General features: G+C 34.1%; 1 pseudogene; it reads left to right on the top strand.

Moving 5' to 3' along the window:
- Nucleotides 1-14,007: 14,007 nt before the first annotated feature.
- On the top strand, nucleotides 14,008-49,652 carry LOC149536355 (T-complex protein 1 subunit delta pseudogene; annotated as a pseudogene).
- The last annotated feature ends 22,437 nt before the right edge of the window (nucleotides 49,653-72,089 follow it).

Genomic DNA, 72,089 nt, shown 5'->3' with positions numbered 1-72,089 from the left:
CGAACTTGAGTTATTTAAGAAATTGAAGAATCTGAAGCACAAGGATATGACTATGAAATATTATATAGAGGATTTCTACAAGTTGACTATTTAGTCTAGACATAGAGAATTGTCTAAGGAGAAGCTAGCTATATATATTGATGGTTTGAGATTTAATATTCAAGATGAGGTTGGTATGATGAATATTTCTTCAGTTGAGGATGATTATTAGTATGCGTTGAGAGCAGAAGAAAAGCTAAAGAGGAGACATCAAGGTAATCCTCGAGGAAAGGACAAGTAGTATCACTTGGTGAAGAACAAACAAGTTGCTATAGATGAATCAAAACTTGTTGAATAGAGGAAGAGATTAGACAAAGGTGCATTTAAGGGTAGTTGTTACAGATGTCATGAAAACATATATAGATATTATGAATGTCCTAAGGCTGGTGACAAAAGAACTATTGTGGTGCAAGAAACTGAAGGTTCAATAAATGAACCCGAGAAGGATGGGGATAACTTGTTGATTTGAAGAGTGTTGCTTCAAAAGAGGGCACTAGAACCTTGTAAAATGAGGAATTTATTCAAAACTCATTGTAAGTCTAGTGGTAAGATCTATAATGTGATTGTAGATGGTGGTAGTACTGGTAACCTAGTTGCTAAAGAGATGGTTTAGAAAATTGGTTTGAAGAGCTTAAGACATCCTTGTCCTTATAGGATTGGTTGGTTACAATATGAACATGCTTTGGAAGTGAGGGAGCAATGTCTTGTTGAGTTCTAGATTGGGTAGTATAAGGATCAAGTGTTGTGTGATATTGTGGACAAGGATAGTTGTCACATATTACTTGGTAGACCTTGGTAGTATGATTGTAGAGTTTTGCATGATTATGTCAAGAATGTGTTTATGGTTAAGAAAGGTTGCAAGAAGCATTCATTTATTCTTTTACAGAATGGAGAACTCAATAGGAAACCTGAGTACTGGTAGCTGAGTTGAGTTGAAGGATTTTGAAAGGGTTAGAGATCAACATGGATAGAAAACTTGTTGTACATCGAAGATAGATGTGAAGATGGCATTTGAAAAATAGAAGTTGCAAAAGAAGAATAAAGGAAAGAGTATACAATTTTATGAGGTGGAAGGCATGTATTTGAAGAACTAGTTCGAGGTTTATGTGTTGAACCCTGAAAGATGTTCTTCTATTAAGAACATCTTTTCTTCTCACCTGGGGTGTCTAATGCAGGAGCATCCTAGGGAAGTAAACAACCTTTTATGATGGATATTTATTCTTGACTTGTGGAATTATGGTTTGGAAGGTTATAAATATTTTGGAGACATGGTTTTTATCCTTTTCCTATGTGCACATAGAGATTACAGTTATCATGTTGAAGTTAGAGTCATTTTTACCTTGTTGCTAGAATTGTATTTTCTGGTTTTTGCATGCCTATTGTAGGAAGTGTAACTAATTTTTTTGTAGCAAATTAGAGACTAAAAATTCCAAGGATAGAAGAGGGCCTAGATTAATATCTATGGTCCAAGGAGAAAGTCCTAATTTGTCATAGTTTGGGAGATTTGGCCATTTTTCTAATGCATCAATTTTCTACCAGTTTTGTGAGGGGTTTCTATGCATGACTTGTGGTATGGATGCACAGTTCTCCTTGAGGAATCATACTTTTTGAACTTAACAGGTTTTAGAGGACCTAAATTAGTACCTTCAACAAGATCTAGGAGATATCATGATTTTTCTCGAGTATCAATTTTTGGATAGTTTCTATATGAAACGTGTGGAGTTTTCATCTTGCGCAATTTCATATGAGGAATGTGATCTTGTTAAGAGAGGGAATTTTTATTAGGTCATGTGTGGGCCTAAATATAAATTTTTATTTAGTTTTGTTCATGTTTGTTAGAGTTTTGGTTTACTCTTCCAAGGTGGACCTATATTGTAATTAAATGCTTGACAAGTTGACTTGTGGCTTAGCTAGCTATTTAAGGAGCATGTGTTGATGTAGAAATAATTATGGGATAAGTGTGGATCAATGGAGGATTTGATATCATTAGTAGAGTAATAGTTGAGATAGCACATTTGGAGAAAAAACCTAGAGATTTCTTGGTGGCTTGCAAGCACAAGTTGAGATCTTAGATGTTTTTACTAGATTGTTGTTGTGTTATAGATCTAGGCTAGCTAGGATTTGAGTTGAATCTTGAGGCATCTTGAATAATTATTGTAATTTCTTTGTATTTGGCCATAACCAGGAAGGCCTTACAACCTAACACATTGATTGTAATCAATCATTTTTATGAATAAAGAGTTGTGAATTGGTATCAGATCTTGTGTCATTGTTTATATTAGATTGTGTGGTTATTTTCTAGGGGTTCAGACATCTCCATTGGGGATTATCTTGCCTTGCACTACATTAGGCTACCTTAAGAAGGATTTCCTAGATGAAAGCTTGGTCACATTTTTCCAGATAAGGTAGGTTAGTTATTTTGATTAATCCAAGTTTGCTTACCAAGATCGATTATTAAATGTGATTGATCAAGTAGAGACTATAAGAATCAACGAATAGTGTACATAAGAATTGCACATATAAGAATATGACTTTTAGATATTTTTCAAGGGAAAAAGCATTTTTTCAGGGTCAAACCTATAAGAATACCATATAATTTAGAGGAATAATCCAAACTATCACTTTGATTTATATGTCCTTTTGGCATTATGGAAGTGATCAACCCACTTCTTTAAATACTTTATCTATTTCCTTCTCTTACCCAAATCCTCAATGTGTAACTTTATGTTTCTATGCCTAAGCCATATCATCATGACACAAACCATATGCTTTATTGGCATGCTTTATAGTTATAGGATCAACTAGTACTAGTGGAACCTACTTGAATCCTTGAATGGTGCAACAATAAATTGCATAATAGTGTTGTAGTCAAGTTTATAGTCCAATGGAACCAATATTATGTGGTTAGTACCACACATGATAAGGTAGGGGATATAGAAAATTCTATTCCTCATTTGAGAACTTAGCTTGTGACATTTTTTCTTCTTCAATGAGTATCTAATAAGACATTAGGATGATGCATCTTCCAAGTGGGGGGAATATCACATCTTAAACTTTTTCTTGCACTAAGAATAAAATAAACTAGATGAGACTTGTTGAGTTGTCATCTTGCATGATTTTGAATGATAGGAATCATTTTGAACCCCTCTCTTGAAAAGTTGATCAAGGACCAACTCCAAGGTTCATGTTGTGACAAAAGCTTGCACCCTTGTCCAATTTTTTTACCTAAGGACAACCTTATGAAACATGGAAACAACCTCCAAGCTATGGGACTTGAACTATGAGGTAAGTCTCCAGAGAAAGTTGACTTCCTTTACTATCAAGATGTGCCTAACTAATCTTGGAGAGGAAAAGAGAGAAGGAATTCATAGAAGCATACTATCTAATCTATTTTAAGGAGGTGATGCACCAAAATAGAGTGTTTGATCTTATCTCTGCCCATAAATACATAGTTAACTAGTTATAAATTTATAACCTCAAAGAATACAAGATTCAAACCTTTCTTACTCTAACAACCACATGTAGATCAGAAAACAAAACAATTCTATAGGAAGAAACTTCACTCAATATCATTCAAATGCAAAAAATAGATACAATCATGCAAATTGCAAAATATAGAAAAGAACATTAACTAGAGGCAAAGAAGTCTTGCAGATTGTGGTAATCATTGAAAGAGATACAATAGAGAATTATAATGGCTTAGAGGAACAAGAAATTACAATAGTATGCATGGGAAACAATACTAGAGAATTAGAGAAAAATCAATCCTTTGAAAGGGTACAAAACTTGATTTTATAGTTCAAGAATAACATAGAAACTTGTACCTGAAGCTAGGAAATCAACCACTATTATCAAGTTGCAAAGAGACATCAATGTTGATAAAGATAGATTTGGTTAGGTGCACACCCATATGCAAAAAATCTGATTTCCATGCACATATTCAACTCTGGAAGGTATAGAAATGACAACCATAACTAAAGATTGGGTAGATGGATAACCCATAGCTGCAAGAAGATAGAAAATTCATTCACTAGGTCTGGAGAAAGAAAAAATTAGTTGTAGATGATCAAAAGATCAATCTGATCATTAAGAGCCATCTTTATTGTTCTTGACAATCATCAAATCAGATATATCAGTAAGTCAAACATATTCAACCTTCATCTTGTACCCTTCCTATAATTTCATTGGTCAAAGATCCCTTTAATTTTCAACCTAAACAAATGAAATGCTTTCATGGTCAACTCAAAGTCCTACAATCCTATGATTTTCAAATGAGGTCAAAACCCTCGTATCATCTTTATCTTGGAGCCTAGCCCTTATGATCCTATGATTGTGGTTAACTTAGCCCTTTGTTGTAACTTTGGTGGTCTCATCATTTGCACCTACGATCTTATGACATTTCTTCATTGTAAGATTAGAACACTTTATCGGATTGTCTTTGCCCTTAACTACAACTGCTAACTGTGTTATTACCTTCCAAACTAGGCTTTCCATGTACATATGTCCACTCATCACTTTCTCACATTGTCTAAAGATCATGCTTCTTGGTAAAGTGAGATTGCGAAAACCATAGATCTGGGAAGATCTGAAAGTAGGGATGGTTTTGGGCCTACAATAAAGTTAAATTTCACAATTACTTTAGGAAATGAGATATAACCTAAAGTCTTAAAGATACATTTTTGTCTATCCCATCTTAAATACTTCAAATATATGAATGTTACTACATTTGAATTCAAATATGGAAATTTTGGTAAAAAGTCAAAAATGACCAATAATTCTAGTGACTTAAGAGGATGCAAGCCTACTACACATGGACTAGTGGCCTGCACATCTATTGGGCAACATTGTCACCCTCTGTAATTGAAACTAGGAACCAAAATCCTCTGCAACGTCTGCAAAAAAAAAATGTGCTCATGCACTTCTTAGAAAATAAGAAAAGACTAAAAGCAACTAGCTAACTATATACATGAACACTCATCCTTAATCAAAAGCAAGACTTAAGATATATTCCATTAACTGGAATAGGCATAATTTCACCACCAGGCCTACTTAATTGGAAAGCATTGGCCTACTTGAAACTGATAACCACATTAGGACACTCCACAATGTATCAAATTTTGAGTCCCTCCATGGTTTTTCCCTATCTACATCCCATTTTAACACAAGATCACCCTCTCTGAAAATTTTGACCTTAGCCTTCCTAAAGAAGGACTTCTTGACTTGATGTTGATGTGCTTCTAGGGTTTGTATGGCCTTATTTTCTCTTCCAACTCAATTAATTTTCCCATTCTCTTAGACATAGTATCATTTTATATTAGCTCCAACTGATGAGCTAGGTCAAGAGTAGGAAACTCCAATGAAATAGGAGGTCTAGCTTCTTTGCCATATACCAACATGAAAGGAGAATTTCCTATGGCTCTCTTAGGTTTTATTCTATCAACCCACAATGTTGTTTTCAACTTTTGATGCCAACACCTCTGGTTATCCTCTATAGTCCTTTTCATAACTTGGATTGGGTTCTTGTTAGATGACTTGGCCAATACATTTCCTTGAGGATAGTAGTTTGGGGATGTGCTCAAGTAGATATTATGATCAATTGGCCATGCACAAATATGAGCTCCTACAAAAGATTTTGCATTATTTGAAATAATGGTTGAAGGAGCACCAAACCTGGTTACAATTCCATCAAGGAATTCAATAACTAAAGATTCTATGGCATCCTTTAATGCAATCATCTCTGTCCATATGGTAAAGTAATCTGTAGTAGCTAGAACCATTTGTGACCGAATATGGAAGGTGGATTGATAGGGCCTATGAAATCCAATCCTCATTGAGAAAAAGGATGATCCTCCTAAATGGGATGAAGAGGAAGAGCTGCAAGTCTTTGCTTACCAGAAAAGAAAGCACATTTTTCACACTTCCTCACATGTCTATGGAACAAGGACAACTAGTAGTAATCAACCCTCATGATCTTCATTGCAATTGTTCTTGTTGAAAAGTGGTCACAATCAAGACCATCATGAAGCTCCTTGATCACTCTATCAACTTGATTTGCATCAACACATCTTAGCAAAGCTCCATTGAAGTTTCTCCTAAATAGGATACCATCAACTATAGCATAGGGGATTGACTGCAATCTAAACTATCTCCTTTTAGCCTTATCCACCCTTGAGGATATCCATTTCCTACTACAAAGGTCTTCATGTCATCTATCTAACTCCTTAGATTATCATTTCTTGCTCCTTGTTGTTCTGTCAATACCATAGCAACTTCCTCATCTGATTCCTAAGATGAGATCATCCATTTGTACAATCCTTTCCCTCTTACCAACTTGATGATCTGGATGTCAACATCATATTCCATTACCTTAGTGACCCATCCAGCTCTCTTCTCATTAATGTCTTTTCTCAAATGAAAGTCCTTGACATTGACATGAGGCACTAGAAGGTGTTTGAATTTCTTCAAAGCTCTTATAACTACAAGAGCTTGCTTTTCTACATAACTGTATTTGTCTTCATACTCTTTAAGCCCTTTACTAAAGAAGGTTATGGGTTGTTCTTCATTCTTATCATTTGCTTGAGTCAGGATAGCAAAAATGCTTGATTCACCACCTAAGGTATAAAGAATGAAATCCTTCTCAAAATTTGGATTGATGAGAGTAGGGGCTGAAGCTATGGTTGCTTTAACCTCTTCAAAACTTTCTTTTGCTTCCTTGGTCCATGAAAAGACCATATTCTTCTTAAGCATAGTTTTAAGAGGTTTTACCATGGTAGCTAAATTAGGAATAAATCTCCTCACAAAGTTTATTCTACCAAGAAAACTTTGCAAACCTTTCTTGTGGTTAGGAAGAGAGAGAGAAAGTATGGCTTTGGTACTTTCTAGATCAATAGTCAGACCATCCTTGGATATAATGTCTCCAAATAGTTTCCCTTGATTAGTTGCAAATACACACTTGCTTGGATTCAAAGATGCTCCACACTCTCTACATTTTATGAATACTTGTCTGAGATGGCGAAAATGGTCTACCGCATTCTTTGAATACACTATAATATCATCAAGGTAGACTAGCACAATTCTTTTAGTTATACTCTTGACAGCCATCTCCATCACCTTCTAGAAGGTGGCACCTACATTAGTTGACCCAAAGGAAATTTTTCTATAGGAATTTTTGCTATAGGCATAGGTGCCCCACCTAGGGGTAAAAGTAGTCTTGTATCTATCAGCCTCTTAAACTAAAAGTTGGTTATAACCAGAGAACCCATCCAAGAAAGAGAAGCTCTCAGAACCACTAACATTAGACAATATTTATTCCATAGAAGGGAGGGAGTGGTGATCTTTAAGGGAGGCCTAGTTAAGGTCCCTAAAGTCCACACACAATCTGATTTCCCCATTCTTCTTCCTAATAGGAACAAGGTTTGCTACCCATGATGACTGCTTGATAGGGAAAATTATATTAGCCTCAATAAACTTGCATAGTTCCTTTCTCATTAATGGCTCTATTTTAGGATTCATTGGCCTTTTTTTTTTCCTTATAGGTTTGACATTGTGAATTAAATATATGGTATGCTAAAACAAACTTGGGTCAAACCCCTTTAAATCATCGTATGTACAAGTGAATACATCACTAAATTCTTGACATAGATGAATGAAATTCTCTTGCTCAGTTTCAGTACATACCTTCTCCATGTTTAAGGTCTTTCCATTAGCAACTAAAACTTTTGTATAATCATCCTTGTTAGTAGATAGGTTTGTGCCTCTATCCCTTGCTTAGTCATTAGGATCTAAGACACTCTCTAAGGTAATGAGACCCTTAGGAAACTTTTTGGAACTGAGATTGATGATTTGATCACTATACTAGCCATGCAACCTTGACTGATTTCTCTATAAGAATTCTCCCTCATTTTTTAAGAAACTTATAATTTGTGTATTAGATTCAAACACTTGCCAATTGGTGTTATTGTAAGGAATACGAGGCCTAACTATCACTTTAATCTATTATTTCCTTTTAGCTTCAAGTCCCTTTGTCACATCATAAGATGCATCCATTGTTGCAAATCTATCAGCATGTCTATTATCCATTCTAGGGATGCTTTTAATATTAAATGCATTGAAACCTTCAAGAAAATCTCATACTCTATGTTTATAAGACTTGAGAAAACCATTCTTAGTGACATTCTAATTTCACACTTGATTAACCACCAACTCACTATCTCCATATACATTTAATGCTTGAATTCTTATTTTTTGAGAAAGTAGAAGACCTTGAATCAAGGATTCATACTCCACCACATTATTAGTACAACTAAATTAGATCCCAAACAAGAAGTGGTACCTTACTAGTGCAGGAGAAATCAACATCACAGTAGCCTTTGATCCATTGTTATTCTTGGATCCATCAAGGTACATACTCCATATCCCACTCATATCTTCTTTGGTCTTCATAAGGTTAGGGAGAAGAGCATCCTTTTCTAATACATAATATGTTCTAAGGCCTGTCTCAAGGGTTTCTAATATAGGATCAAACTAGTATGCATTAGGCCATTCATCTAAGAGAAAATTAGGTGTCTTCACTAGGGAAGTAGCAGGTTCATTTACTATGTCATTCTCATCTATCTATAGGATAGTGCAATTCATATTGATGAGATTAGGGGTGTAGGGCTCAATATGATGGAGTACTAGAGGCTTTTCTCTATTCGAACCCTTGGTTCCATATCTTGTTCTAAAAAACATATATGACCAATTAGAATATATGTAGCTACCTATTTGGGAAGTAAAGTCTCTTGAAAGATAAATGAAAAAGTGTGGCTTGACCTCAAAAATTGATATATCTTGAGTTATAGTGAAACCATGGCATGCATGTAGGGCCATTTCAAAATTCCTAAGGATCTACAGTCTTGATAGGACTACCATCCAACTATAATGCATCCCCAACAATGGGATCATATTTCATTTCTAAAGCATCAACAACACACTTAGGCATCACTAAACTACTAGCCCCTAAATCAGTCATGCAATTATGGACTATTTTATCCCTATAATTAGAGAAACATAAAATGGAGGAGGTCTAACCTTGTTACTCATTTCTCCTTCCTTTGATGGTTGTACAAGACTTGTGGCACTCTACATGCTAGGTGGCTATTCCTTTGGTTTGATGCTCTCCAATTCTTGTTGCACATGGAAATATTCACATTTTTCTTCTTCATCTTCTCTACCACACTGAATGAGGTATTAGGTGCTTTGGTAGAATCTCTGGGAGTTACATCTTGTCTACTATTATTCTATCTTTGTTGTTGAGGGGCATTCTCTTGATCATTCACCACTTGTACATGAGGTACCACATTTGATGTTGAAGCTTGATTAGGAGGAGAAGGGGTAGCATCTTCAATAACTCTTCTTTTTCTCCTAGTATTGTGAATAATGGAGTTCTAGTTTGTATTACAATGTTCCTCTGCATGATGATTCATGAAGAAGAAATCACCCTGTCTTTGCATATGTAAGGCATCTTTGGGTTTTCTCTCATTATATGATTGTCCTACTACAAGATCTTGAGTGATCAAAACCAAATAATATTTAGCCTTTTGACACATACAATAGGTATAGGAGTAATTGTAGGAGGGGCAAAAATCTTGATCTTGAGCCATATTGTTTTGAGAGACTATGACCCTACTTTGATTTGCACTTGAAGTAGAAGCATGACCATTCTATCTACCATGATCAAAGGAAATGTTACCATGATTTTGATTTGGAGGCCTACCATTATTTGGAGTTTGATATTTCAAATTAGGAGCCTTATTACTCTGAGCTTACTATCTCTCCAAAGTCACCACTTTGTTGATTACTTTATGCATCACCGAGAAGTTATCTTCCAACTTCTTCTCTTGACCTCGCAATCTACTATCTATGTTTTGCATCATAGAATACATCATCTATTTAATTTCATCAATTCCATTTGAAGATGTGGAAGCTTGATGGGCTAGAGTAAGGGGTTGTGATTTGGAAGGTGTAGGAATAGGGACTATTGTTGGATGGTGATTAGGGATATCAGGAAAGAAAGGCATAGGAGGCCTTGGGATAACTTTCCTCCTTATATCAATATGTTCTCTACCCTTCATGGTTTGGATTGTTGTGGCAATATTGTTGTTAAAAACTTTGATGTAATGTAAGAATGCATTACCATGGGTAGGCTTTACTATAGTAGGTATTCTAATCCATGTCTTTTGAAATCTATAGTTCAGCCATGTATTCATGGGGGGCTGTTCTAAAAGTGATAGGTGATCACTTTTTTCCTCTAAATGTTTTCATAGGGTTGCTCCTAACCCATCCTAATTTTTTTATAGAGTTATGAGGCAACCCTTTGTACCATTGTAGTTCTTTTCCTTTTAAGGATGAGGCTAGAAGCCTAATTGCAACATCATCCTCAAATATTCCATGTACATTACAAAACAAATTCCACTTCTTGAATATGTTCTAAGGGGGGAATAGAAGTTTTACCAGTAAACTCAAGTATACTTTTAAGAGATGATATTGGTATATCATGTCTTTGAGCTAGTAGGAGAGGACTTCCACCATTAAAGGTGGCAAAAATATGCTCTCTAGCCATATAGGCAAGTGGTCTATTAATATTAGTATATGGTATTCTAGGTCAAGATCTAACAACACGATGAGTAGAGATTGATCATTAGGGGTATGTATTTCCTCTATACTCCTAACTAGTGATAAAGATACTCTATTTTTTATTCTTCTAGGATTTGCAAATGAAAGGTCTTTGTACTAAAATTTACCTTTAGAAGATGCCCTTGTTTCAGCTTTGGGCATGAATCACTACAACTTGGTTGGAAACTAGATATGACGGGTGTAGTGTCACCAAGTGCTTTGTGGAAATGAGCCTCTTGAATGATTGGAATACTGAGAGCAACACTATCTTCTTAGCATAAACTTGAAATTATTCTCTTTTGACACTAGTAGGCTTTAAAATCTTCTAAATATTATCCCATGGGTGTGCCAAAAATATTGTCACAAAAGCTTGCACCCTTGTCCAAAGTTTTTGCCTAAGGAAAACCTTGTGAAACATAGAAACAACCTCCAAGCTATCCGACTTGAATTGTGAGATTGATTCTCTAGAGAAGGTTGACTTCTTTTACTATTAGGATGCACCTAACTACTCTTGGAGAGGAAAAGGGAGAAGAAATGCATAGAAGCAAACTACCTAATCTATTCTAAGGAGGTAATGCACCAAAATAGAGTGTTTGAACTTATCTCTTCCCATAAATGCATGGTTAACCAGTTATAACCTCAAAGAATAGAGGTTCAGACCTTGCTTAATCTAATAACCACATGTAGATCAGGCAATAAAAGAATGCTATAGGAAGAAACTTCACTCAATATCATTCAAGTGCCAAAAATAGATACAAGCATGAAAATTGTAGAATATAGACAAGAACATTAACTAGAGGCAAAGAAGTCTTGCATAGTGTGTGTTAATGGCTAAAAGAGATACAATAGAGAATTACAATGGCTTAGAGACACAAGAAATTACAGTAATATGCATGGGAAGCAATATTAGAGAATTAAAGAAAAATCAATCATTTGAAAGGGTAAAAAACTTGGTTTTATAGTTCAAGTATAACTAAGAAACTTCTACTAGAAGCCAGGAAATCAAGCACTATTATCAAGTTGCAAAGAGACATCAATGCTGATACATAATGATTTTCTCAGATGAGAGACCATATGCAAAAAATCTGATTTCCATATGCATATTCAACTCTGGGAGGGATAGAAACGATGACCATAACTAAAAATTGGGTAGATGCATAACCCATAGTTGCAAGAATATAAAAAAAATCATTCACTAGGCCTAGAGAAATTAAAAAGTAGTTGTAGATGAACAAAAGATCAATCTGATTATTAAGATCCATCTTTATTGTTCTTGACACTTAGAAAATTAGATATATTAGTAAGTCAAACATATTCAACCCTCATCATGTCCCCTTCCTATAATTTTATTGGTCAAAGATACCTTTAATTTCCAGCCTGGATAATTGAAATGCCTTCATAATCAATTCAAAATCCTGTGATCCTATGATCATCAAACAAGGTCAAAACCCACGTATCATCTTCATCTTGGAGCCTAGCCCTTACGATCCTATGATGGTGTTTAACTTAGCTATTTGTCATGACTTCATTTGTCTCATCATTTGCACCTACGATCTTATGACATTGCTTTGTCGTAATATCAGAACACTTCATTTGAGTACCTTTTCCCTTAACTGTGATTTCTAACTATGTTATTACCTTCCAAACTAGGTCTTCCATGTACACATGTCCACTCATTGCTTTCTTGTATTGTCTAAAGATCATGTTTCTTCGTAGAGCGAGATTGCGATGGCTATATATCTGGGAAGATCTAATGGTAGGGAAAGTTGCATGCCCTCAAAAAAGTTAAAGTACATAGTTACTTTAGGAAATGAGATATAACTAAAGTCTTAAAGATATATTTTTGTATGTCCCAACCTGAATACTTCAAATATATGAACGTTACATTGTTTGAATTCAAATATGAAAATTTTTTTGGGAAGGAAAAAATGACCAATAGTTTACTCAATTGAAGATAAATGTGTATGTTCATGACGAGACCTTTGTTGGTTCAAACAAATCTAATTGATCTGTTGTTGTCTAAAATATAATCACAAAAGAGATATATTTTTTGTATTTTCTAATTTATGATGATTTCAATTTATCAATGCATAATCTGAATTCCTATTTATATCAAGAGTGTAAAAAGAAAATAAAAACATAGGATAACCAGAGATTAAAGCAAATAAATTGAAAGGGAAATTCCTAACAAAAATAAGCCAACATAACAATGCATCTGCAAATTAGATTATTAAAAAGATTGTGTAGGAAACTAATGAGATTATGAGCAGTGCTTCCTCAACTCCACTGGTGTAATCATCAATGGGAACTCAATAATAATAATAAAATGTTTCATGTTTCATCAAATCATGGGGCCATAGAAAGTGTGCTCACTTGAGACAAGATCTATGCAAGAACAATAGATTATCCTTTCTCCAATTCGTTACAATAGTGGAATTCATTTATACAAGGAAAATACTAGAACTAAAAAAAGTCACAATCATAACAACACAATAATACCATTGGCACCATTTTTATTAATGAACATGCATTAAAAAAAATAAAACACTCCAAAAAGAATAAATAGACTCAAATGAGAACACCAATAACATATATTAATACATCAAAATAACAACCTAGAGTACATATTACATCCATGTATTTCTAGGAAAACATCTCCTTCCTTTGTGTTTAGAAGTGAGAGTTCTTAAAATGCAACTTATGCTAAAACTAATAAAAAAAATCTAATTATATATAAATTGACTCTCTCAATGGTGCTAAGTAGGTCTCCACTATTGTTTATATCCATTAGCGGGTGCATGATCCTTTACATGACATAACAAAATAAAAGAATAAGAATATAAGATACTAGTAAATTTGGACTTGATTTTTGACATGGTTCTAGTCAAAATTTTGACAGTTAAACGTTGAAAGTCGATGTCACTATAATTTCACTGCAAGTTCAATGCATTCCATAGTCAACAATGTATCAATGATAAGATCCATCAAAAATCATCCCCATCTATGTCACATGTTGGTGCCAGAAAACTAATTCAAACATTGAACTATCGATGCCAGCCAGAGATGATTCAACGAGTATGTTATACCATCGACAACAAACCCTATCAAACTATCGACTCTAGCTAGAGATGATTTGATCAATTTTTTATATCATTGATGACAAACAATGTCAAAATTTCAATGATACCTAGAGTTTTAAAAATAAAAATAAATTATTCTCATTGTTTTATTAGAGAGTATTCATTTTTTTTATCTTTTGCTAGGATTTTGAGAGGCGAATTAGACAACACTGAGAACTTTTGGAAGAAGTTGAAAATGGTGATTGTAGTTCAACACCTATGGGTAGCATCAGCTACCAAGATAGAAAATTACATTGATACCAAGTGTAGGGACATCATCTGACATTGCCAACACCATCACAGTCAAGGCCATTACAGACATAGTTTGAACCTCACTAGGTCCCAAGGGCATGGACAAGATGCTCTGCACCTCCTTGGGTGATGTGATCATCACCAAGAATGCCAACATTCTTAACAAAATGTAAGTAACTCAACCAGCCACTAAAATGCTTGTAGAGCTTTCAAAATCTTAGGATATTGTTGTTAGAGATGGCATGACAATAGTTGTTCTCATCGCCAGTGCGATTCTTAAACAATGTGTGAATTTTTCGTCTAAGGTTGTTCATCCTAACATTATGTTAGAGGCCTTTCATAGGGCATTGAGAAGGTTGTCAAGGTTTTAACTACCATGGCTATTCCTATCGAATTGGTGGACTATGACTCTTCGGTGAAAAGTGTGAGCACTTCTTTGAATAGTAAGGTTGTCAGTCAGTATTCTACCTTATTTTCCTCGCTTTCTATTGATGTCATCCTGAATGTTGTTGACCCTGTGAAGCCTAGCATTGTGGATTTAAGGGACATCATTTTTTTGCAAAAATTGGGTGGTACTATTGATGATACAAAGATGGTTAAGGTTTTGGCGTTTGATAAGAACTGTTGTGGTTTCAAAACAGATGCCTTATTTCACCTAGAAATGGGGACCCCCTACTTTTTTTATATCTTACTAGATCCCTAGCCTAGGTGTTTGAGTCTTGTTTAGGGTTTTACCTAGTTTTTTTAACCAATTATAGGTCTCTTCCTGAAAACTCAAATTCCTAAAGCCATGTTACTAAGGAAGAAAGTCAAATTTTCTATAGTTAAAGGTGCACTAGTGCACCTAGCACACCTCACCAGGTGCACTAGTATGCTAGTAGTTCAAGGGAAAGCAATTCCCTCTTGGAAGTGTGTAGTTGTGCACCTCTAAGAGATGCACTAGATCCTAGACCTATAAATCCTCAGAACCCCCGTGCCTCTCCTCACCTTCATTTCTCTCTTCCAACTATTGCCTCCCACATCGCCACACCTTTTGAGGTGTGCCTCACCTCTTCCCTCACCTATACATAAAGCACACAAAACATTCAAATGAAGAAAGGAAAACATGCACACCTTGTACACCTCTTGATGTGTGTAAGGTGTGTACCTTTGTATTAACAAGAAAAAATAATAATAAACTTAAACTAACACTAAGCTTTCCCTTGGTGAAAGGTGCACAAATGTGTACCTATCTAAGGTGTGTAGTTGTGCACCTTTATGAAGGTGGAAGCATCCCTAAGTGAGGTAAAGGGTGAACATTTAGTGCACCCCATAAGGTGTGCTAAATTCACACCCTTTCTTTTTGCACTTATGTATGTGTTCTAAGGGTGCGCACCTAACACACCCCATGAGGTGCACTAGATGAGCACTCTCATTTTTAAGAGTTTGATAAAGCAAAAAGGTGCACCTAGCACACCAATGAGGTGTAGAAGGTGTGCCAAAATTTGTCTCCTTGAGGTGTTTGATAAGATTTTTGATGTTTTTAGTTAGTTCTGAGTATTAGGGTTTCTGGGTTGTATTTTGGTCATCTTTAGGGTTTATGTAGATTGATTTTTCCTCGCTTCTAGACTAATAGATGTGAGTTTTTGCAGACTGAATGGCTTCTTCATCATCTTCCATCACGCAAAGATGGTCCCAAAAGTAGTAGTTTTCAAATTTCAAGGTGTTCAAGGAAAATCACGCTTCCAAGACGAGTATTCAGAGATCTAAGACACTGAACTAGGCCATATTGATTAGAACACTTTCCTATTTTTATACAAAAAACCTATTGAGAGGTCCCCAATGATATCTATTCTTATTAGATCAAGGTTAGCAATTTCAACATCACAACTGGTATTGGTATAGTCTTTGAAATTGATCATGGCACTAGCAGAGAACTGTCTTAGAAGAAAGGGTTGTTAAAAGTATAACTATAGAGATTGTGTTAGATCTAATACCTAGGAACATAGAGAAGGTATTTCATCTTCTAAGAGCATATCAATTTATAAGATTAACATATAATCAAGCAGAAAGGTGGTACAAAGAACATGGAGATGAAGCATCAAAAATCATTCAATCCTTGTATCTCATTGAGAAGACTCCTCTTGGGCACAAAGTACAAAAAGTGGATGTGACCAGAGGCTATATGAAAGATGATATCAAATATTCTATAATAATTTTGAGTAGAGTCATTGGGTTATCAGCATCAAGGCATCTAAATATATGGATGGTATACTTCATTGAGACCATCAGAATAGAAAAGATGCCAATTAATTTAGCATCAATCCTTAGTGAGAATTTGAATGAGCAATTGGTGGTAGTCAAGAACAATCATAAGCTCTATATGACATCCTATTTGGTGTACGTATTAGCTACAAGAGCAACAAACTATCTAGGATTGTTCAAAAGGGTCAGCATGCAAGATGCAAATGCATGGCCTTATATAGTATACCCCTAGTTAGTGAAGAAAAAGCTTTTAGAGCATAGTAAGGAGTACAAGATAGTGAATGATGCCTTCATTTTTGCAATCATTTAGTTCATGAAGAGGATTAAGAAAAAAGGATATCAGATGAGGCAGTCACAAAAATTACAGAAATCGGTGCCTACTACATCCAATTTTAAAACCTTCACTTATTTGAGGGCAATAGGTATGACTATCAATCCAAAGAAGCTCCCTAGGTATCTATTTGATGGGCTTATATTGTTGGAGATTGTACAATAACTCTTGTCTACATATGAGAGAGTCAGGAAGAAACTCAAGAAAACCTAAGTATGGCCCATTACTATAGGACCATTTAGTGTTGTTTGGAAGTAGGATGTTCCAAATTTTGAGTTTGAGTGGGATCAGTATCCCTTGGAGGAATATAACTCTCCTTGTCCTTGTTTTGATAACATTGGAAGAGTGCAATACTTATTAGAGAAGCAGTTCCAACATGATGATGCCATTGAGGACCATTAGATGAACATCATGGATGACTATGAAATTTGTATAAGGGATTATTGTAGGATGATTCTCTATTTGGTAGGAAAGGTTTTGAAGATAAAAGTTCCTTTAAAGATAGTTCAGCAAGATACTAAAGAGGTCCTAGATCCATTTTATAATAGAGATAAGATCTTTGATTGACCTATTATGAATGAAAAGATTGATAAAGAAGAAAATGTTGATATTAATCATAGGGTGAGGCATGTCATCAAATTCACCAAAGATTGGATTAAAATACCTTTCAAGCTGGATCCAATTCCTCAAACTATAGTTTTTCAAGCCACAACTCATCCAGCGAAAGGTATAGGAGCAAAGGTAACAATACCCACATTCAAGGTTCAGTGCCTAGTGAGGCTAGAAATAATACACCAAGTCAAAAAAGAAGTTGGATTCTAGAGGGCTCGAAAAGGCAAAGGCAAGAGGAAAAGAAATTTGCCCCAACAAGCTAAGCCAGAAGAAGGAACAACTCAAGCACCACCACAAAAAGGGGAAGAGAATCTACAAGGGTCGGAGAATGTAGAAGTCATGCAGACTTAGGATAATCCTTAGGTGCCACCACTAGAACTAGGGCAAGGGACTGAAATAGAAACACAAAAAATTTCTCTGCCTATGCAAGAGATAGAAGCATCCCAATCACCTCCCAAGAGAAGAAAGATAAAAACTCTAGTCAAGAGGAGACAAAAGGTGATTAGAAAGGTTATCCCTTGTTCATCAGTTCCATAAGTTATCCTAGAAGAAGAAGAAGAAGAAGAGGATGATGAAGACAAAGAAGATAACATCCCTTTGAGTTAGAGGATTCATCTTGCTAGGGTGATAGAGTTAGAATGGAAAAGAAGCTCCACTATTACACCACCGTCCATTTCCACATAGCCTATTCAGTCTAGTACTTGTTGAGATGAGTTGCAACAATGGATTGATGAGCTGAAGGATGAAGGGGTTGATGTCTTCCAGATGTCAAATTTGATTTTATGCCAATTGGTACCAAGTTGGTGAGAGATAAGATAAGGGATACTTTGACTAACCAGCCTTAACAAGAGGATTGGAGTCAATTTCTACCTTAGCTACAAGGACCTAAAATAGCTCCACCATCAATAAATCCATATTCATTTTTTGTGGATAAAGGTTCAGCTACTCCTCTCCCTCTGGTTAATAAAGAATAAGTCAAAGCTAAATGACAAGAAGAGCCACAACAAGTACCCATCGATGAAGTGTTGGAGGAAGGAAAAATATATGAGGAACCTCGTCAAACTTCACAAGACACAAAGGTGAGAACTATGGACTTGACAGATGTAGAGATGGGAAATGTGGATATCTCACAAAAAAAGAAGACTCCAGAGAGGAGTGATAAAGGAAAAAGTATAGTGATACAAGCTCCATCATCATCTAAGGATAAAAATTTTATGGAAGATACTCCAAGATGGTTGAAGAAAGAGTTGATGATTAGAAATAAAAGGTAGTGGTATTCTATAGAGGAAGAGGGAATGGGAGAATTAGTTAAAGCTTTCAAGAAGCCTGAGTCAACTATAGATGATACACAAACATTGGCCTTTCTCATTAGTGATCAGAATAAGGACTTGTTTTCCCATGTTCCTATCCCTCCTTCACATATAGATATTGAGGAATTAACCCCAAAATATTATCAAATTAGGGAGGTTGTTCTTGGAAAATCCACAGTGGACACTGCCAAATTAATGGTGACAATAGGAATCAAAGAAGTGTTTAATTACTTAGAACAAGATGAGACTAAATTGATAACTCTTTAGAAGTGAAATGAAATCTTGAGGGGATATCTAAATGAGGTAGTTGGTCCTTTGGATCCAGAAAATCTTGAGGAGACTCTAGATACAACACTTTAGATAAAGGATAAGGAGAATGTACAACATGATCCATTTTTTAAGGCTTGTCAGCAATGGAAAGAAAGTTTTGTAGAGAAGGGTGTGTAGATTATACAAGGAAACATTAAACTACTACACCATATGCAAAATAATGTAGATAAGTTGGTTTCTATATTGAAGTAGGATTTGGGTTAATGGATGAGGTACATATGGGGTAAAGACCTGCAAGCATTATAGTCCATAAAGGGTCAAAGGTATCAAATAATAATGGATGTATTTTTAGTGGATGAGTTAGATAAAATTGATGATTGGATAGAGAAGATTTTTGGTTTAAATAAGTATTTACTATTTACACTTTACTTAAGTTTACTTAGGTTAATGCATTATTTATTAGTTAGTCACCTAGGAGTATGCATACTTTTGTGAGTTGTCATGTTGACAACATAGGAGTTAGCACTCTAATTATGCACATGGTGTCTACAAAATATCTACACGTGAGACACCTCATCATTCTTATCCTCTCATTATAGAGGATATGTGCTTAGTTGTCATGCTTATATTCTAGTTCTTTCTAGACACATTCTAGATGCATCTTAGAGGCCTTTATATATAGGCACTCCTAGTGTGTATGTACATGCTTACATGCTTTTGACATAATAGAGAACATTCTCATATTGATCATACTCTTCTTGGTCTACTATTGTGTTTTTACTCGAGTTCCTTGATCTTGGGTTAATTTTGCTCTAAGGAAAATTCTTATATGGTACCAGAGCTATACCAAATTCTTACATGGTATCAGAGCTATACCAAATTCTTACAAAGATTGCTGATGACAATAAAGTAATGGAAACATTACATGCAAATATTCATAAGCTCAATGATCAAACCCAAGGACAAATTTTGGAGGTAGGGAGGCATTACAGTGATGCATGTTTGGATATTTTTGGAGATGATTTAAGGGATAAATTGATGGTTATAGAAGTAGTTGTTGAACAATTTTGAAAGATTTTTGAAGAAGCTTCCACTGATGAGGATAATAGTGAAGCATTTAAGATTGAAGAGGCATTTCTAGATTTAGATGTGAAGTTGGGAGATTTTACAAAGACTTGCATCGAGGTGGGAAAATATAGGCAAAAAGTGAAGGGAAAATATAAAGCTTTATATTTTCTAGGAGATTATAGAGAAATCCAAGAGCAAATACCTGGACATAGTTCTAGTATGAAAGGGAACAAAACCTAGAAGATAGAATTTTAGTTTTGACACTTTGGTAAAAAAAATCGTTTTTGGACCTACTTCCGAGCTTTGCAAGTGTTCTAGGTGTGCTAGGTGTGCTGCTTCTAAGGTGTGCTTCTTATGAGGTGCATTGGAATTTTTTTTAGAGAAGTCATAGGTGCAGCAATAGTTAAATTCCAGTTCCAAATTTAGAGCTTTCCATGAACTAAAAATGCAATTTGATGACAGTATAACTCCTACAAACACCTAGTGAAGATGGAGCTTCTATTTTTGGCACCTCCAAAGACTCCCACATCATCTAATGGATTTATTCTTCTATTTTTTTCATGCTTTCTTTGTTTTAATAAATGTAAAGGATCATACTTCCATTTAATAATATAAACAAGGATGGAGTCCTACTCAGCATCTGTTAGAGAGTCAATTTGTACATAAATAGATTTGTTTTATTAGTTTAGAAGCATATGTTTGCATCAATATATCTCTCACTCTCAACGCAAATTGAGGAGAATATTTCTTAAAATTTTAGAAAAGTAATATGTATTACAGGCCATTATTTTGATGCAATAATCTATGTCATTGGTGATCACATTTGGAGTGTAGTGATTCTTGCATGAGTTTGTTATATTTTATGAATGTGTGTTCATGGATTTTAATGGAGCCAATTTTTTTATTGTATTGTTTTGATTGAGAAATATTTTAATTCTAGTGTTTGCTATGGGATTATAAATTTCACTGATGTACTTAGTTTGAGAAGAGATCATCCCTTTTTTTCCTACATAGCTTTTTGTCTCGCATATGCATACTTTTCATGGCCTTGTGATCTAATGAAAAGTGAAACATCTTACGGTTACTAAATTCCCATCGATGATTACATCAGTAGAATTAAGGAAGTGCTACTCTGATTTTGTTTGTTACCTACTGATCTTTTCAAAGGCTTAACTCACAGAAGTACTATTTCTATAGCTTCTATCCATTAGGAATTTACTTTTCAAGTTATTTGCTTAAACATCTTGTTACCCTATCTTTGTTATTTTCTTTTACAAACACTTGGTTAATTTAGGAATTCATATAGTTGCATTGTTAGAATGCATTCATTAAAAAATAGAAAAATACCAAAATATATTTCTTTTTGTGTGGTCATTCTTTTGAGATTGCAAGCAGATTTCAAATCTTATCCAAATCGGTCAAAACCGGCAAAGGCTTCTCTATGAACAAATAAATTTACCTTCAACTAAGCATATTCCAATAGGTTGCAAGATCACCCAAAACCTTGGAGTTGATCCCAGATCAGACTATCAAAAGAGGAGTTCAAAAGGATTCCTATTGTTAAGCATCATGCAAAATGATAGCTCAATAGAAGTGGCACTAGAAGAGGGCCCAACCATTCAAAATAGAAGAAAACAACTTTCAATTTCAAAATTTTGCATTTTTACAAGTTCAAAAGAAATTTTGAGCTTCCAAGATTTTGAGGTTCTGAGGTGCACTAACTTCCTAGGTGCACCAACTTTCAAGGTGCACTAGCTTTCGAAGTGTGCCAAGTGCGCAAGGTTCCAAGGTGTGCCATTTTTTTTGTGAAAGTGTACTTCTATAGAAGTGCACTTTTTCAAGAATTGATGAAAATTGGAAGATCCCGATCCATCATCTCTATTTTAGTAATCTTTAATATCTTCACCTAGTGTGCACGAGTTCTTTGAACTTAGCCATTTTCATAAGCCTCATAGTGACAAAGGATTACCCCAAATTCTACCACTTCCATTCAATAATTTTTCATCTTCCTCAGTTCTACCTCCACAACAACCACCCATTATTCCACCAAATCCTTTGACAACCTCTTTCACAAATGTTGTAGATTCACCAATCAAATTGACAAGTGTACTCAATGATCTTCCTAAGAATCTTGGGAAGTTTTTTCCAAGGTTCATCTATGGAGACACAAGAATTGTTGAAGATCACATCAAGTTATTCAAATAAATTAGTAACTAAAAGCAGATTGCTAATGAGAATGTGGTTCTTCACTTATTCCCCTAGTCTTTGGGAGAATTTTTCTTTAATTGATATATTAATTTTACACCTAGATGTATTGGAGACTGGGATACTTTTAAAAAATTGTTCTTGGAACAATTCAAAACGTTTATCAACCTAGTTGTGATACATCAATAATTCATATCAATCAAAAGGGACCTAGCTGAGACAGTTTCATGCTTCAATCATCGCTTTCATATGGCATACTACAAGGTGGAAATTCCATACACTATACCAATTGAAGCTAAAATTCAGATTTATCTAAATGCTATGGACCATCTTACTGCTATTTTCCTAAGAAGACTTCCTACTGTAAATATCAACACATAAGACTTAGTCTTCTCATAAGAAATTACCTTTACTAAGCAAGCCAATCCTAATGGAGGAGGATTGATGCTCCTAGCTCAAGCTATTACAACAATGCAAACATATCTTGTCAAAGCACCTATGATGCCTAACCAATTCATACCAATAATAAATCTAGTTCCATTATAGTAGGCACCCACTTTGCAAATCACACCTATAACATATCTAGGATACGAACCTCCAAAAGCTACTTTCTTCGAGCAAAAGACAATAATGTTCACTAAAGCAGACAACAATTTTTCCTCCAAGTTTGGTCAGATGAAGAAGACCATGTCACAAATAAAAAATGAGCTAACTCACTTAAGGTTGTCACAAGGAAAGAATAAAAATTTTCAGAGAAATAATGCCAGTCCTTAAAACAACAACAATTATGGTCAAAACTACAATAGGAATTTTAGTGGAAACAACAATGCTAGGAACAATAATGGAGGAAACAATTTCAATCATCCTGATAGTAACAACAGCTTCCAAAGAAAAAATTGAAAATAGAACAATCGTCTGAACAATGGGAGCATACCTACAAATAATAATAAGCAAGCATTCAGTATGTGGACATCAATCAGTAGGACAATGGTCGAAATGCATCCAACAATGATGGTTCATACTACAATCAAAATCAAGACATGAATCAAAATTCACAAGAAATGATAATGTGCCTCCTGTGAAATTTAATGCTATGCTATTACAATCCTATTATTCTACACAAAATGTACAAGTGAAACAATCAGCCAACAAAGAATTCTCTTTTCCATTTAGTTAGGAACCAGATATGCAACTTGAAGGGTTGCTAGTTTTTCAAAATGACAACGAGCATACTTACAATTCATGAAGTCAAAAAGAACCTATGAAAGATGGGATTCTATCAGCATTACAACCAAATCATCCTAATCTAAGAGTGAGTAACAACCCAGTACCAATCAAGGCCCTTTTATGAGGAACAACAAAATTAGAATTAGGGAAATATGCCTACAATCTTAAAAAATCTCACCTAGTCTACTAAAAAGTATAGTGTGGTGGAAGATTTGAAATAAACAAAAGCCAACATATCCATGTTTGACATGCTACAAAATTGTCCTCATCAACGAGAGGTGCTGATGAAAACTCTTGATCATACAAAGGTACCCCATAATATGAGTATTGTTTCTCAAAAGGTAGTATCTCAACAAGTCAATGCTTCAGAGCCAATGCCAACTACGTTTAAAGACAAGGTTGAGGTGTCCCCATTTTTGCTTAGTATCAAGATATATGGGAAGAATCTTCATAATTTCCTAATTGATTCAGGAGCCTCTTGCAATGTTATGCCACTGTCGATAGCACAAAGGTTGGGAGTCAGCCCTTAGCCCTCTAATCAAATAGTGATACAATTAGACAAAATAGAGGTAAAAGTTATTGGTATGTTGAAAGATGTTCAGATATAGTTGATAGTTGAACCTCAAATCCAAAACATCACTAAAATACATGTGGTTGATATTTTTGAGACATATCGATTGCTACTAAGAAGAGAATGGACAAAATGCTTAAGAGGATGGCTTTCTACAAATTTTGCCCAATTATGGTTACCATGGAAAGGGTTGAATAATCAAATCAAGATAGATACAAAACCAAAGTTTTAAAAAAATGATTACAAAATGCAATGCACCAAATGAGGTCACATTCTTACAATAATATTTAGGCTCTTACAAAGTGATGGCTTTTGACACAAATTCAACCAAAATATTAGATGATCAATGATGGAATATCCATGGTTTCAATCCCAAAGTAGGAGATCGTAACATAGTTCATAGACAATATGGTGGCTAACTTAAAATGTTTAGGAGAAGAAGTTGACCCCAGTATTCTACTTCTCCCAAGATTTTTTTGATTGCATAAAGTTAGTCATTCAGAGTTTGAATGTTCACTTTTCCAAGAAGCAATTTCTAAAGTATTAACATAGATAATGGAAATAAAGAGTGGTAACATTCCAAAAGATGAACCCATGGAAAGTCAAAGTTCTAAAAACATATCTAAATCAATAGAAAAAGTTAAAGAGGAGATTGAAGATCTAAATGTATCATATAGTGATACCTCTTCATATGGTGGAGGTTACCTCTTCATATGGTGGAGGTCTATCTTCTCCTCCACTAGGGATTATCAAAGTTCAAAGAAGGAGACATTATGCAAAAGGTCAAGAATAGACTTTAGTATTCATCCATCCTAAACCCAAAGTGGATGAAATTACATAATTAATTAGGGAAATTTAGGACAAACAAGAAAAACATATAATTCTGGTATCAAGGAGTAACAATGGAAAATCATCAAGTCCACCCCACAAAAGACTACAGTGGATCCCCAAGAAACAATTCTTTCAGGCTCAAGTAAAGGAAAAGATAAGGAAGAATAAGAAAAAGGTTAGAAAGCCCAAAGAAGATCCAATTTGGATACTTTTCTTCGATGGTTCCAAATGCATATTAGGAGTTGGTGCAAGAATTGAGTTAATCAACCCAAAAGATAAGTCTTTCTATGCAACATATTGATTGCAATTCAGATGTACTAATAATGTTGTAGAGTACAAAGCATTGATCTAAGGACTTCTTTTCACATTGGAGAAAGGAATCATCACTCTCATAGTTGAGGGAGATTCTTAGTTGGTTATAAGACAATTGAAGTCAGCATATTCTTGCAATGATAGGAGGTTGCTTGCTTATAAGAAAAGAGTATGGGATCTAATGTATGATTTCAAAGCTTTGAATATAAAGTCAATTCCGAGGAGGAAAAACATGGTAGTAGGTGCTCTCTCTATTTCAGCTAGCACATTACAACTAGCTGAGAGAACAAAATTGAAAAGATTTTTAGTAGAATTGGTTGCTACTCCATCTATCCTAGACAATATTAAAAACTTCCAAGTCTTTCAAGATGATCAACATATACTCAAATTTATCATGTGCAATGGCCACTTTAAAGGGAAAGAGATTGATGACACTTCGGATGATGAACTTGAAGATGAAGATGGGATCCTGAACTTAAAAACCAAGACTATTTCTAAGGGAATGGTTGATTTGGAACATATTTTTTATCATGATGAATTCAACACTTAACAAAAGAATGGTCAAAGAAAAGGGGGATCAAGGAATGCAACAAAACAATGGTCAAAGAAAAGGGGGATCAAGGAATGCAATTCATATAATTTGGGTACTAATGAAGATCCTAAAATAGTAAGGGTCGAAAAGGTGTGCAATGCACAGGAAAGGGAAGATATGCTCAAATTTCTTACGAAATACAAGGAAGTCATTGCTTGGAGCTATAAAGAGCTCAAAACATATGATCTTGAAATCATTACGCATGACATATTGTTGAAACTACATGCCAAACCCTTCTGTCAAAGGTAAAGACATGTTAATCCTATTATTGAACCATTGATAATGAAGCAAGTTAAGAAGTTGCTTGATGCTAAGATCATCTTTCCCATTTGCCATTCTACGTGGGTGGCCAACTTGGTTCTTTTGCAGAAAAAGACTGGAAAGGTTCATCTTTGAGTGGATTTTCATAATTTGAACCTTGCATCTCAAAAGGACAACTACCCTTTTCCTTCATTGGATGAAGTTCTGCAAATTGTTAATGGTCCAAAGATGATATTTTTCTTGGATGGATATTCACGATATAATCAAGTAATGCTTGATGAAGAGGATAGGTTAAAGATGACCTTCATGACTAAATGGGGAACTTTTTCTTACAGAAGAATGCCTTTTGGGCTAATTAATGTAGGGGATACATTTCAACAAGCAATGAACAAAGATTTTAAGGGGTTAATAAATAAGTGTATAGTCATCTACATGGATGACTTAACTATCTTTCAAAGGATCAAAGCACTCACATTTCTTATTTAAGATAGGTATTGATTAGATGTCGTAAATACAACATATCACTAAATCCCAAGAAATGTTCCTTTGGGGTTACTAAAGGAAAGCTCCTAGGTCATGTCATCTCTGAAGCTCAAATCTCCATTTATCCTAATAGAATTGAAGCTATTCTAAAGTTTTCACCTCCTCATAGTTGAAAAGAACTTAAGTCTTTCTTTGGAAAGATAAATTTTGTGCAAAAGTTCATAAGCGAATTTGTAGAGATAGTTTGTCCCCTTAATAATTTTCTCAAAAAAGGAGCAAAAATAGAATGGGTTCTAGAGATTAAGAAATAATTTGAGGATATCAAAGTGGTCATTTCTATGACTCCAGTACTGGTGAGTCTAGGTTATGGACTACCTTTCAAAATATACTCTTTTGCTTCAGAACATTCATGTGTTGGGATTCTTATGCAGAAGAAGGAGCAAGGTATATGTAATTATGCATGATCCTATGGTTAAGGCATTACTGATGGAAAATGAACTTGGTGAAAGGAAAGGAAAATGTATGGCAATCCTTCAAGAATTTGATTTAGATATTTAACCCTTGAAGTTGGTAAGAGGCTAGGGATTATAAAAAATGATAGCAGATAACCAAATCGATGATGAAAAGAAATTCTAGTTTTAAAGTGAAATAGATGTGGAAGATCAAAAGAAGATTATAGTATCATAAGTTGATATTGACCAAGGTATAATAACAGATGTTTAGTACTAGGATATTGTTTACTATCTATTACAAAATCAGTACCCCAATTGGATGAATAGTTCATAACATAGGGGACTCAAAATGAAGTGTGAATCCTACATGCTACGCGATAGAAAATTATACAAAAGGAACTATTAAGGAATTTACCTAAAGTGCTTGGGATGTGAAGAAGTTAAAGAAGTTTTGGAACATTTTCATGATAAGTATGGTATAGGACATGGTTTAACAGAGGCTACAACCCATATGATTCTAAGATCAAGATATTTCCTTCTTATGATCTTCAAAGATACTTTTGAACATATACATACTTGCCACATTTGTTAGACTAGTGCCAACAAAGAAAGACATCCTATGATGCCATTATAACCAGTGTTTGAGGTATGCCTCTTTACAAAGTGGGCACTAGATTTCATCAGTCCAATCAACCCACCATTGTCAACTAGACACACTTGTGTTCTCACAGCTACTAATTATTACATGCATTGGACAAAAAAAAAATTGGAAATTGCATGGCTAAGGTGGTTACAAATTTCTTGGAAGAACATGTTGTTACTAGATTTGGAATGGCATTCTTTCTAGTATGTGATAATGGATCAACTTTTTCATCGGTATTCCTTACTTGATGGGCACTACAAAATCAAGCTATTTAATTTTCTTCAAATTATTATCCACAAGGAAATGGTGTGGCCAAATGTATGAATAAGAAATTTATCATGGTAATAAGATGTTTGTTGAAGGAAAATCCTAAAGATTGGCATACTCAACTCAAATATGCACTATGGACAGACTGAGTCGGGGTCAAGAATGCTTTGGGGACATCTTTGTATTTGCTTGTCTATGGAAAAGAGCCAGTATTCTCACTTAACCTTAGGATTCCTATTTTGAAATTCATGAGTGGGTATGCTAAAGATGCTGACAAAGTACATATCAGACTAATGAATCTTTTGGAGATAGATGAAAAAAGAATAGCTGCTTTGGAGCATATGGAAAAACATTAGGCTTTTGTCAAGAGGTGGTCCAATAAGAGGACCACGATCAAATATTTCACAATATCTGACCTTGTTCTACTCTGGGACAAGGCAAATGAAAACTTGGGCAGCCACACTAACTTTCAATGCTTGTAGATTGGTCCTTATTAGATCACAAAAATTTTGGGAGAAGATACTTTTAGGTTGAGTTCCTTATTGGGGGAATCACTTCTATTGCTAGTTAATGGGAAATCTTTGAAGCATTACTTTGAGGCCTAAAAGCAAAAAAACAAAATTTTAAAATTTAAAAAAAAAATTTAAAATTATTTTTGCAAGTGTGCATATTTATGCAAGTGTGTTTATTTTTGGTTGTGTGTTTTCTTTTAGTTGTGTTTTTGCTTTTAAATTTGCATCAATCTAGTGGTTAGGTGCAATCAAGATTTTATCTTGACATATCTCATTAAACCACTTTCTCGGTTTCTACTTTTGGGAAGAGGTATCTCTTTGTCAGAGCATTTTAATGATTTTATTTCTTACACCAACTGAGGAATAAATGTTACTTGCAATAATAGGGTATTTTTAGTCTTGAATGCAGAATTGTAAATCAAAATGTTTTCAACACTTTGCAAATTTAAAGATTGACTCTCTTAGCTGTTATCAAACCAAGGTCAAAGGCAGCAAGGGGTAGTCCAAATCCTACTGGTTCAAATAGAAGGATCTTCTCAAAAGAATATTTAGTATCATTATTCGGCATGAGAGTTTCTAAAAAGTTCTTAAAACAGGAACCCAAGGGATGTTCACTAAAGATTGAATCTAAGAAATGACACCAATGTCTTGGTCACACAATCTAAGCATGGTTAGGGTACAAAAAATAAAAAAATAAAAAAATAAAAGGGTGTTAAGAATGAAAGATTCTACAAATTTTGAGAAAGGTAATCTAACTATAGGGATATGCATTCCAAATAGGCTATCTAGTATCAAAATAATTGCTTCATCAAAGAATTAAATGGTGACATGTGAGCTACATGAAGCAAGTATTCAAAAGATTACCTAGGACTTCAAATAAAAAGTGATAACCCGTTAAGAGTCCTTAGAATTGATTCTCTCATCTAGTCAGACAGGGGATTGAAAAACAACTTTTGTGAGGATTCTTGATAAATGGACTAGAAGGGGTGGAAGATTAATTCAGAGTTGTCAAAAAAAATTGGTAGATTGCATTCTGAGATGTCAAAAGAAATGGATACACTATGCACACATTGAACTTGGAGATTCAAGATTCTAAGGTTTTGACTATAAAGTGACTCAAAATATTCTTGGAGTATTCAGGATTCACTTGGTATTGGACACATATCAGGGGAATGTTTATTGATGAAGAAATGTCTTTGTCATTTCTTCATTTTTGTCGAGGCTATTTGTTGTGGTTTCACAACACACACCCTATTTCACCTAGAAATTGGTACCCCCTACTTTATTGTTTAGCTTTTTGGATCCCTAGCTTGGGGGTCTAAGTATTGTTTAGGGATTTAAATAGTGCTTTTACCTAATTCTGGGTCTCTACTTGAAAACCCAAATTTCCAAAACCACGCTACTGAGGGTTCTAGATAAAAAAATTAAGTTAGAGGTGCACTAGCACACCAAGTCCACCTCACTAGGTGTGCTAGTGTGCTAGTAGTTCATGGGAAAGCACTTCCCTCTTAGAAGTGAGCAGTTGCACACTTGCGTAGCTGTGCACCTCCAAGAGGTGCACTATATCCTGGGCCTATAAATCATAGGACCCCCCACCCCTTTACTCACCTTCATTTCTCTCTTCCATCTACCACCTCCCACATTGCCACACCTTCTGAGGTGCATCTTACTTCTTCCCTTACCTACACACAAAACACACAAAATGTTAAAATGAGCCAAGGCAAAGGTGTGCACCTTGCACACCTCCCAAGGTGAGCAAGGTGTACACCTTTGTATTAACAAGAAAAAATAACAAAAAACTTAAACTAACGCTAAGCTTTCACCTAATGAAAGGTGCACAAATTTACACCTATCCAAAGGGCACAACTGCACACCTTTATGAAGGTGGAAGCATCCCTAAGTGAGGTAAAGGGTATGCATTTAGTGCACTAAATGTGCACCCTTTCTTTTTGCACTTACCTATGTGTTGTAAGGGTGCACACCTAGTGCACCCCATGAGGTGCACTCGGTGCACACTCTCATTTTTAAGAGAGGGAAAAGGTGCACCTAGTGCACCCATGAGGTGCACAAGGTGTGCCAAAATTTTTCTCACTTAGGAGTTTAATATGTTAGTGTAAATAATTATTATTTACACTTTACTTAAGTTTAATTAGGATAAATGCATTATTTTATTATTTATTAGGTTAGACATCTAGGAGTTTGCATACTCGTATGAGTTATCATGTTGACAACATAGGAGTAATCAACTCTAATTTAGCACATGGCGTCTAGAGCATAAGAGTTAGCATCTAATTCAAGCACATGGTGTCTACAACATCTCTATACAAGATACACCTTGTTATACTTATCCTCTCATTGATGCATGTACATTCATGCACAATAGAGGATAATCCACTTTTGGTGGATGTTTGCTTAGTTGTCATGCTTATCTCCTAGTTCATTCTAGAGACATTCTAGATGGATCTTAGAGACCTTTATATACATGCATTTCTAATGTGTATAATCATCTCAAAAAATCATATCATTCATTTTTCATATCAATATTCTGATCATACTTCATTTGGTCCATATTTGTGCTTTGTCTTGTGATTCTCTATCTTGGCTTTATTTTTCCCTAAGGCAAATTTTTACATGGTATTAGAGCTATACCTAATTCTTACATGGTATCAGAGCCATAGAGGCATCATTTCATAACCATTGGAAACCATTCTTACTTCACCTCTCTAAGGACACCTCGATATAGATCCAGAGTACCCACAACTATTAGGAGCATCTAGAGCCAAAGTAGACCTCACCATTGCATCCAAAGCATCAATTCAGTCAAAATTGACTATAAATTTGCCTATGTTGGGCAATAGTCAAAATTAAGGAAAAAAAATTTGCAAACTGGCACTCGAAGGTCTAATTTGAAAATTTGGTATGATCTATTAGATCTATGCATTTATTTTATTTCAGATCTATCATTTTATTTTCTCTACTTTATTGCCTTTTTTGGATTCTATTTTCAAAAAAAATTTAGGCCTCGCAGGCCTGCAAAATTTTTTTTTTGCAAGAACCAGGTGGTGAAATATTGGCCCCTACAAGGAATATTCTGTCACAGTGCGACATATTCCTTATTCCTTATTTGGTGGCATATTTCAAGTGGACTACAATCAAATTTTGACATCATCTTCAATATTTCCAACTGATAACATTCACAACAACCATAGCTAGTTTACCAAGATCTGGCAACAACTTCATTGTGGCTTCTTAGCCGCTTTACTTGGGGTGGCTTGTTCTTTAAAACAAAACTCACACCCAATTTTGGTGTATGTGGGACATTACACAACCATTTCTAGCACCCAGCAAAGACAAATCTAACATGGTCCACCAGCCAACATTCTGAGTCTCCCTACCAACTGTAAATTCAACACCGGTCTTCAAATTTCTAATGACTGTGGGCTTCCATACCATCACACCTTCCTTCCTCCATGTGGTATGATAGTCACCCACAATATTTGACCTCATAGCCTAGTCAACAGAGTCCTACCACTCTAACACATGGATTGGCCACATTAGCTCTAGCTCCATGCGGCACGACAAACCCTGCCACATCACTAGTCGACACAAGAAATTGTACAATCCAAGTTAGCCTGACATGTTGACTTATTTTGTATAAACAGTATAGCTAATATCAGTAGTGATGTCACTACCATGTCATCAGGCAGTATCATTTTTGCTGATGTAAGAATTTCATGCCATTAAATTTGATAATCATTTGACCATCATCAGTAGGCCAAATTGCACTGTTGTGACAATAGTTTTGACATCAAATTTAACTTCACAATTTGCTACTCAAACCCCTCTCTAGATTCATTTTTGATTTGATAGTTTGACTTTGGGAAGCTATATCTCAGTCATTCAGGCTCCAAATAAGGTGCATTTTGTTTTTTTTTTTGGATAGAATTTTGTGAACTTTTTAGCGGTGCTATTATTTTCTAGTTTTGGTGTACAAATTTGTCAAAAAATTTAGTTTTTTTACTGTACCTTTCTAGTCCTACATTTTGCAAATTCAATTGCTCCATACATGCTCATTCGAACACATAAACAAGTTCTATTTATTTCAAAAGTGAATATTTTTTTGTCTACTTTCCAGATCTATAATCAAATTATTGGCTTGTATGGATAGAAATATCACTTTTAGAAATATGTCCTTTCTTTGAATTGTATTGCTTCAAAATTTTTGTACATTGTAAAGTTCCAGATTTGAACTATAAAAGGAGGTTATAGCAAAATTAGAAGTCCACTTAGTCCATTTGACAGAGTGGCCTATTGTAAATACACTACCTATAAAGTGCTAAATTATATATTGGGGGTGTTCATTGATTTTTTTTGCATTTTGGGAGGTGCATACATTCATTGATCTCATGGCATTTTGTTTCAAATGTTGGTTTGGTGTTAGATCGAGGTTGACAAAGAGGAACTATCAAAAATTGAGTGCTTTAATCATTGATCATCTAAGAAGAGAGCATAATGAAGTATTTCCTTATCTATGTTCCAAAAAACTAGTCTCTTCCATTTATCCACCACTTGTTAAAATCATTTTAGATATCATTTATTTCAATATCACTCCTAATTTGTTTAAAGTCATTGACAAGGTCACTTATCCTTATGACATTTGGATGGATCTTTGGGAAGCATATGGAGATCCACGAGTTCCTCCATTTCTAGAGGACATTCTATCTTTAGTCACTCCAGTTATAGTACCTTCAACTCCAGATGAGATCCCATCTCTTGATGCTCCTATTGCTACTACTGATTTAGTTCCATCCACAGATGCATCTGATTCAGTGCAGTAGGATTTACCATGTCTTCCTACTTCAGCTTCATGGGATGACTTCCTTCGAGACATTGTAGAGCTGTTCATGGAGTCTCAAATTGAAGATGTGGGAGACATCATTAATGACATCAATCTTCTCTTTTTTTTAGGAAACTTCTTCACTCGTTGTGAGGGCACACTCTAACCCTCAACCACTTGATCTTTCTTTCAAGACTAACTTAGTTGTGGACATTTCTTTACAATAGATGGAGAAGGACTCTTTCACTTATGAGTAGTCATATCAGTCTTTAGAAATTATCTTACCATTTCCTTAGACATCATATTTTCTAAGGATTCTTCCTATCAGTTGGGGAGCATTCTCTATGACACCTATGACACCATTTCTTCCTACAAGGAGGAACATTATTCAACTTTCATGGTTTATCTTCTTCATTCATCAAGGATCTTCTATCATGGGTGTGCATTCATTATTGAGGGAAGGCAAAATTGCTTCTCTTCCTCCATCTTCCTATAAGGATGCTTCATCATCTTTGGAGCTTGATTTGACCTTATACATGGACATGCTTCCTTGTTTTCTACCTTCTTGTGGGCATTCACTAGATTGGTTCATGGCATCTACATTATTCAAGGACTTGTCAACATATAATAAGACTTTAGAGGTAGCTTCCACAACATACTACATCCGGATCCCTCTTCCACCTTTCTATCCACAATGGAAAGCATACTTGCACCTATACTTGGTGTATCTTCTACCTAAAGGGAGAAATGTTGTTTGTAGGCATTAGATTATCTTTTGTCTTCAAGAACTCATCATTTGGAGATCCTTCACTAAGGTGGGGATTTCATGGAGGGATTCTCTATTATATATTCATGATGTATGTCATAATGGGGGGGTCTTGATTACTCCATCCATCTTTCCTTATTGTACATATCTCTCTTGTTGTGGGAGAGTTTTTCCCATGAGGATTTCCCTCTTTCCTCATTTTTAGAGAGATTTCATTGTCTTGTATGTATCACATTGTATTTGTACATGGGTACCTAACATGGCCTAGTAGCCAGGACCCATTATGCATTTCATCATAGCTTTTGTGAGCTTAAGTGCATTCCCTTAAGTTACACTTAAGGGGGGTGTTAGTGTAAATAAATATTATTTATACTTTACTTAAATTTACTTAGGATAAATTAATTATTTTATTATTTATTAGGTTAGACACCTAGGATTTTGCATACTCATATGAGTTTCCATGCTAACAACACATGAGTAGTCAACTCTAATTTAGCACATGGTGTCCAGAACATAGGAGTTAGCATCTAATTTAAGCACATGGTGTCTACAACATCTCTATACAAGATACACCTTGTCACAGTTATCCTCTCATTGATGCACGTACATTCATGCACAATGGAGGATAATCCACTTCTGGTGGACATTTTCTTAGTTGTCATGCTTATCTCCTAGTTCATTCTAGAGACATTCTAGATGCATCGTGGAGGCCTTTATATACAGGCACTTCTAGTGTGTATAATCATTTGAGAAAATCATATCATTTATTTTTCATATATATATTTTGATCATACTTCATTTGGTCCATATTTGTGCTTTGTCTTTTACTTCTTGATCTTGGCTTTATTTTTCCCTAAGGAAAATTCTTACATGCTATCAGAGCTATACCAAATTCTTACATGATAGGGTTTTTGATTTTTTTAGTCAATTTTGAGGATTAGGGTTTCTAGATTGTATTTTGGTAGTCATTAGGGTTTATGTAGATTGATTTTTCTTCACTTCCAGACTAATGGATATCATTTTTTTGTAGATTTAATGGCTTCTTCATCATCTTCCCTCACTACAAAGATGATCCTGAAACTAGTAGTTTTCAAGTTTCTAGGTGTTATAGAAAAATCACACTTCCAAGATGAGTATTCAGAGACCTAGGACACTAAACTTGGCCATATCGATTGGAATGCTTTCCTATTTTATGTTAAAAATCTACTAAGAGGTCCCCGATGATAGCTGCTCTTATCAAATTAGGGGTAGTCAATAGAGCATCCCACCAATATTAGTGCAGTCTTTAAAATTGATCATGGCATTAGCAGAGAACTATATCTCAAAAGAAAGGGTTATTAAAAGTATAGCTGGAGAGATCATGTTAGATCTAAGACCTAAGAACATAGAGAAGGTGTTTCATCTTTTGAGAGTAGATCAATGTATCAGATTAGCATATCATCAAGTGAAAAGTTGGTATGGAGAAAATGGAGAGGAAGCATCTGAAATCATTCAATCCTCATATCTCATTGAGAAGACTCCTCTTGGATGTAAATCAGGAAAAGTGGATATGAAAAGAGGCTATATGAAAGATTATATCAAATATTCTATAATACTTTCGAGTAGAGTCATGGGGTTACTAGCATCAGGACATCTAAATATATGGATGGTACACTTCATTAAGACCATCAAAACAACAAAGATGTCAATTGATTGGGCATCAATCCTCAGTGAGAATTTGGATGAGCAATTGGTGGTAGTCAAGAACAACCATAAGTTATATATGACATCCTATTTGGTGTAACTATTAGCTGCAAGAGCAATAGACTATCCAGGATTGTTCAAAAGGGGTATCATGCAAGATGCAAATGCATGGCCTTATATATTATACCCCTAGTTAGTGAAGAAAAATCTTTTAAATAATAATAAGGAGTATAGAATAGTGAATGATGCCTTCATTTTTGCAATCATTTGATTCATTGAAGGGGATTATGCAAAAAGGATATCAGATGAGGTGGTGGCAAAGATTATAGAAATTGACACCTACTACATCCAATTTAAAACATTCACTTATTTGAGGGTAGCAGGTACAACTCTCAATCCAAATAATCTCCCTAGGTATCTATTTGTAGGCTTATATTGTTGGAGATTTCATGATAACTCTTGTTTGCATATAAGAGAGTGAGGAAGCAACACAAGTAAACCTGGGTATGGCCCATTACTATAGGACTATTTAGCATTCTTCAGAAGTAGGATATTCTGACTTTTGAGTCTAGGTGGGATTAGTATCCCTCAGAGGAATATAACTCTCCTTGTCCCTATTTTGATAACATTGAAAGAGTGAAATACTTAGTGAGGAAGCACTTCCAACATGAAGATGTCATTGAGGACCATTGGATGAATGTCATGGATGACTATGAAATCCATATTAGGGATTATTATAGGATGACTCTCTATTTGAAAAGAAATGATTTTAATGGCTTCTTCATCATCTTCCCTCACTACAGAGATGATCCTGAAACTAGTATTTTTCAAGTTTCCAGGTGTTATAGAAAAATCACACTTCCAAGATGAGTATTCAGAGACCTGGGACACTAAACTTGGCCATATCGATTGGAATGCTTTCCTATTTTATGTTAAAAATCTACTAAGAGGTCCTCGATGATAGCTGCTCTTATCAAATCAGGGGTAGCCAATAGAGCATCCCACCAATATTAGTGCAATCTTTAAAATTGATCATGGCATTAGTAGAGAACTATATCTCAAAAGAAAGGGTTATTAAAAGTATAGCTAAAGAGATCATGTTAGATCTAAGACCTAAAAACATAGAGAAGGTGTTTCATCTTTTGAGAGTAGATCAATGTATCAGATTAGCATATCATCAAGTGAAAAGTTGGTATGGAGAAAATGGAGAGGAAGCATCTGAAATCATTCAATCCTCATATCTCATTGAGAAGACTCCTCTTGGATGCAAATCAGGAAAAGTGGATATGAAAAGAGGCTATACGAAAGATTATATCAAATATTCTATAATACTTTCGAGTAGAGTCATGGGGTTACTAGCATCAGGACATCTGAATATATGGATGGTACACTTCATTAAGACCATCAAAACAACAAAGATGTCAATTGATTGGGCATCAATCCTCAATGAGAATTTGGATGAGCAATTGGTGGTAGTCAAGAACAACCATAAGTTATATATGACATCCTATTTGGTGTAACTATTAGCTGCAAGAGCAATAGACTATCCAGGATTGTTCAAAAGGGGTAGCATGCAAGATGCAAATGCATGGCCTTATATATTATACCCCTAGTTAGTGAAGAAAAATCTTTTAGATAATAATAAAGAGTATATAATAGTGAATGATGCCTTCATTTTTGTAATCATTTGGTTCATTAAAGGGGATTATTCAAGAAGGATATCAGATGTGGTGGTGGCAAAGATTATAGAAATTGACACCTACTACATCCAATTTAAAACATTCACTTATTTGAGGGTAGCGGGTACAACTCTCAATCCAAATAATCTCCCTAGGTATCTGTTTGTAGGCTTATATTGTTGGAGATGGCATGATAACTCTTGTTTGCATATAAGAGACTGAGGAAGCAACACAAGTAAAATTGGGTTTGGCCCATTACTATAGGACTATTTAGCATTCTTCAGAGGTAGGATATTCTGACTTTTGAGTCTAGGTGGGATCAGTATCCCTTGGAGGAATATAGCTCTCCTTGTCCCTATTTTGATAACATTGAAAGAGTGAAATACTTAGTGAGGAAGCACTTCCAACATGAAGATGTCATTGAGGACCATTGGATGAATGTCATGGATGACTATGAAATCCATATCAAGGATTATTATAGGATGACTCTCTATTTGGAAAACAATGCTTTGAAGATAAAGGTTCCTTTAAAGATAGTTCAGCAAGATACTAAAGAGGTCCTAGATCCATTGTATAATAGAGATAAGATCTTTGATTGACCTATTATAAATGTAGAGATCAATAAAGAAGAAAATGTTGATATTAATCATCAAGAAATCACGTCATCCAATTGATCAAGGATTGGATCAAAAGACCTTTCAAGCTAGATCCAATTCCTCAATTTTTAGTTTTTCAAGCCACAACATGTTTAGCAAAAGGTAGAGGAGAAAAGGTAACAGTTTCCACATTCATGGCTCAGTCCCTAGTGAGGCAAAAAATAGTACACCAACTCAACAGAGAAGTTGGATACAAGAGGGGTTAGAAGGGTAAAGTCAAGAGGAAAAGAACTTTGTCCCAACAATCTGAGCTGGAAGAAGGAACAACTCGAGCACTACCACAACAAGGGGTAGAGAATCTACAAGAGTCAAAGAATGTAGAAGGCACACAGACTTGAGATAATCCTCAAGTGCTACCACTAGAATGAGGGCAAGGTACTAAAATAGAAACACAAAAGGTTTCCCTATCTATATAATAGATAGAAGCATCCCCATCTACTCCTAAGAGAAGAAAGACCAAAACTATAGTCAAGAGGAGACAAAATGTGATTAGAAAGGTTACCCATTTGCCATCAGTTCCAGAAGTTATCCCAAAAGAAGTAGAAGAGGATGATGAAGACAAAGAAGATAAACTCCCTTTGAGTTATAGGACTTGTCTTTCTAGGGTGACAGAGTTAGAATGGAGAAGAAGCTCCACTATCATATTCCAACACATCATATTCAGTCTACAACTTTCAAGGATAAGTTACAACAATGGATTGATGAGCAGGAAGATGAAGGAGCTGATCTCTTTCAAATGTCAGATTTTGATTTTATGCTAGTTGGAATTGAGTTGGCGGGAGATAAGATTAGGAATACTCTAACTAACCAACCTCAACAAGAGGATTGGAGTCAATTTCCACCTTAGCCACAAGGACATGAAATAGGTCTACCATCACCAAATCTAGATTTTTTCTTTTGTGGATAAAGGTTCAGTTACCCCTCTCCCTCTAGTTAATGAAGAATAGTTCAAAGCTAAATGGGAATAAGAGCTGCAACAAGTACCCACTGATGAAGTGTTAGAGGAAGGACAAATATATGAGGAACCTTAGTAGACTTCACAAGACATAGAGGCAAGAAATATGGACTTGACATATACAGAGATGCCCAATGTGGATCTCTCACAAAAAGAGAAGACTCTAGAGAGGAGTGATAAGTGAAAAAGTATAGTGGTACAAGCTCCATCTTCATCTAAGGATAAATCTTTGATGGAACATACTCTGAGATGGCTGAGGCAAGAGGTGATGATTGGAAACCAAAGGCAACAGTATTCTACTGAGGAAGAGAGAATGGAAGAATTAGTTGAAGCTCTTAAGAATACTGAGTCACCTACAGATGATATATGAACATTTGCATTTATCATGAGTGATTACTATCAGGACATGTTTTTCCATCTTGCTATCCCTCCACCACATGTAGATATTGAGGACTTGACCACAAAATATTATCAAATCAGGGAGGTTGTGCTTGGAAAACCCATAGTGGACACTATTCACAATTGGCTAATAGAGATATGTAATTATTTTCATTTATGGTAACACATGATGTACATGCTTGCAAGAAACCTTAGAAATAAAGATAATTAGTGTTTTGTAATTAGAAAATTGTCTAACTATAGAATTTGGTATATAGCGGTGTATTGTTTTGTTTATAACTTGTTGTTGATGTCATATTATGACTAGTAAAGTTATATGGAAATAGTATACATGTTGGTAATGATGTGTATAACCGTGGAAGTCAGTACAAACCATATGGAACAAAGATAATCATGATTTAGCAAAATAGTATAGCATAATTGAAGGAAAGGAATATTTTGTTGACAAAATAATTAATTATCCAGTTAGGGTTGACATCCTATATGTTTACTCTAAATTGGATAAGTATATTGTGGTGTTAGCCAACCTTGCAGCAATTTTTGTAAAGGCATGGTATTTATACAAAGGATATTTTGTGAATTCAAATGTATCAAAGTGCTATCATGTAATTGTGATGTTAAGCAACTATATGCAAACTCTTGTGAAAGCGATATATGAAAAGTTTTGTTAAAGCTATTTTGTGATACAAGATTGAGCTGAAGATTAGACATTAGTCAAGGAAGAAGTCATAGTACCAATAATCTAGAAATTTGATTACTTGATTGGGTGGTGAGCTCTTCTTGTAATTAGATGTGAAAGTTTGGGAAGTGATCTGATCTTGCATTTATTGTACTACAACTCCTAACAGGGTTGGAATCTTCTAACAGGGATTCAAAGTCTCCTAACAAGGACTCCTTATACTAAATTTTCTCATTGACTCCTAACAGGGTCCATCCTCTAACAAGGAACTTATATATCTGTATATTATCTAGTGGGTATCATCCCCACCGAGTTTTTCCCTTGAGCAAGGTTTCCCTAGTTAACAAAATATGGTGTTATGAGTTATCTTTGTGCATTGTTACTGCTACTATTTAGCATTACTTTATTGCTTTTTTATGCATGCTTTAAAGTAAAAAATTATATCCAATTGGTGACTAAAGTTTGTAGATTACTGTTTCATGCCCCTCTTAATAATCCCTATTTCTAATAATTGGTATCAGAGCATAGTTACTTTGAAGAGGCTTAACAACTTGAGTAAGATCCCTATGGATGTGGAATAGTTGATGAAGAACCTTGAAGAGGTGATTGAAAAAATTGATCTCCTTACTTAAGAAAGAGATAAGTTGAAGGACTTATATGAAGAATCTAAAGTATACATTGGTCAATTGAAGGAAAATATTAAACATCTCAAATCCAAGCCTGAATCTACTAAATCCAGAACCAGTGATGATGATTATTCAAAACTAAAAATAGAGTACAAGATCTTGAAGTATGAATTGAAGAATATGAATCTGAAGTTGACTTTGAGAAATGATCCTGGAAAAGTTGAATCTGATTTGAAGACTAAGAATGTAGATCTTAGAGAAAGTCTAGAAAAGAAAACATCTGAATTTGAAATGTTGAAAAAAGATCATGAAGAACTTTGTAAGAACAATAATATTGTGAAAGGTGAATTAACTTAGTGCAAGCAGTAGCTTGAGAAGCTTTATTCTAGTAGAGAAAATCTTGATGATTCAATGTCAATATAGAGACCTACTTATGATAAGACTAGTCTTGGTTATCTAATTAACATGTCTATGAAGAAACCTGAGATTAGATCAGATCAAAAAGAAAAAGGTAAATCTGATGATAAGATTGAATTTGGTCAATCTTCTGATAAATCCAAAGAAGTTGAACAAGACAAGGAAGCCAAAATTTTGAATAAACCAAAGCAAGTGGAGTCTCCTAAGGAAACCAGGTATAAATTTAGAGGTAAGTGTTTTTTATGTAATGAAATAGGTCATATGAAAAGAGATTGTATAAATAAGTCATTTAATCATGTTAAGGACTTTTATTGTTATAATTGTCATGGTATGTGTCATAAAACAATTAATTGTAGGAAACCTAAGTATGATAATGATAGAAGGAATAGTAGAAAGTCTAGAAATACTAACCCTATAGATAGAAGAAGATCTATTGAAAGAACATCGAGAGGAGTATCATATGAAGACAAAAGACAGATAATGTGTCATAAGTGCAACAACTTAGGACACATTGTTTGGAATTGTCATGCACCTAATGATCAATAGAATCCTAGAAGTAGAGCACTAGTGTATCTGTTATGCAACAACTTTGGACATACAACAAAGTACTATAGAATGGATAGAAACTTTGAAGATAGAAGAAACAATGGAATAAACTTTGGAAATAGAATGAATGATGGAAAGAATGTTACAAATGATAGAAGGAACCATTAAAGGAACTATGAAACTAACAGAGAAAATTAGGAACAAAGAAAATGTTGTTAGTGAACTTCGAGAAGAACTTAATGAGGCATTTGTAAAAGGAATAGATATCTCAAAGGAAAAGCTACATGATGATGAGACAAGAAGATCGAAGTCAATTGTTGAGTTTGATTTAAGTAAGTTGAATTAAGCTTGTTCATAGCATCATAATTTGAGAACTTCATTCCAAAATTGAATTAGAGGTATCAAAGTTGGGAAAAGGTGTATCTAGTTATGTTTAGATGGTACCTAAGCTCTCTTGTAATTTAGAGCTTATCCAAAAAAGTTATGAAGGAATTCAGATGTATTGGTATTAAAGAAAAGGTTAATTCTATAGTAGAAGATGAAAAGTATGTTTTTGCAAAGAATTCCATATAGAAAAGTTCAATGAAGTGTTGTCATGATGGAAAATTACTATGGAAAACCTTGGGTGGCATTTCAAGATTAGATAAATGATCTTGAGTAGTTATTTGATTATAGTATGTAATTAACAGATTTTCCATGTCTACAAAGTATGCAGTTAATGTAAGCTCAAGTTGATGGAATAAATTGAGTAAAAAATTAATTTTCACTTCATTGCGAATACATCTAAAGTGAAGAGCACTTAGAAGTGACTTGTCAAGGTGATTTCAAACCAAACCCTATTTTTGAGAAGAGGTATTTTATCATTTTTTTGCAAATTTGTTTGGTAAAAGTTCATATTTGATAAAATCATGGATATGTCAGTAGTGCACAATATTGAGAATGAGGACAAACCTAAGTTAAAGGTTTCTTCCATGAAACCTACTAAAGAAAACCCTAACTCAGTATTATCCATTACTCTGAACAACGTAGTATATCTTGAAGACGTAGGAAGTTATCTTAATAGTAAGTTTGAGTCTGTTGGTAGTGAATACATGAACAAGGATATGGAATTATTTTTCAATCATAACATGACTGTGAAGCCCAAATTTGAACATTTAAAGGAACTAGACCTATTCAAATATCATTTCTACCATGAATTGGGCATAGATGAATGGACATAGATCATATTAAGTGGGATATATGATGGAAAACTATGGATGCAAGATAATTTAATTGATATTTCTACCAATCTTATTGATGAGGTAATTGGTCTTAGTAAACAAGAATGTGCATCTATAGTTGAGAACATGGTCAAGAAGAAAGTTGAGAGTTATAAAAAAAAAGTATACAATGGAAAGGCTATGGTGATCAACACCATCAAGAAAGATGATGGAAGATTTCTTAGTAGAATCATTTCCTATTTTGTATGTGCAAGCTCAAAGATTGATGAGTTATTAGCCAGATTTATCTATGCAACATATAAGATATGTGTAGAAAATGAACAAGTAAATCTTGGTGAAATTCTGAGAATGCAACTCTTAGAGAACCTAGAAAAGATCAAGAGGACTAAGATTGGTGTGTTTAGATTTTAGTCATTGATAAATCACATATTCTTTCATGTGCTTAAAAGATTTCCATATTGATTAGTCACCAAGATAATAAGTAGTGATAGATGTACAATGGAGAAGATCACAAAAGTATGTAGAAGGCATCCTATAGATAAGATATGGACCATGGAAACTTAATAATGAAAAAATTTCAGAAAGAAAATGAGACAGAGATTCAAAATTGCACCTACAATTATAGATAGATTTAAAGAAGACATTTGCATTATGGTTGATATAGTTTATACTTATATACAAGTAGTAGAACCTCGGGAAACATTTATTGATCCCTTGGGTTATGAATTGAATGATGATACAAAAGTTAGTTATATTGATTTATTGTTGAAATCAGAGAAAGGTAAAGTAGAATACAAATTTGGAATTTATGATGAGATTACCCAGTCAGCTCATCAAGCAACCCTGGAAAAGGCATCATACAAGAAGATAGAGTCTATTATGAAGAAAGCCTTATTAGAGGTCAGTATGACTGAGAATGAGTCTAAGGTAGTCAAGAAAACTATGAAACAAGGCATACTAAATATAAAACCTTTGTCAATATCTATTATAGAGACATCTTAAGAGTAAATAATTCCATATGTAGCAGTATCAGATGTACAACCTAGTGAGCCAAAGAGAAAATTTAAGAGATTGGTGAAAGCTCTGATCACTAAGATAAAAAGGGTAAAGCAACAAGCCACCAGACTAGGAAAAAGGAAAAATATATTGTTGACAATTGTCAAATCTAGCAATGAAGAAGAAGAAGAAGAAGTCAAGCAAGTAGAAAAGGTGACAACATCAAAGCAATTAATAGGAAAATCTTGGTAACCTTGGAAGCCAAAGATAGAAAATATTAACTCTAATATTTTTAATGAAGGTAACTTTGTTTAGATGAACAAATTTTATGATTTGTGTACTAGTTTTGAGAAGGATCAGATTGATATCTCTACTATATCATAGGAAATAATCTAAAATTGACAGATATTGAGGGAATAGTGAACCAAAAAGTCTATGATAGACTTATTCAGAAGAAGGCTCCAGTAAGAGAAGAAGATCTAGAACTTTGGAAGTCTATGCTTAGAACAATTTGCAAGACTGATGACAAAGAAGAAATTAAAATATTATTGACTAATATCGCACCTTACTTGAGAAATAAATTAAGACCATTTTTGTTTATGGTGGGTGAAAAAGATAAATTTAGAAGTGAAATAGCGGCAACTATCAGTCAAACGTTGATAGAATCAAAGACAACATCTCCACCAACACCTAGAACCTCAAAGTGTCAGTAAGTGGTGACACTATGCAGATAGATCAGACCAATATCACCATTAACATTGATGATACTAATCTATTTGAAGGTTTTGAACTAAATGAACCTATTACCAAGGATATTGAAGACAAACTGAGAAAATTTGAAGAGGAAAAGAGGTCACTTGAAGAAGAAAATAATAAAATAGAAGAGGCCAAGTAGAAATTGCTTGAGGATGAGAAGAGAAGAAAGGAGGAAGAGGAAAAGAAAAGAATTGCAGAATAAGAAATAAGAAAGAAAACAAAGGAAGACAAGAAGAAGAGATTGGAAGAGAAATAAGAAGAAGAGAGAAGAATGAACATCCAAGAAGCAAAGGGAGGATGACACTAAACCTTGTAGTTCATCTACTCTACTTCCACTTGCCAGCTTAGCAACTAATGATGATGATCAAATGGATTTGATCTCATCCCTATCAAAGCTTATTCAAAAGAATAGAATAGTAAAGATCCTGCAAGAAACCTTGATGGAGGTTACTGATAGACTGCATAGTACTTTTTTAGTATAGCACATAGAATCAGATCCTAAAAGAGGGCACAAGTAGTGTTGAAATCATTTGATGAAGAATTTAACTTGTTAAATGTTGCAAAGGAAAAGGCACAAATTTCACGTGATGCTAACTTGTTTAGCACCATCTGTCAGAACATTAAGAATGATTTGGTTAGTCTTGATACTCATATCAAGGAACTTTAGAAATGTCAATAGGATGGGAAAATATTTTACATTAAGTGTACTTTATCATACAAATTGACTAAGGACATTGATAGTCAGATAGAAGAAAAGATGAGTGAGTTAGAGGCTCTATCCAGCCAAATCCATCATCCATCTTATAAAGTTGATGATTTTGAAGGACAAGTGGCTAGTATCCACAATGATATCAAGAAACTAGAACTTCAGAAGGAACAAATTTTGAAGAGGATATCATATTTTAGAGTCTATTTCTCTAAAAGTATCTTTTGTTGAGAAATAGTTGGAAGAATGTGTAAAGGCCAAGGACACCTATTCTAACTTCTTATATTTAAATCATAATGTAGTTGAGATTACGTCATATGCTTTATGTGCAATTATCACCTTTCCTAAATCCACCAAGGAGACATGGACTAAAGGTATGGATAGTCTTAAGGAAAATTGAGATGATTGCATGAAGATTCTACTAGCTTAAGGTAGAAGGACAACAATTTTTTTATAGTTTTTGGATAAATTTTGACATTTTAACCTTTTTCATTGATGTCAAAGGGGGGAAGTACACATGAAAATTGTTAATATTGTTCAGGGGAGACATATATTTAAGCATTGTAAAGTATATTGTAAGTGGGAGCATATGTAAACATGGACAAATTGTAATAGATGTAATATAGATGTATTTTTGTTAAGTTTTGATTACTTAGCCAATTTTCCCTTTTTTTTTGCCATCAATGCCAAAAGGGGATATTATTGACAATTGGCTAATAGAGATATGTAAATTTTTTTATTTATGGCACCACATGATGTACATTCTTATAGGAAATCTCAAAAATAAAGATACCTAGTGTTTGGTAATCAGAAAATTGTCTAGGTATAGAATTTGGTATACAAGAATGTATTGTTTTTTTTATAACCTATATCTGATGTCATATTATGACTAGAAAAGTTAGATGGAGATAGTATACGTTTTCATTATGATGCATATAACCTCAAAATTTAGTACAAACTATATGAAACAAAGATAATCATGTCTTAGTGAAATAGGATAGTGGAATTGAAGGAAAGGATTATTTTGTCTACAAAATAATTACTTGTCCAATTAGGGCTAACATCCTAGATATTTACTCTAAGTTGGAAAAGTATATTGTGGTCATAGCTAACCTTGTAGAATTTTTTTGTAAAGGCATGGTATTTATACAAAGGACATTTTGTGAATTCAAATGTGTGAAAGTGCTATCATGTAATTGTGATGTTGAGCAACTGTATGTGAACTCTTATGAAAGTTATATATGCGAAGTTTTATGAAAGTTATTTTGTGATCCAAGTTTGAACTGATAATTAGAGATTAGTCAAGGAAGAAGTTACAATACCAATAACCCAAAAGTTTGATTACTTGTTTGGGCAGTGAGATCTTCTTGTAATTAGATGTGCATGTTTGGCTAGTGAGTTCATCTTGCATCTACTATACTACAACTCCTAATGGGGTTGGGGTCTTCTAACAGGGATTCAAAGTCTCCTAATAGGGACTCCTTATACTAAATTTTCTCATTGACTCGTAACAGGGTCCATCCTCTAACAAGGAACTTATATATCAGTATATTATCTAGTGGGTATCATCCCCACTAGGGTTTTCCCTTGTCCAAGGTTTCCCTAGTTAATAAATTATGGTGTATGAGTTATCTTAGTGCATTTTTACTATTATTATTCAGCATTACTTTATTGCATTGTTATGCATGGTTTAAAGTAAGAAATAATATCTAGTTGGTGACTAAAGTTTGTAGATTTCTCATTCACCCCCCCCCCCCTTAATCCCTATTTCTAATAGACACTGCCAAATTAATGGTGACAATGAGAATCAAAGAAGTGTTTTGGAACTTAGAACAAGTTGAGACTAAATTGATAACTCTTTCAAAGCATAATGAGATCCTAAGTGGGTATTTGAATGAGGTAGTTGGTCTGTCAGATCTGGAAAATCCCAATGAGACTCTAAATGTAGCATTTTAGAAAAGGGATAAGGAGAATGTGCAACTTGATCCATTTTTGAAGGCTTGTCAGCAATGGCAATTTTTTTTTGAAGAGAATGGTGTGCATATTATATAAGGAAACCTTAAATTACTACACCATATGAAAAATAATGCAGATAAGTAGGTAGCTATATTGAATCAGGATTTTGGGTTAATGGATGAGGTACATACCTAGGCTAAAGACCTACAAGTGTTACAATCCATAAAGGGTCAAAGGTATCAGATGTTAATGGATGTATATACAGTGAATGAGTTAGATAAAATTAATGATTGGATAAAGAAGATTGTGAATGGCAATAGATAAAATTAATGATTGGATAGAGAAGATTGTGGATGGCAATAAAGTAGTAGAAACATTACATGCAAATATTCAAAAGCTCAAGGATCAAACCCAAGAACAAATTTTGGAGGCAAAGAGGCATTACAATAATGTGTGTTTGGACATTTTTTAAGATGATTCAAGGGATAAATTGATGAGTGTAGAAGCAATTGTTGAAAATTTTAAGAAGACTTTTGAAGAAGTTTCCACTAATGAGGATATTAGACAAGCATTTAAGACTAAAGAGGCATTATTGGATTTAGATGTGAAGTTGGGAGATTTTTTAGAGACTCGCATCGAGGTGGGAAACTATAGGAAAAAAGTGAATGAAAAATATAAAGCTTTAGATTTTTTGGATGCAATCCAAGTCATAGAGATTATAGATAAATTCAAGAGAAAATACATAGACATACCTTTGGTATGAAGGGGAACAAAACCCAGGCACTAGAATTTTAGTTTTGACACTTGGTAAAATTTTGCATTTTTTGGACATGCTTCTGAGGTTCGTAGGTGCGCCAAGTGCTCTACGTGTGTTACTTCTGAGGTGTGCCAAAAAAAATTTTTTTGAAGAAGCCAGAGCTACATTGATAGTTAACTGCCAGTTCCAAATTTAGAGCCTTCCACGCATCATAAATACATTCTGATGGTAGTTTAACTATTAGTACAAACACCTAATGAAGATGGAGGTTCTATTTTTGGCACCTCCAGAGACTCCCACATCATTTAATGGCTTTCTTCTTCTTATTTTCTCACACTTTCTTTGTTTTAAGACATGTAAAGGCTCATGCATCCATTTAATAATATAAATAAGGATGGAGTCCTACTCAACACCTATTAGAGAGTTAGTTTGTATATAAATAGATTTGTTTTATTAGTTTAGAAGCATATGTTTGCATAAAGATATCTCTCACTCTCAACACAAATTGAGGAGAAGGTTTCTTATAAATTTAGGAATGTAATATGTATTCTAGGTTGTTATTTTGATGCAATGATATATGTTGTTGGTGCCCACATTTGGAGTGTAGTGATTCTTTTCTGAGTGTGTTACATTTTATGAATGTATGTTCATGGAGTGTAATGGATCCAATTGTTTTATTTCATTATTTTGATTGAGAAATCTTTTAATTCTAGTGTTTGCGACAAGTTTACAAATTCTACTTATGTACTTAGTTTGAGAAGAGATCATCCCTTTTGTTCCTACATAGCTTTTTGTCTCACATGAGCACACTTTTTGTGGCCTTGCAATTTGATGAAAAGTGAAACATCTTACAATTACTGAATTCCCATTCATGATTGCATCAGTGGAATTAAGGAAGCATTTCTCCTTCTTTTTTTGGTTACCTACCAATCTTTCAAAGTCTTAACTCATAGACATGTTGTTTTTGTAGCTTATGTCCATTAGGAATTTTCTTTTCAAGTTATTTGCTTAAACCTCTTGTTACCCTATCTTTGTTATTTTCTTTTACAAAAACTTGGTTAATTTAAGAATTCATATAGTTTCATTGTTAGATTAAATTCATTAAAAAATGGAAAAATACAAAAATATATTTATTTTTGTGTGGTTATTATTTTGAGATAGCAAGCAGATTCAAAATCTTATCCGAAATCAATTAGAACCAGTAAAGACCACCTTGTGAACAAATAAATTTATTTTCAACTAAGAAGATTCCAATACATCATCTTTTCAAGAGAGGAGTTCAAAAGGATTCCTGTTGTTGAGCATCATGCAAAACGATAGCTCAACAAGAAGGCAAGCCATATGGTTGGAGGCCCCACTAGGATTGAGAATGTGAAGATTGGCATAATGTAGTTCCAGATTTCACCTCCCAAGATGGACATTGAGAAGAACATTGTGGTCTCTACTTATACAATGATGGATAGGATTTTGAAGGAGGAGAGGAATTATATTATGGGTGTGATAATGAAGATCAAATCCATTGGATGCAACGTGCTATTGATTGAGAAGAATATTCTATGAGATATTGTCACTGATCTTTCATTGCATTAACTATCTAAGGCAAAGATTTTGGTGGTCAAGTATGTGGAAAGGGATGAAATCAAGTTCATTACCAAGACATTGAATTGTTTACCCATTGCTAATATTCAACACTTTAGGGAGGAGAAGCTAGGGCATGCTGATTTGGTTGAAGAGGTTTTGACCAGTGACATTGACATGGACTAGGCTATCCAAAACTTATATGCATTTTTCAAAAAAAATCATAACCCTAATCTGTCACACAATCTTTCACTGTGTCAAGTAACAAATTTTAACTAGCAATAGTTGTTTTAACTAGCAATAGTTGTTTTTGTTGAAAGTTTTGGTATAGATTTTGAGGAAGCCCTAGCTATAACTATTGGACCTTTAATTGAGGTTCCAATTTTACTTTTATTGGTACATATAAAACTTTCTTTTAGAAGATGTTGGTTTGCAGAAGCTGCTACCAAGTCTAAAAAAATTTGTGATTGCAAGAGATGATTCTTAGACTAGCATGTATACATCACTATTGGTGTTTGTTTTGTTAAACTTATTTCATACCTATTACTTAGACAATGCATTTTGAGCCATGAGGCTAAAAATGGATGTCTTTAAAATTTTAAATTTATTATTTTGACAACAATGTTGGTCTTGATTTTCTCAACTTACTATTATCATGTGTATTATCTATATTATTCATTATGTATTATCTTTTAAATGTGGTTGTGTTAAAATGTTTAGATTGACCTACTTGTAACATACTGTCATCTTATGAACATCCAATAATTCAAGTCATCAATTAAATAGGACTTCATGGCAGATTCAAATGTTTAAACCTACAATGCACTACTATGTGGTGAAATAAGTAGAAAATCATATAATACTTCATCACACAAGGTCTTTCACTTGGTTTGCTAATACATTAACTTAAGCACCCAGGTTTTCATTTTAAATTATGATTTATCTATTTTGGGCTTAAGAACAAGTACAATAGCCTAGAATATTCATCCTTTAACATTCATTAACAGTAGCACATAAACACATAACATTTAGTAACATGTGAAATAAGGCATTTAAACATGCGTCAACCAATTATGATTTAAGTTTGGATCACCTACCTGATTCATACATGGTTAACTATTACCTAACTATTTCCAAGGATAACTAACTATGTCCAAGGTGTCTATACACTGGAGGCATACTCCGCCTACTAGGCTACCTCCATACCCATATACACATAATCAATACCCTTGAACTACTCACTCTAATGAATATATATTTTTGGTTTCTAATTTTTTTTATATAGTTGTATTCCTTTAACCCTTGGTGAGCTTTACTCACCTAATACAACTCTTCACTATCATACACCCACTTGAGCAAATTAGCAGTTTTCTATAATTACAATCCTATAATACCCTAGTGCAACCTTTTTGTTGTATTTTATAATTAATGTAGGGTTAACCTATATATGTCCTAAATCACTCCTTATATAGTTATGTTTAAAATCTTGTGAAAATAATCAATGGGTCTAAATAGACTAATCAAGTTAATGCTAGCTAGGAACAACTGATTGTTTGTTCTATTGTACCTAATCTGATGATAGTTCTATAGGATCTTGTAATCAACCTAGCTAATCATCAACTACACCAATCAAACTAGGTTATGGCTTGTCACTTAGCACAAGTTCAGTGAGTTTTATTATTTTAATTTTTGGATTTTGGAAGATGTATGCAGCTGGAACATTTTTTCTGTTGTGCTAATATGTAATAAGCAACTTAAGAAAGATATATATATAAAGACTACAAGTTGTGCATTTTTTCATGTATTGCATCTACATTTTCTTTTCCATTTCTTAATTTATAAGAGAATTTCAAGGTTGGGAACCACTTCAACATCCTTTGCATGGTTTAGAGGTAATGTCTTTGTGGTGGTGAGAATAACTTTAGTGAAGAGTTGAGTGTAAGGAGTTACTACCGTGGACATTCAAGAAACATTCAATAATATGTGAAATAAGGTATTTAAACATTCCTCAACCAATTATGATTTAATTTTGGATCACCTACCTGATTAGTTTGGAATTTTGTTCTCACCAAATATCATAAAATGTAAGAACAATTATGCTAGAAAGAATGTAAAAAGATTATTATTGTGTACAATCATTTTTTTTTAGCTCTTTTGGCACAATCGTTCATACATTTTTTTAGCTCAATCTCCAACTGGTTAGTATGTGTTTTGAAAAATTATTGTTGGGCTATGAGTGAGGAAAAAGAGAAATATCAAACTTGAAAAAGATGTACATAAATGCAATTAATTTTTAAACTTCAATTTTATAAACTAACAAAGAGAACCATAGAATTATAAGAAACTATTGTGGTTTGTACTTTTGAAAATTATAGTTACAAGTGATAAAGTTATATACCTTTGATTCAAAGAGTGAAAATAATGGAAATGAAGTATTTCCAAAGGTGCAAGCTCAACCCCCCACCCCATGTCGATGACATTGTTAAGTAGAGAATAGTTATATACATACACACATACATGGTTAAGTGCTACCTAACTATGTCCAAGGCTACCTAATTATGTCCAAGGCATCTATACACTTGAGGCATACTCTACCTACTAGGCTACCTAAATACCCATATACATAGGATCAAGACCCTTGAACTACTCACTATGATGAATATGTAGTTCTAGCTTCTAATTATTTTGATGTAGCTATATTCCTATAACCACTAGTGAGCTTTACTCACCAAATACATCTCTTCACCATCATACACCCACTTAGGCAAATCAGATAGTTTTCTATAATTACAATCTTGTAATACCCTAGTGATCATGCCCTAAATCCTAGATCTCCATTGATCTCCACAATCCACAATATCTCTCTCTATATATACATACATACATATATTCATACATACATACATATATATACACATACATACATACATACATGCATACATCTGCATATGCAATTTTATCACCTTAGAAGGCATTGGAAGTCATTTGACTAAAAATATAGGAAAGTTATAAAAATTGACCAAAACTTGTCATGCAACAAATATTGTTGTTGAGCAACTTTTTTTGCAAATTTGGAAGGTCAATAGTCAAAGTTTTTTTTTTTATCAAACAAATAGGAATGAATATGCAAGCTAAAGAGATATATCCTATAAATGAATGTTCTTCAACTGAGGAAAGGGTTGGAGTTTATATGTATGGATATCTCATGTGCACCACTATCAACTTGAGTATGAGCATAGGAAGACTCAACCATGTTATTGAGTTCATGTGAAATGGATGCTACCTCATGATCAAAATTTAAAATAAATGTCATACCTTGGTTACATGTTTTCAACATCTATAATGGGCTAGGCCATGATTGTAATTTGATCCATTTTATGATCAACGTAAAGTCTTAATGGTGTACTATGTGCCTCCTCTTGATCCAAGGTTTTTCTTCTTCTTTAGGGATACCACATGATGATTGATTTTTACATTGATTTTGATAAATTTAAGTTCACAATTTATGAATGATTATCATAAAAGTAAATATTTATTTTATGAAACAATGTTTATTTCCAAATAGGTAATCAAAGCAATAATATTTCAGAAGTAAAATAGTCAACATATAGATTTAAAATGAATATTTTACCTCTATTTTGAAGAAGATGTCACTTTGTGTAAAGGAAATGAATGTTGCTATATAATTCTTCAAAACTTAAATAAGACAAAGAGTGATAACAACACTAAATGGCATATGTATGACATAAATACATAGTTTGAATAACCTCTCAATCATCATCCAATACATGGATATCCATTTTGGTGTTGAAAATGATTAGAAGAGTAAGCATTTATAGTCAAGACTGGGACAATTATATCCAACAATGTCGTTGATGCTCCAAGATAGCGATATAAAGATAAAGACAAGATTTTGAATGAACAATTCATATATAATATAAGAAAATGAAATAATGTTGCCATGTCATGTTATGAAGACAATTTAAAATTTCATAAAAATCCTAATAATCCAAAAGATAGAGTCATAATAGGGTTGGAAGAAATAATCATGATTCTGACAATATGTCTAAAGGAGGTTTGAATATTCATGAAATAGAATAGTGACTTATTGGTTGGCTAAGAAATGAGACACTAGTGTTTGCATTTAGAATAAATGTCACAAATAAGGTTGTTTTGTAATCTCAAGAAACTACTTTGTAGAATGCTATGCTCTCTTCACAATTAGACACCAAATTTCCAAGAGACAGGTTCCATTTTTCCTATGTCATCTCTTATTGTAAATAATTTTAGCCTCTGTCTCTCTAGATTTTGTGCCCAAATATGCCACATTTCAATAAAATATTTTTATAGTTTTTAACTTTCCATTTTAGGGAGTTGATAATGCTATTTTGTTTCTTCCATTTAAAGCTCCTTAATTTTTATAAAGGTCTCTTACATATGTGCATTTCTTACAAACAAGGTACTAGATTGGTTTAATGGTTGATGCATTTCAGTATTCTCTTTTGTTGGAGTCATCCAAGTGAAAAAAAATTGACAATGTCCTATGTACTTGCAAAAATTATTTATCTTGAAGGCTTAGTGTATCATGTGCTTAGAGATATTATTAAAAAATAAAAAATTGTTTTGTGTCTGTATTGGTTCACCACTTTCCTCTAACCTTTGTAGAAAAGCCTTTGTCTAGAAAGGTTAACTACCCCTTCAAGTTTGAAATAATATGGTTGGCTCATCTGAATCTTGAAAAATGCATACATGAATGGTGAAGCATTAAATTTGAAGGCACAACTATGTTCAAAGTGGAAAAGAAACATGGACATGTAAACGAAAGGATCAAAAATTGGAATAAGGAAGTCTTTGGAGACATATTCTAAATGAAAGTGGAAACCCAAAATGATGTTACAATTATGTAGGATCAAATTTGATAAGATGGCTACACTGAACATCTTAGAAATTATGAGAATGACATTCTAGTCAAGTACCACAATGTAACATCTAAAGAGTAAATATTCTAGTGTGGGTGTCCCAAGGCTTGCTTGCACTACTACTAAGAGACCTAGCTTGTCTTTTCTAGGAACCTAGTCTCCTCTAGACCCTAATTGTCTTAGGTGATTAACTAAGTCTAATTCTAACTCTTCTCAAAGATTTATCAACCCTTTTTCTTAACCTTGAAATACTAACACCTTTAGTTAGTACAATCCTTCACCTTCACTTAAAAATCACTAAGTGCTACTTTCTCACCAACTCCACTCTTCATTGCATGGATATGCATCACCATGAAAACATTCCATTTGCCTCTTCTTGGATCCATTTGGAAAAAAATTCAATTCTTTTTCCTATCAATTTCAAGGTTTATTCTTTATGAAGCCTAATTAGGCCTAGTTCCAATTAGCCCTTGAAAATGACTTATTCTACTTTCTTGACAAAACTTTCCAAACAACCTAGAAAAAAATCCTAGATTCAAGTACCCTTTTGGATTTCCTAAAGGATTCTATAGGTTTTAGACTCCTCAACTATTTGTACAGGGGGTTCCTGCTATCTAGGTCTAATAGGGTTAAAAGGCTTATTTCTTGGAAACTCATTGGTTTCTTGTTCAAATCCCACCCAAATGGATTGATAATCCCTAGTACCTTATAATATAGCAAGATATGTTCATAAAAAACTTGGAATTGTACTTTTTCTATACTTTAATTCTTCATCTTTCAAGAAATATTCACTTTCTCCTATCCTAAGCCTCTAACGAGACACTATCTGCTCACCTAAGGCTTAGTAGTAAAAATATATCTTCAAACTTCCATGAATCCTAATCCTACACATATATAAATTAATGACTCCCCTAAAATTTCCATCTACCCTTAGGTTTTTCCCATGGCTAGATTTCATGAGGGAGCCATAAATGTACAAATTGGTCAGCACAAAACCAATAAGATCTCTAAAACAGAAACAGTTAACTCTACAACTATTCAAAATAACTTGCTTATCAAATGAGAAACTTTATAAACTGATCAAATAACACTATCCAATTGCCAAATTGAGTCTTTTAATCCATTTCAAGGCATTGTCACAACTAAAACTTGAGAAATTGTTGTAAATATTGTTGCAGAGCTATATTTCACACTCAAAAATATTACAATACTCACTCCTACCTTGAGATTCGAGTCTTAAGTAGTATTTGATGTCACCTCCATCATTCTAGGGCATGTTGGTTGATCTCCCACTCCCCATCCATAAGGGAATCCAAGGTAGCTAATTTGCAATAATTGCAAATGTTGTCATGACAACTTCTTGACAACATTTGGCATCTTTCTTAATTTCCATCATCTTATTTCTTAGTACTTCCAACATCTAATATTTTGAGGATCCCAAAACCATTAATGACCCTATGGAATATTTACAACATCATAATGTGTGAAGAACACATTTAAGACCCTAACCTCACCGTAAGCTTCTAACACTAAGAAAATTAATCAGCAACTAATATTGGCTATTTGTGTGACCTTAGTCCTAATGACTAACTTATCCCACATAGAAAATGACCTTCTAAGGTCTTAAAAAACACTAATCTACTCTTCTTGACTTGCCTAGAGTAAAAAAAGAGCCAAAAAGTAGACATGGAGAGGTTAGCCTAGGTGTGCTCCTGCACCATATTCTGAAGGAAAAGATTGATAGATTTATGGTTAAAGTACAAAGAAATAAATACTGAATATTTCCATATGATATTTATTAAGCATAAGGAACAAATATAATAAATAGCATTAAGCATGAAAGAGAAAATTTAGATAAGGATCAAGATATGAAGGAAGAAATGGTGGGGTATTTCTCTAATCTTCTATCAATTGACAATAATTTAAACTCTCTTAATAAAAATGATCTTATCACTTCTATTCCTTCTAGAATTGATGATATTTTGAATAACTATCTTAGTTATATCCTATCCTGCAAAGTAATTAAGGAAGAAACCTTCTCATTTGAAGGAGAGAAGTCCCCTAGGTTGGGCATTTTCCTTATGTTCTTTTTCCACAAGTTTTGGCATATTGTTTCTAAGAAAGTCTCTAATTTGTCAAAGAATTATTTGGCACTCAATCTCTACTAGAGGAAATAAATTGTACATTTATTAACCTTATTTAGAATAAACCAAGAGATAATTTTGTGGATGGATTTAACACAATTATCTTTTGCAACTTGTTATAGAATATTATTTCTAAAGTCCTAAATTTGAGGTTGTTGGTTCTTCTCCCTAAAATTATATATGTCCAATAAATAGGTTTTGTTAGTAGAAGAAAAATTTGGGATTCTATAATTACTATCCATGAGAACATCCACTCATTGGAAGTCTCACACCAACAACGTTTTGTAATAAAATTTGATTGGGGATTTTTGTGTAAAGTTTTAAAGGTTTTTGGTTTCAGTTAGAAATTCACTAAATTATTTTTTTATATTTTGTCTACTAGTGTGTTCGTGAATGTTGTGTCTTCTAATTTCTTCAAAGCTTCATGTAGTATCAAAAAATATGACACCATGTCTCCTATCTTTTTAATATCATGTGGAACCTTTGGGCAGACATATTGAAAGATTTGTTCAGGATGGAAAGATATAGGGTCTCCAACATTTTTCTAATTTTTCTCCTTATTCTGGCAAGAAATTTTTTGATGACACTATCATGATGCAATTGGATTTTTTCAAAGAAGAAAAAAAATCAAGATTTCTTTTTCTTCCTATACTTAATTCTATAGGCCAGCTTATCAATTGGACCAAAACTTCCATTTTCTTTATCAAGAATCCTGAAGAGAGACAAAAAAAAGAATATCTAAAGTCCTTGATTTTAACATTGATTTTATTTCCTTTTTCCTATCTTGGTCTCCCATTATAGATAAATCCTTTTAATTAATTTTGGAATTCCATTATTGACAAAATTAATAGCAAGTTGAGTAGTTAGAAAGGAACCTTTTTAAGTCAAGCTAGGAAAATCCAACTTTTAAAGTCTATTCACTAAACTATGCATGTGTATGCATGCAACATTTTCTCTATTATTGCTAAGTATGCTAATTAATTGAAAAATATAGGGGAAGATTCTTTGGATGGACATGAAAGAGAGGGTAATTTTTTGTTAGTATCTTAAGAAAATGCCTACAAACCAATTAAGGGATGTATTGCCATCAACACTATTAGAATGATTAACAAATTTCTTCTCTCTGAACAAATTTAGAAAATATTTGAAGAGGAAAAAGAATGGAACTCTCTAATCAACAAAAAGTATGTATTTACCAATCCTAACCTTGAGGATTACCTCTATTTAGATGTTTGGATTAATGGTTACCGAATCTAGAAAAGTATCCATAAAGATAAGAATGTGTTAAGCAAGGAAAAAGATGGAATCTTGGTAATGGAAGGAGAATAAAGTTAGGGATGATAGTTGGATTATGGATAATCCTATTTTTCAAGATCTTATCTTCTTCCAGCATGTAGAAAAATGCAAGAATTTACTAGGGATTAAAGTTAGAAACTACTAGAGAAAAAATGAATGAATTATACTTAACGATGTGAATCCTACTCTTCCTCCTATTAACTAAAATCCAAATTCCTATTTTACTAGACCGAGTCTTAATGATAATATGTTCCATAATTACAATTTTGATGGAAGGTTCTTTGTTTCCTCTATTTTATCTATGAATTTTAAAGACTTTGAGAGTTCATTTTGGTCTTAATCTTGGATTAACTCTCTACTTCCTAAAATAAATATCTTTTACTAGTTTTTCTTTCAAAGTAAAGTATTGACTTCTAAAAATTTATTAAAGAAAGGATTTACTCTTCCTAATCGATCATGGGCAATACATATGATTTCATCATTTTTTTAATCAAATATGTTTGGACTGCTATTCTTTAGCCCAAATGGCCCTATGTGGGAAAATATTACTTTAAGTAGCCATGATAAAATTCATGAATCCTTTTGATGAGTTTGCTATTTCTACTCATTGCTTGAGATGCTCTATTCAATAGCCTTGGAAGAACATTTTAATCCACATTAAGGGTAGAGTAGTGTCTCGTTCCATTTGTTGAATCAATTTTTTAAGTTTTAAGGTAAGTGTACATTTCAAGCATCAAGGTCAATTTGATTAAGGAAATTTATGTCTTTTCTAGTCTTGGTTCTAACAAATTTTATGGTGTCCTTTTTCCATGTCCTTTTGCCATGATGAAATTCATGAATCCTTTTGATGAGTTTTCTATTTCCACTCATTGCTTGGGATGCTCTGTTCAATATCCTTGGAAGAACATTTTAATCCACATTAAGGGTACAGTAGTGTCTTGTTCCATTTCTTGAATCAATTTTTTAAGTTTTAAGGTAAGTGTACATTTCAAGCCTCAAGGTCAATTTGATTAAGGAAATCTATGTCTTGTCTAGTCTTGGTTCTAAAAAAATTCATGGTCTCCTTTAACTTTCATGGTCTAATTGTTTTTTCCATCTACAAGCTTATCAAATTTTGTCATTCATGTAAATATCATGCAAGTTTATAACCAATCCCTAGAGTCTAGTGAACCATTATTAGTTATATTATTCATCTCAAAACCCTAATCGATCACTATAGGGCTTTTAATGTATTCTAATAATATTTACATGTTGAAGAGATTCAATCTCATTCAAGGGTATCTCTAATGGTTAGTCTATAAAGACACTAAATATGTGGAGAAATAATAATCCTTGCAAATTATTTTCTAAAAACCATTACCTTTAATGGTAATGTAAAATCCTTCATGAAGCCTCCCTCCTGCCCACACTTTGCCCCTTGAATAAATGAAGTTTCTCTTTTCTTTTTTTGTTTATATCCTTGACACCATCAGAATATTTAATGGCAAGACAATCTGTCTTGTCAAATTCATTTTTTTAAAACTTTGATCCCGATAATGTCAAACTTTTGATGCTAAACTTAATTATCATCAAAATTTTGACATTATCGGGATCAAAGTTTTAAAAAAATGAATTTAACAAGATAAATTGTCCTACCATTAAATATTTTGGTTGAAAATGACCCCCAAATGTACTAGTGAGAAGAAGGGAGCTTTGAGATGATTTGGAAGTCTTTTCAAGCTCTAAAAATGGGGTTTGGGTCTTTTTTAGATGTTTCTAGGAGTTGAAATGCCATCAAAATACATTTTTAGTGCATAGAACGCTTTAAATTAGGAACTAATAGTTAATTGTCAATGTACTACTTCTTCTTCAAAACTGTCAATGCACCTCTGTGAAAAATACACCTATGCACCTTGGTGACAGGTTCCAAAAATCCAAAAAATCTTCTAAGTGTTATAACTAAATTTCTAGCATCTAGGTTTTCTCCCCCTTTATACCAAAATGATGTATGGATGTTTGGTCTTAAATTTCTCAATCATCTCAGCTACTTTACTAGAATTTGATAAATCTAAAGCGTCATACTTATTCTTTACTACTTGCAAATAATTACTAACTTCTATCCTTGTATCTACAAAATCTTCAAGCTTGGTTTCCAATTCCAACAATACTTCCTTGATTTTGAAGGCATGTCTGATGTCATCTTTTAATGAAGCTTCTTCAAATATCTCTCTAAACTATTGGACTAATGATTGAACCACAAAAAACTTGTTTTTAAACCATCTTCAAAAATATCAATGCTAGTGATGTCTTCTCTGCTTCCAAAAATTTATCTTGGGCTTTGTTCTTAATCCTTTGGATCTCCTTATGTAATCCCTCCATTACTTTATTGTCTATTGATATTTTCTTATCAAGCTCCTCTATAGTGTATACCTCCATTAACATATGGTACCTCTAACCCTTTATTGATATTAATGCCTAAAAATCCTTGGCCTAAGTACATAATTTATCCATTAGCCCAAAATATTGGTTTACTATGAAAACTAACTTGTCGACATTTCACTGGATGTTGTGTAATAGGTTCAAGTTCCCTATATTATTTGCAGACCTCTCTCTTCATAATTTTCCTATCATTGCTAAAAAGCCTTAAAAATGAGTCTAACTATGTTCCTAATAGCTTTCTTCCTAGTGTAGCTTGAAAGGCAACCTCTGGATTCTCTAGATCAATAGGGTTCACTACTTCATTTAGGTAGCCTATGAGTAGCTCATTCTTGTAAGAATTTACCTTACGGGAAAATTCACTCAAGAACTAAGAACTCAAACACAAGCACAACTATAGACTAGAAAGAGAGAGTATGATCAGAATGATGATATATTCATTCAATATGCATTAAGAGTACACTAGGAGTGCCTGATATAAAGGCCTCTAAGATGCATCTAGAATGCCTCTGAATTAGCTACATGATAAGTCATACAACTAGGCACATGTCCACCAAATATGGGTTATCTTCCATTAAGCACAGAAGTAAGTCTGATGATGAGAGGATAAGCCTATAATGGTCTAGCATGCAAATCAGTGTTGTAGACAACATGTGCTAAAAAGGGAGTGCAAATAACTATGTTGTCTACATGACAACTTAGTGAATGATGAAAAATCTAGTTTTGTAGACACCATGTGCTGAATTAGAGTTGTGTACTTCTGTGTTGTCAACATGAAAACTCAAAAAAGGTGCTCAAACTCCTAAGTGTCTCACAAAATAAAATAATAAAATAATGCAAAATAATAAAATAAAGCATTAACCTAAGTAAACTTAAGTAAGTGTAAATAGTAAATACGTATTTACACCAACAATTCTTCTTCCATAATGTTATTAGCTCTCACTCAACCCAATCCATATGTTGGAACACTTCTTTAAGGCCCATAGTGATCAGATTCTTGGTCATGTCCACCATGGACTTTCCCAACATAACCTTTTTGATTTGGTAATCCTTTGGAGTCATATCTTTAATGTCAGTGTGAGGAGGAGGAATGGTGATATGTGAGAGAAGTTTTTAATCTTTATTTTTTATTATGAAGGTCAGTGTTCTTGCACCACCCTTAGGTGTCTTAGGCCTCTTTACCACTTTAATCATCTCATTCATTCCTTCCTCTACTGTCAGCTCCATCTACCTTTTCTATCAAAACATAACCTACCTTTTCAGCCATGATGGTGTGGTGCCCATGGGTGACATATACTTGGCTAAAGAGGTTGGTTCTACCGCAAGCTCCTTACCCTTATTAGTTCTCTCTAAATCATTCTCATGTTGAGGAAGATCTTTAGTAGAAGTTTATGTTTAGAATTTTATGTGCTCTATTGGGCTACTGACCTAGCTTATGTATCTCAAGGAGTTTGTTGAGTTTCTCCCAATATTTTTCACTCCTCTGATACTTCATCAGCATGAAGCTATTGGAATTCCTAGAATTTGTTCTTCTTCTTCTGCTTGAGTGACCAGAGGAGGTCGAATTACTAACCTTTTGTCTAGACAATCCATATCCTGAGATGGTGGTGGTGGGATGTCTAGAGGTCCTTGAGGTAGAGGAGGCAATTGTTTCCAATCCTCTCCTAAAGGCTCACTCATGGAAGTGTCTCTAATATTCTCTCCAACCATCTCAATGCCCACTGGCATAAAATCAAAGTTTGAGAGGTCAAAGACATCAATTATTTCTCTCTTCATCTTTGTTATCCACTTTTTTGTTCATCCTCTGAAGTTTATGCTTGGATAGACTCTATTGGAGCAAATTGAAGTTTTTGTATAGAGCTTCTTCTCCTCTCTTCCACTGTAGCTTTAGCCAAGAGAGTTCTTTGGCTCAAGGGAACAAACTCTATTTGTTCACCCTCTTCTTCATCCTTGGCTTCTAGGATGGTCCCTGGAACCTATGGTGATGCAATACTTTTCTTCTTCAATATCCTCCTCTATGTACGCACCATAGTTGTTTCTATTCTTTCTCTCTTTGGAGCTAAGAAGGAGGCTTCTTCCTCTACATTTTTTGGTAGTGGTAGGATTTGTTCCTCTAACTATTCCTCCTCCTACTACTCGGGCTCTACCAGCTCTAGAGGTTGATCTTTTGTCTCTACTTGAGGCTTAGCTTTACCCTTCTTGGGTTGTACTTGTTTTGGAGGTTCTTAGGCCTCATTCACTTGTCTCTTAGCCCTAGAGGGTGCCCTTTTATTGTTCTTTCCCTTATTAGCCTCAAAGTACTCAACCTCCTGCTCTTATTGATGTACCATTTCTAGCCTTATTGGGATTGAGTGGGAAATTTTGACATTTGCACCTTTACCTTTGATAGGCCTAGTTTTGGCTTGTAAAGGTATAGCCTGAGGAACAGGATACATCCAAAATGGCTTCTAAATTCATTCCCTTATCAATTTCACCACATGTTTGGCCCAATGATCTATGTCATCATTTTCCTCTTTTCCTATTGCAGCATCCATGATAAAGCTATTGTAGATTTTGTCTCTATTATATAAAGGATCCATGACTTTGGGGGCATCCTTCTTTGTGAACTTCAATGGAATCTTCATCTTTAATAGCATTTTTGCATGACATAGACTCATCCTACAATACTCCCTTATACAGACATCATATTCATCTATTGCTATCATCCAATGGTCTTCCAAGGCATCGACATGAACAAACTCTTTTCCTTTCATATGTTGAACCATCCCAATGTTGTCAAAAAATGGGTGAGGGGAGTTGTATTATTCCAAGGGATATTGAACTCATTCAGAGTTGAAGGTGGAAATGTCCTATTTCTACTTCACCTCAAAAGCACCAATTGTAATGGATGAAACCCATGTTTTCTTATGTTGTTTTCTCACTCTATCATAAGTAGAAGTGAGTTGGTGGGCTATTTCCAAGAGTATAAACCTATTAGAAGGGTATCTTGGGAGCTTCTTGGGGAAAAAATAAGTACCAGGTACCCAAAGATATGTGAAGGTCTTAAATTGAATGTTGTAGGCACCTATCTCTATGATTCTGGCTACCATTTCTACTAACATTATCTTTTCATAATCCCCTTCAATAAACCAGATGATGCCAAAGATGAACCCATCATTAACTACTCTATATTCCACACTCTATATTGGGATCTTCTTTTTTACCAATTGTGGGTATGCCACATAGGGCCAAGTATTTGCATTTTCCATGCCTCCCTTTCTGTACAGACCTAGATAATCTATGGTTCTAGCTACTAGAAAATACAGCATGTATGATGTCATGTAGAAGTGAGGGTCTACTTTGATAGTGACTAGATTCTCATCCAAGCATCACTTAGGATGGTGGCCCAATCAATGGCCATCTTCACGGTCCTTATGGTTTCAATAAAATGAACCATCCATGTTTGAAGGTGACCTACTATAGGAAGACCCATGAATCTACTTAGGAGGACAATCGTCCGATATCATCTTTCTTAAAGCCTCTAGTCATGTCCACCTTTCCTACTCTATGGCCCACAAGTGTCCCAACAATTAGAGATGAGGTATGAACTAGCTTCTTTGCCCCTTTCTCATTCTCTCTATACCATTGGTCTAACCCATCATATGAGATTTGTAGGTATTGGTCTACCCTTGGAAGATGAAACAATTTCTCTATGTTTTGAGGTCAGAGGTCCATGACTATCTCTCTAGTGATGCTCTTTACAACTTTTTCCTCAGTCACATAATGTTTTTTTAGTGTCATTATCAATTCATAAGATTGAACTGACATGGGATGTGATGATGTGTTTACAAACCCAATCTGGATCAATGCAAAGACCCTTATTGACCTCTCCTTGGGCTTGTTGTAGATTGTAAGGCATTCTAGTCAATGTGGCCCAACTCTGTGTCTCAAATTTTTGCATGCCCATCCTAGAATCATGATTTCTTTGGTTCTCCTTGGTATTTGAATGCAACATGTTTTAGTGCCATTTTCTCCACCATGGATGATGACAAAGATGTCATTTGATCTACATGAAATAGTAAAACATTAGTCTTATGTTATCATAAGGAAAAAACTTGATTCTATGAGACTCATACAGTCATCAAAATAAAGTGAAAACCAATCAAAATATATCAAAATGCAGTTTCCCCCATAAAAGTGTGATGTACAACTTAGTGCACCCTTACAGGTGCACTAGTGCACTGATTTAGCCTAAAAATATTTATTTTGTGTAGTTGTGCACCTGCTCACATGTCCACCTTGGGTAGCTGCACACATGCACATATGTGCATGTGTGAAATGTGAACATGTGCAAACTCCACATGTGTGCATGTGTGAACTCAGCATGTGCACATGTGGGAACTATGTACATGCACAATTCCTTGTGCATTTTGGGGCTTTAGTCTTCTTTTGTGTACAGAGGTGCACACATTCGCACCTCATGCACACCCCCTTGAACCCTTTAGCTTTCTTGATTAGGTTTTTAAGATTGATTTTAAGTTTTTCCAAAGGTGGGCACATATGTACCTCTAATTGGTGCACATGTTCCCACCTCTTGAGGTTCTAACCTTAAGTGTTTGTGTAGGGGACTAGAGTATAGATTGCAGAGAAATGCAATAGGTAGATTTACGATGTTTGGAGCAAGTAGAGAGTGAAGTGAGAAAAGGGGAGGTGGTCAGGGCCTTTTATAAGCCCCGAGGAGATGCACACCTAGGAAGGGTGTACATGTGTGCACCTTCAAGAGTATTCAAGTGCCAAACCCTAGAGGGTGTGCATGTGCACACCTCTAGAAGGTGCACATGTGCACATCTCTAGGAGTGAAAATCTACGCACCTCCAAAGGGTGTGGATATGCACACCTTTTAAAGGTGTCAATGTGAGCACATATTCTAGAGTCAACTTTTTCCTCTTAATTTGATTTTTCCCAGTCTTTGATTGTCCAAACCTTCCCAATTAGAGATTGAGGTTTGACCCAAACCTAGGAGAGGTTCCAAAATGACCAAGGCTATGAATTAGGAGCTTGGTAGGGAATTTTAAAACTAGGAGGTCCCCATTTTCTGTTTGAAAATGGGGCATGCATTGTGAAACCACAACAAGGCCATTGGTAATTATCATATGATTATTTAATATATGAATAAAATAAATATGTGATGGTAATTATATAGTCTTTCTAAAATGCATGATATTATTGATGATGTGTAGTTATGTTTTGAGTACTTTTAATTAAGATTATATTTTTTTGGACCAATGTATTAACTAGAAATTGCATGCAAATGAGTGTAGAGATAGGTTAAATCTAATAACATGGTTGAGATAGATATGTAAGGCAAGAGCATCTTGGGTTCAGACAAAATCTCGCATCAACCAAAATATTTTATGTTTAATTTTTCATAGTTTTTCCAATCTATTAATAATAACTACAATTATTTATTGGTTTGTGTAAGAACTTACGATGTTTGGAGTATGATTTATACCTGGCCTAGTTCTTAAACCTAGGCTTGCATATCTTTTGGTTTTTTTTTGGCTGAGTTATGATTAATCTTCTCTAAGGCAATCTGTTCTTTCTACTTTTCATGACAATTAGTGGATTTTAATCTTGTGATGGAAATCTATGATCATGGATCTATTATGCCACATTACATATGTCAATTGATCATGTAAGGACCTAAAAATTTTGTTGTATTCCTTCATGAATGTTATGTCATTTTTCCTTATGATTTGGGACTGTACCTATTTATTGTAATATATTTTTTATTCATGGAGATTATTTGGGATCTTGAGGCTGATCTACATGTTGTGATGCATATATGTTGTAGTGTATCTCTTGAGGTGTCCATTATTAGTATCAAGATTATAATCATTAGAATCATGTCTAAGGCCTCCAAAAAAAATTATAAACAAATAGGGATGTATGTATCTGACATATAAGAAGGACATTGTTAAACCTGTGTAGATATGATTTGTAGTGAATAAATTTTGATCTCGCATGGTTCTCTTTGATTACATGTTATTTATATTGTATTTAATATCACTACACATTTAGACCAATCTCTTTAAGGTCTCTCCAACTAGTGACTGCAACAAGTGATATCAAAGAAAAGGTTGTGTTCCTTGTGAATGTGTGTTGTGTATCCAAAGTTACAAATATATGATTGAGTTGTGTTGTAGGGTGAAATAGTTGAGATCCAACCTAAAATTACATATGGTCACAAGGATGGTTCAAGGAAGGAGAGACATGAATCAATGGTAATGGATATATTCAAACAAATTCTAGCTAGATGTGATACCACCCTATTGAATTGATTGAGATTCATTTTGAGACACTAGATTTATTGCATATGTTTTATACTTATGGTAAGAATCTAGACAATGTTTCACATGATGGGTTACTAGGCTATATTTTCCTATAATTATTGCGCATGCCTTTATTATTGAGTTATGGATACTAATTCATGATGTAATGGATTATGGATTTCTAAACTAACCCTTTTAAGCCACCATGTGTCTATGTCACTATCTAATGTGTTTCTATATGATTACTATTGTATTTATATATATGCATATGTGTTGGTCAGTGATGCATGTGTCTACAGGAATAGGTATTAGAAGCCTCTTTACTATCTATTAAATCAAAGATGACACCACAATCCATGTTATCATTGGACCTTAGAAATCCTAGTAGGGAGTCCACTACCTAATTTGGGGGACTTTGTGGATTTTTATCTCTCATTTATTTTCAAACTTATTAATATCTCTATTTATAATTGAATTGTGATTTAATTCATTATATGAATTTTTTTTATTTAAATATATTTATCTAAGTATATATGGGTGCACACATATATGCCCAAATAAATATATGATTTTTGTGCGTGTATGGTTTCAATTTGATATATTAAGCTATGGGTGGTGCTCTTATGTTATTGCATGCTTAGTTTTGTAAAGTTTCCTATAATTGATTTTTGATCAATAAATGGCCAAAACTTGGAGTATTTATTATTTATTATTATTTGTGTAATGCCTCTCGTGTGCATTCTATACCTTGTTATATTTTGATTCAAGAGATACTTTGATACTCATGTTGGATGACATTCGAGATGACCTGATGGTCATATACTATATGTTGATTGCCAGTATCATAAATTTTAGATGCTATGTTGTTCAGTTTGATCATACCTACATGTTGATGCTTATTGATGTGACATGATTCTTTATGATGATATCTGGTTATTTTGTATTCAGACATATACTCTATTTATGATTATATGATGGACTTATTGGATTTTGGATACTATGATTCGATTCTATGTATATTTTCTTCATTATTTCTTTTAGATGTTTTATGATGTAGTGAGTGATGTAAATGGATTATTTTGATGTAACTAAATGAATGGTTAATTATGTGATTTAATGCATTTATTGCTTCGGCTATATTATTATATGTGATTCATGCAATTGATTGTGTTATTTAGTGTGCAGGATATATATCCCTGACACTAGCACATGGATTTAGTGATTCGGCTATTTTTACCTAGAAAATGTTATCCTTGTGTGGGTGATGTATCTTATTTAATTGTTAATTAAACACTCCAATGATTTAATAAATCCATATTCATTTTGCAGTTGTGCTAAGACCCATATTATATCTATGCATTTTGACATCCACATTTGGTCGCAGAAATTCTTAAGGAAAATTATGATTTAATGTTTAAGGGTATTTTTGATTTTGATTTTATTATTTTAATTATTGGCAACTTTGTTGTAGTTGAATTACATTTAATTTGAATTACCCAATTTTGTATGGGCTAAAGAGAGAGTTAATTTAGTGAGCCTGTTGTTTCCCTATTTTAATATTTCACTTTTAAAGTGAATATATATCTCAAAAAGGGGATTATTCCTCACTTCTCACTTTTTGAATTAGAAATTTGAGAGCAACATCCCAAATCCTCTTCAGGAGGAATTTTTTTATTCAGTGTAAGAGCTACAAGCATGGGATCATCATAAGGTTGATCTTGTTGGATCCAACTTAGGGAGACCCTTGGTCTGCCATGATTTTTGATAGCTTTCAAAAAGTGATTATTCTATTGTGAGCATTCTTGATTTTGACCTTTTGGCTATGAGGTAGGGCTCTCTTATTTTCTTGTTTTGACTATGTTTCTGAGCCAGTTTCTGATAGTGTTATGTTAGGAGGTAGAGAAACAGTGTTCCCCTCTATTTTTGTATGTTGGCTCTACCCAGTTGGGAGGTTACGAGTATTTATGGCTTTTTGGTGTGGGTATTTTTGGGTTTTGGATTGTTATGCTGATCATTTTTACATACAAACTCGGAACCCAATTTTTATTCAATATCTGGGGTTTTTATACCTGCTTGTGTAAAGGATTTTAATTTTGTTAATTTTTGTCAACATTAGTTTTTGGGCATTTTTGACTTTGCCTCAATTTGTGTGTCCCCTAATTTTCTTCAATGTTTCTTCACAGTACTAATGTTGGTTGTGGACCCAAATTATTTATGAGGAATCTAATCCAACCATAAATTATTATTCTTGCATTGGGATTCATGTTGAATCCATACTGCCAACCATGTGCGTGGTTGATTGATTTGATACTTTGTATTTTATTTGTTTCTCATCCAACCCTTGTTATTTATGATTATTGTGTAGTTGATGTGCCCACACATGAACATGTGAGTGTGCACTTTTCAAGTCTTGTGAGACCCAAACTCCTAATTTCTTTTGATTGAGTAATTTTCATTGGGGTTGGGTTCAAAAATTGCATTGCCTCCGAACACTCATCATCTGATGAGCATGGGTATGTAGGGTAGGCAAGTGGAGGGGCTTCTCTCATAACCATGGGTAGTGTTCCCAATAAGATATACATAAAGAAGTTTCTAATAAGAGATAACAAAATGAATTCATGGGTAATTAACTAAGTTAAGAAAATATTATGTACCTATACAGCTTGCCCATTGGTTTATCCCAAGGCTAAATGTCTACAAGGTTCATCCAAAGACATAGCACAATGTCTTCCTGAGGGAGAGTTTCCATATGATGTTTAGCTTAGGCTTCATCATGCCAAGATATCTACTCTCCACTAGATTCCCTACATAGTAGACCCATAGAGTGTCTGACCAGGACCTGTTGTATTGCATTATCTCATGATCTTTGTTTCAGGTCTATGTATTTTTTGGCACAAGTGTTAGACATGGATTATTTTTTATGTGTATTTGAGGTTAGATCACTATCTTCATCAGTATGGCAAGAGTGGGCCTATGGGTATATGTGGTTGGGAGACATAGCTACATTTACCACTACTGGGGACTGAAGTACAAAGTTGACCTTCCTCAATGTTTAGTTTTGGAGTTGGAAGTTCGCATGGTTCTCTATATCTTTCGAAGTATGTTTCCATGTGGTTTATGTTATTTTAGTTTACTGAGATAGTTGATTTATGCACATGTATGTTTACTACGATGTTACTTTTTTGCATGATTATACTTAATGCTATGGAGTAGATGGTTAGATGTTTAATTCTCCTTTATTTTTCATGTCATTTTCATTTCCATGCTTTCAAGTGCCTAAGCCTCAATTTACATGTTTTTGGTTATCCCCAATGTGGAGGAATTATTCTAACCATACTTCCATTTTTACATTTTATGTCTACTACACCCTTTTTTTGCACCAAAGATGTGTTTCCTTGCACAGGAATCATTTTCTCATGCTCACCTTCCTAGTTGCTCATGCAAGAGTATGCACTCTCATGCAAGAAAGTATTGGGTCATGTGACCAGGTACTCTCTCATGTGGTTGCATGTCCTCTCATGCAAAGGAAATATCTCTCACATGAATGAGTGTTTCCTCATGCAAAGGAGAGTTTCCATACACGATGGTGAGTTTTCTCACATGGGTCATGGTACTTTCTTGTGCAAGCAAGTGTTACCTTGTGAAAGTATAGCTTTTTGTACTTCCTTATGCAGAATATAGGGAGCATTTTTGTGCATTATTAGGAAGCATGGTTGGGTGTTTTGAGCACCCTATTGGTTTGTGCACCTTCCTAGATCTTAATAGTTTGGAGATTAAGGGTTTCTTGGTTGTGAAAATTTCATAGTTGGTTTTAAACGCATTGGTAGGTAGTGACACTTGGAGATCGTTGGTTGTTTGGATTGCTTGTTTAAGTCTTATGTTGTGATCTGTTGATCGATTGCATGTTAATGTTGTAGATATCCATGCCAGTTTCTTTAAAAGAAAATGTATTAGCTTTTATTTAGCCTTTTTCCAAGGATCTCCAAGTGAACCATTACAATTTGTATATATTAGTAATTATTATGTGTTAAGTTAGAGTAGACTCAAGCCCAAGACCTCCTAGATGAGAGGCTCACAATTTACCATTGTGTGCTATGCTCTTGCCTAATAAAATTCCTATAAATTAATAAATAAAAAGAGAAGACAATAAAATATTAATAAGATAAAAGGAAATAAATTATCAATCAACTAAAAGCACCTATGATATTTGAACACAAGACCTACCTCCTTTCACTTAAACCCTCAACCAATTCATCTATCTAACTCTTTATGAACTAAAGATAGAAGAGTAAATCATGACTAGAGATTAGAAGACCAAGTTACAAACAAGGAAATAGTAAAATGGAATTGGATTAGAACCCTTAACCTCTTGCATTAAATTCTAGAAACTTGACCATTATAGTGCAAGATTTTCTTTAGTAAGGGCTTCCTAGAAATTGAGAAAACCTAAGCACTAGTTAGAAATTTAAACAAATAAATAATATTTTTTTTAAAAATTGCAGAAAAGGAGAAGGAATTAGAAAATATTGGTGGAAAAAATAAGAAAACTTTGGATATTATTTGGAATAATATTGCCAAGAATGAAGGAGGGGATGATTACAGGAGGTGCTAGAGACTCTAAGAGGAAAAACTAAGGGACTTGAGCAATCTTTTCAAAATTTCATTCAACCTATAGGCTTAAATTCAAGTAGGACAAGACTCTTCCTTCCGCCCTTTAATTTTAAAAAAATGAATTGTAGTCAAAATCAATTCAATACTAGGATTATAAAATAGAATACATATTGATCTATCTCTAGACATTAGATGTTTAATTTTCCTTTATTTTCACATTGTTTCCATTTCCATGTTTTTGAGTGTCTAAGCCTCAATTTACTTTTTTTTTATACTCCCTAGTGTGGAGGAATTATTCTGACTATGCTTCTATTTTTTCATTTCATGTCTGCTATCATCCTTTTTCATGCCAAAGATGCATTTCCTCGCACAAGGAAAGCATTCTCCAATGTGACCTTTGCTAGTTTATTGCACAATAGTATGCACTCTCGCATGCAGCAAAATGTTTTTTCTCATGAGAAAGTACTAGCTCACATGGCCAAGTACTCTCTTATGTGGTTGTGTATCCACTTGCACAAAGGAAAGGTCCCTCGCTCAAAGGAATATTTCATCATGCAATGGTGAGTTTCCTTATGCGAGGCATGGTACTTTCTCACACAAGTAAGTGTTCCCTCACACAAGTATAGCTTTTTGTACTTCCTCGTGTAGAAGATAGGGAGCATTTTCATGCATTTTTAGGAAGTGTGTTTTGGTGTTCTGGACACCCTATTGGATTGTGCACCTTCCTGTTAGAAATATAAGAGGAGTAACTAAGAGGGGAGGGGTGAATCAATTACTACAAAATAAATATCAAATCACTTAGATGTCAGTACAAAATAAACTCTAAAAACTAAAATCTATTGAAGCTCAGTAAACACACATAATACTATAACTCGGTAAACAATAAAAATGCTCGACAAATATTTAACATGCAAATATTAAGATATT

This window comes from Cupressus sempervirens, chromosome 10 (genome assembly GCF_028749045.1).
Source record: "Cupressus sempervirens isolate cs-2001-9-10 chromosome 10, ASM2874904v1, whole genome shotgun sequence".
NCBI lineage: Eukaryota > Viridiplantae > Streptophyta > Pinopsida > Cupressales > Cupressaceae > Cupressus > Cupressus sempervirens.
This window is presented reverse-complemented; position numbering and strand designations above follow the sequence as displayed.